Genomic DNA, 60,948 nt, shown 5'->3' on the forward strand with positions numbered 1-60,948 from the left:
TGTTCAGAATAAGTCTGATATGGCTTAACCATGTCTGTGTATCTGGTTATTTTCATCGTTCGCAAACCTTATGTCGGGAACGTATTGGGTTGTGTGTATTTACCAGGTTGTTGTTGAGGATATAATGACTTCAATTGCAGATTAAATGTGTTTCGGATCTTTTGCTACCATGTCATACAAGGCTTATCAAACCTAATTAACAGGATCTTTGTTTATCCCTTGTAGATGTGTTCAATCTATGTATACAATTGCGAGGAAACTTACAAGGACTGTGAGTAATTGTTTGGATGTTCCGAGTTTCGGATCTAAAGATCCAAGCCAATCGGCTCTTACAATTGGTTATATGTTACGCGATTGACGTCACCACGAAGTCAATTTTGACCTGTTGGAACTGGAAATTGCACAAAATAAAATCCGAGAAATGGCAATATGGTTATTATGAAAGGGTTGTAACGACTTCCAGTAAGATCCGACGTTATCATTCATGGGCCGCTTAATCCGATAAGATCCGAACACTTAAACTCATAATTCAATGTCCACGGTGAACAACAGCAAGTGTGAAACTAATATCACACTTTCTGTGTCTGGACGCAAGACTAACTTATCTAGAAAAATATTTTGTCCTCAGAAATTCTATTTTTTCAGCTACAGCTACAAAACCAGATAAATCTTTACTTAAAACTTTGAGCCTGAATTTCTTTTTTAAAGAGGAACACCTTGCAACGATGTAATTTGTGTGGCAGGCAATTTCTGTATAGTTTACAGGGTTAGCATAATTAATTTTTTGTCAAGAGTTTTCGGGGACAATATATGTTTTTTTATCGAATACAATACCCCCTAATCAAGCTTTGGAAAGAGTTCGGAGGAAATATAATGTTCGAGAGATTGTATGCCTTTGGAAATGCAGTATTGGCAAGCAAGAGCATACACATGTAGAATGGTGTACATTTATCATACAGGTGCTGGTCTGCAATAAATACGTGTTGTATCCAGTGATATACAGATACAGTGACATGAGAAGTTTGTAACATGCCTAGGTATCATTGTCCTGTTTGTAATTGTAACTGTAAAGAACATTTTATGTGTAATCCTGACATCAGTTTATTTCATTAAATATATTTCAAACAATTCCTTCGCATTGTGATTGGGGGAAGGGAAAATGAACATGTATTTCCTTGAAGTAAACAATTAAATGGCAATGCTGGCGTTTATCTTTCACAAATTGAAATGCCTGTCGGCAGAATATCTGATCTGAGGTATTGCTTGCGATCTATGTAGCGAGGAATTAGCACTTTTGGACGCTGTGAATAATTGACGTTCAGGCTACTCTCAGAGAAATATGGTTCATGGTTTAATAAAAACGCACTCAACGTTGTGGGTTTCAATTTTAACAATATCTACATGTCTCCATCGATCTACTTCTTTATGAAATAATATTGCAACAATGTAGCTATTACTTTGAAAATATTAATTATGAAAAAATATATTTATAACTTTACCACTGTAGATATTTCAATGTAAACAGTATCATGTATACTAGTATAATTGTGTGAACTTAAAACCCCCTGTTATTTGCAACAATAACAAATGTTTCCGGAAATCAATGTTGTGTAAGCAAATTCGAGCCGATTCTAGTGACCCCACAAGTGATATTGATGGAACTACTACACGATAAGTCATACATACTTATAGACTGTCGCAAAGACTCTGAGAGTAGCTGGTCACCGCATGTCTCGGTGAGAGATTAAGTGCTATCTAAAGTACTGTGCCCATATTCATAGTTTACCATACAAATGTTTTTACCCCTGTGTTTAATATAATGATGCAGGGCATTGTTTCAACAAATGTGGACTGGTTGTAACAATACAATGATCAATAAAGCATTTTGTCAAGCCGTTTACATAAGACATGAAAGAAATGTCATCGATTTATTGCTACCAGCAATATTCCAGCTGTACCACGGCAGCCTGTCAAGAAAAACCAGTGGTTATTATGTGCAATTAATAAGTCAGTTTTAACTGACAGTGAAATGTTGCCAGTTTTTAAGTGACTCTCAAATGAGTTCCTTTGCCAATTGTATTTGGAGTGAGTGAGTATGGTTTTACGCCGCTTTGAACAATGTTCCAGAAATATCACGGCGGGGAACACCAGAAATGGGCTTCACACATTGTACCCATGTCGGGAATCGAACCCGGGGCTTCGGCGTGACGAACGAATGCTTTAACCACTAGGCTACCCGACCTCCCCCAATTGTATTTGGAACTAATAAACGCCCGGGTATAGTATGTGAAGGCGATTTGCTTGGTATTCTTGTCCCACAGTCCAGCTATATGAATCGCGGTTGATCCGAAATTAGTTCAAACAGTTACCGATCGCTCAGCGTTTACAGAATACGTCCGATATGGCTTAACAATGTGTATCTGGTTATTTCATAGTTCCTGTCTATTGGGTAACGTATTTTACCAGGTGATTCTGTGTCTGTGCACACCCGGATCATATTTATTTAGGATCTCTTGCTAACATGTCATCCAAGCCTTATCAAACCTCATCAACGTGATCTCTGCTTACCGCTTGTCGATAATGTTCCATCTGTGTATATTATTGCGAAACTTAAAGGACAAGGAGTATTTGTTCGGGTGTTCATAGTTTCGGATCTAATAATCCAAGCCAATCACCTCTTACAATCATTTATTTTACGCGATCGCCATCACCACGAAGTTTATTTCGACCTGGTCGTGTACTGGAAATTGAACAAAATAAAATCCGAGAAATGGGGGGAATGGTTATTATGAATGGAGTTGTAATGACTTCCAATAAGATCCGACGTTAGCATTCAAGGGCCGCTGAATCCGATAAGATCCGAACTCTTCAACCCATGTAAGTGTACACGGTGAACATTAACTGCACGTAAAACACTTTTAAAAAATCAGTCACTTTCTTCTCTAGCCCCTTGACTCTCAGTCCAACTTGTCAATAGCTTGATCTACTGTTTCGAGATTAACATGGAGTAAAATATTAGTTCTCTGAAGCGTATGATAAATCCTCCATGCTGATGCACGTTTATGGTTTCATATCGCCACTCGTAACACGGCAAAAACTAGATAAACTAACACCTTTACCAAAATACACACTGCTTTATTATATTTATTTTGCTTTTCATAAAGCATTTACTGTCTCAGCTCTGTAACAACGATACATTCAATGTCTCGACGAAGAGGATAAAATATTGATGAATTAAGACCCACCGCTGTTAAAACAAACGAAACCACGAGTCTATATATATCTTCGCGAGGTTTCCAAACTGCCACATGAACAACAGACAGAATACCATCTTTGTCACCATTAGGGCTTCATACTGAGGAAGTGGGTTTTGTTCAATAACAGGCCTCAAAGCAGATATCCTTTGTTTCTCATAATTTTATCATTTATGTATCTTTGTCTGTTCGAAAAGTTTCGATCTGTTTCTTTTGATCCTACTTTCAGTGTCGTTGTTAAATTATTCAATTTGGCGACATGACAAACTGTATATAACGAAACACAAAATAATCGCTGGAAAATGATCAGATACAACTAACCCTAAAAAACATGTACAGATATATGTATATGTGATCTCGTGTATCAGTTGGGGCCACCGGTGGCCCAGTCGTCTAAAGTTCGCTGTGCAGAGTTGCGTCCCTTGGGCATGCCAGAAACCGATGATTGTGGCCTCGAATCCCGGTTCGCCCCGATTATGTTTCTTGGTTTGTCAGCACCAGACCCAAAAAAAACAGAGTACCTGCACATCAAATACTTGTCCCTTATGTTTTTTCCCATTTACCATGGAGCAATGGATACATTTACAAACGAGTTTTGGGGAAATAGAATGACATCACGTTTGTGTTAAATTATTGATTCCGAATCAAATTCTAAAATTTACGGAGCATGGTCTGATACACGGTTGCTACGGTGCTTCCTCCCACGATTAGAACACCGCCTGGTTCAGGAAATATACTGAACAACTGATACAACATAGCCGGTAAGTATATATACCAAGTTCTAAAACATTTAGTACATATACCACCATGTACACTCATGGGAATTCCGAGTAAGAACATAGGTCCGTTTAAGTTATCTATTCAATCAACATCAGTGCCATACTCGTGCTCGTGGGTTTCAACGAAGTTGTAATCGTCTGACACCTGCATCACTTCGGGCTTTCCTCCCACATTGAGCTGACACACCGTGATATAACTGGAATAATATTTAAAGGGGCGTTAAACCTAACTCACTCACTCACTCATGTATCAGTTGCACAAATGCGTTGCTCTATATTTATGGTTGTCCTCTAGTGCATGTGAACCGACTGTGTCAAAAGAGCAGCTACGACGCATAGCTGTTAAACACTAAACGTGTTTGGACCCTAAACGCGTCACAATCATTGGACAAGGGACGTGTTTAGGTTTTTGTTTAGGATCTCAACGTAGCGAGGCACTTATATAAAAACAGACTATGCATGTAATAGCATGCCTACCCTGTGGGTGAAACTGGGGTGTCCTCCTGACCACAGTGCCGCAACTTATTATTCTGGATATCTGAATAAAACATCTTTATATCAACGAGAAATACAGCTATACTATTTACATACACTGTAAAATATCACTCCCGTATATTATTTACAATATATTATACAAAACTAATCACCAAAACATTTGAAAACAATGCCTATTCTCTCTTTTCTCATCCATACAAGAATAAAGAGAAAGAAAAGTGGTATATTAGTAATTACAAAAGCTTACACGGTATAAGCCTAGTTTACCACAATTACTTAAATAGATAATACCTAAGAATATAATAATATTAAATACTTGTAGTTAACTATAACATTACAAGTTTAATATACTGCAACATCTGAATGCAATAACATGTATCACAAATAGATACAAACATACCTAATTTTGATGGTTTCATGTCAACTTGTCCGTGCAGAGAATGTGTGCAGTAAGACAAAGGGTTAACTTCGAGGATTAGCTTGGCCAATCAGTTGAGCTGGTCATGGCTTGGGTTTGTTAAAGGCTTACAACGCGAAGGACACACGAACGACATTTAAACTATCCAAACCACTAATTATACAAAAAAAGGTAAACGTAGAATAACATACACTTAAAAACAGAGACTGAAGAATAATAACATGTATATGTACAAGAAACGGTGACAGAATTACAGTGTACTTTCTTTTGTCTTGCAGTTGCGACGGCGCTGTTGACAGTGTCAGTTTATGATGACGTCATTGCTGCCCGGGAATAAACCGCGAGTCAAGCCTCAGTGGGTAGTACACGAAGTGATTGACACCATGAGCATCGATCCACGCAGTTGGGATACGATGACCACCCGATGCACTTAGGCGCCTCTTAGGACAAGCATATGTTGCTGGGTACCTATATTCTTACACGGGTTCCCCACGGGTTTACAAGTTGGTATATATATTCAATACTTCCTGAATCGGACTGCTTATCGTGGGCAAAAGCACCGTAGCAACCAAGTTGTATCAGACCATGCCCTGTAGGAAATTAGAATTTGATTCGGAATGAAAATACTAGAACAAAAGGGGATGCCATTCTATTTCCAAAAACGCTCAGTTGCAAGTTAATGGCTCCATTCTATTTTACGCAAACGTCAAATAACACAACGAACAGTATTTGATGTTGTTCTCTCATGGCACACGATTTGGGAATGAAGTGTGTCAATTTATCTTCATCTAATCACGCAGACACATAATTACCTTTTTTTTAAATTGCAATAACAATAGTTTTCTATGGCTAGCAAATGATATGGGTATTTAATGTTGTTTGGATGGATAACTTAAACGGACCTATGGTCTTAATCGGAATCCCCATGAATCTACACGGTGGTATATGTACTTAATGTTTTAGAACTTCGTATATATACTTACCGGTAATGTTGTATCAGTTGTTTAGTATACTTCCTGAACCAGGCTGTGTGTTTTTCTGTTCTATCCCTATCACAAACGATTTGTGGATGAAGTGTGACAATTAAGGACCATGTAATCATGCAGTGAGTGAGTGAGGTGGGTTGAACAGCGCTTTTAACAGTATTCCAGTTATATCATGGCGTGTCAGCTTAATGTGGGAGGAAAGTCGGAAGTGATGCAGGTGTCAGACGTTTACCAATTTGGTGAAACCCACGAACAAGGGTATGGTGCTGACAAACCTAGAAACATAATCGGGACAAACCGCCAGGATTCGAACCCGCAATCATAAGATTCTGGCACAACACACATGCAATAATTTTGACGTTCAGGTAAACAAAGAACATATACACTGTGCACCCCACCCACTTCAGCCGTTGGTACGAAGATAGCTTGCTGTCGGGTTACGTTTGTCTGTTTTGATTGCTGCAAACAGTTCAACACAACTGTTTCGGATCCATATATTGACGATACGAAGGCAACCTGTTCAGTAGTTTGAGGGAAACATTCGCACAAGTCCTGGCTCACATCAGGCTAGTCCCTACATGCAATACACACGTTCTCTTCACGTTACCAGAATGTCAGGTAATTGACGTCCACTGAGAGCTTTCAAAGATTAATCTGTAAAATACCCCGCACTACATATATCTACTTCGGATGTTCTCGAGGATCCGGCATTACCAACTGGTCTTCCATGACACGACTGAGATCCGAACTCTAGCGTAATGTGTCCGCACTATCTGGAAGTCTGTCATCCCGACGTTGATTGCGTTTGTCGTTTAGACTTCTATCACAGGAAATATTTTACAGCTCAATGAAGTATAAAATCAATTTAAGATAAACGGTTTATTTTTGTTTATGGAAAACAGTTTTCAAAAGAAATGTATTTATTTGTTCGTGAATTACTTTTGTGTGAAAGCTTCAAGAGATACCGTATCTCTCACAGTTTTAACTTGTCCAGTATAAGTTAAAATTATTGTAGACAGTCCTTTATTGAACGATGAGTAGGATCAGGTCATTTTATTGTCAATCTCGGAAATATAAGTTAAATTTAAAATCCTTGTCATGGCTAGAGATTTTTATTATTACTTCTACTGACTCAAGCGAATATATTTCATGTCAAAACACTTTCGGAGAAGATAATTTATATATATCCCACATACAAATAACTATAAAACATCAATGCCAAAAAGAATAACCAGTCTCGATTCTCTACCGAAACAGGTTCCACAAGGCAAAATAGTTGTGAAAATCACTGAAAAATCATGGGTAAAGGGTAAGCATGTGCTTACATACCTGTAGCATCGTCCGGTAACACTTTCTATTAACAACTCTCGGAAACAGATTCCAGAAGGCAATATACTGGTGATCAATATGTAATGCATCATTTGTATCCTGGTAACTTGACTGGGCTTTCATTATGTCCGGAACAGGCTGGTCATTCTATTCTGTGTGACCAAGCATGACTGTCCGTCCAGTGATTTGTTGGAACTGACCAGAGGTGGTCATTGCGCTGGCTGACCGTCTGGAACTTCCATTGTTGCCTTCATGCAAACAAGGGGCGTTGGGGTAGCCCATGTTCTTTCTTCAAGCCGATGGGTTCGATTCCTCACATGGGTGCAATGTGTGAAGCCAACTTCTAGTGTACACTGCCGTGGTATTGCTGGAATTGATAAACGACCGGTACAACATACTCATCACAGACTGTGACAAATGCTCTGAGTGACGCACTCGAGACTTAGAGTTATTAAATGTATATTTACCATACCTATAGATTTTAGAAGCACGCCATGTTTTCCCCCCTGGGTTGGCTATATAACTTCAAGACATTGCATCTACAAATGTTGCTGTAACAGTATGTGATCAATAAAGCATTTTGTGAAGCGGTTTAAAGATGAGCATGAAGGGGAAATGACTTCCGCGCGGCAGTCAGCAATATTAATATTTCAGCTACACCACCACAGCCTTTAAATAATCAAGTTTCGGCCCAACAAACCAATGGTTAATTATGTGGGAAATTAATCACTCAGTTTTAACTGACAGTAAAATGTTTTCAGTGAGTTTTTAAGTGACAGTCAAATCCTTAGTCAGGCGTATATGTAATTAACAAAAAACGACCGGGTACAATATGTGTAGGCGCTTTGCTTGGTATCCTTGTCCAACTATCCAGCCACAGGAATGCTGTGGGTCCGAAATAAGTCCTAATTGTTATCCACATATACTGCTTTACAGAATAAGTCTGATATGGCTTAACCATGTCTGTGTATCTGGTTATTTTCATCGTTCGCAAACCTTATGTCGGGAACGTATTGGGTTGTGTGTATTTACCAGGTCGTTGTTGAGGATATAATGACTTCAATTGCAGATTAAATATGTGTTTCGGATCTTTTGCTACCATGTCATACAAGGCTTATCAAACCTAATTAACAGGATCTTTGTTTATCCCTTGTCGATATGTTCAATCTATGTATATTATTGCGAGGAAACTTACAAGGACTGTGAGTAATTGTTTGGATGTTCCGAGTTTCGGATCTAAAGATCCAAGCCAATCGGCTCTTACAATTGGTTAAATGTTACGCGATTGACGTCACCACGAGGTTAATTTTGACCTGTTGGAACTGGAAATTGCACCCAAAAAAATCCGAGAATTGACAATATGGTTATTATGAATGGGTTGTAACGACTTCCAGTAAGATCCGACGTTATCATTCATGGGCCGCTTAATCCGATAAGATCCGAACACTTAAACTCATAATTCAATGTCCACGGTGAACAACAGCAAGTGTGAAACTAATATCACACTTTCTGTGTCTGGACGCAAGACTAACTTATCTAGAAAAATATTTTGTCCTCAGAAATTCTATTTTTTCAGCTACAGCTACAAAACCAGATAAATCTTTACTTAAAACGTTGAGCCTGAAATTCTGTTTTAAAGAACACCTTGCAACGATGTAATTTGTGGGGCAGGCAATTTCTGTATAGTTAACATAATAAAAATTTTGTCAAGAGTTTTCGGGGACAATATGTAATACCCCCTAATGAAGCTTTGGAAAGAGTTCGGAGGACAAAATAATGTTCGAGAGATTGTATGCCTCTGGAAATGCAGTATTGGCAAGCAAGAGCATACACATGTAGAATGGTGTACATTTATCGTACTGATACAGTGACATGAGAAGTTTGTAACATGCCTAGGTATCATTGTCCTGTTTGTAATTGTAACTGTAAAGAACAATTTATGTGTAATCCTGACATCATTTTAATTTCATTAAATATATTTCAAACAATTCCTTGGCATTCTGATTGGGGGAAGGGAAAATGAACATGTATTTCCTTGAAGTAAACAATTAAATGGCAATGCTGGCGTTTATCTTTCACAAATTGAAATACCTGTCGGCAGAATATCTGATCTGAGGTATTGCTTGCGGTCTATGTAGCGAGGAATTAGCACTTTTGGACGCTGTGAATAATTGACGTTCAGGCTCCTCTCAGAGAAATATGGTTCATGGTTTAATAAAAACGCACTCAACGTTGTGGGTTTCAATTTTAACAATATCTACATGCCTCCATCGATCTACTTCTTTATGAAATAATATTGCAACAATGTAGCTATTACTTTGAAAAGATTAATTATGAATAAAATATATTTATAACTTTACCACTGTAGATATTTCAATGTCAACAGTACCATGTATACCACTATAATTGTGTGAACTTAAAACCCCTTGTTCTTTGAAACAATAACAAATGTTTCCGGAAATCAATGTTGTGTAAGCATATTCGAGTTGTTTTCATAAAATATTTGTTTTCTACTTTTGTATTACATAAATATTTAAACGGAAATGTGTCATATTCTCCATTCTGAGGGAGCACGGGTTGCCCAGTCGTCAAAGGCGCTGCGATTCGCTGTGCAGAGTTGCGTCCCTTGGTCACGCCAGAAACCTATGATTGTGGGTTCGAATCCCGGTTCGCCCCGATTATGTTTCTAGGTTTGTCAGCACCACACCCGTGCTCGTGTATGGTGCTCGTGGGTGTCACCGAAGTGGTAAACGTCTGAGACCTGCATAACTTCGGGCTTTCCTCCCACATTAAGCTGACTCGCCGTGATATAACTCAAAATAATGTTAAAAGCGGCGTTAAACCCAACTCACTCACTCACTCACTAATAAAAAACATTTACAACACAGAGGTTATTGAAAACCGCTGCACAATGCAACCACTGATACTAAAGCGAACATTAACTGTCGGGCAGAAGAAAGTATACACCCATGTCTGATGGTGTACAAAAGGAAACAAACAAGAAACGATCATTCGATAGTGATGTATGATGCGGGTGATTATAGGCAATAACATAAGCGACATGACATGCATCAATGATTCCATCATATCAATGAGTATCTCACAACAGCTGACGTGCACATGACGCCTTGAAGAAACAGGAGTGGGTTGAATACGGGTCTTTCCCACATTTCGAGCCTGAACACGTTTAGCTGTTAAATACATCTGAACATCTAAACATGTTTGGGCTGCGACAAATTTATGGTACAAGGAACGTGTTAAGGTTTGTGTTTAGGATCTAAACATAATTTTTACTGTGCACTGTCTTTTGCCCGTAAGTTCATGTAGACGGCGCTGTTGACAGTGTGTCAGTTTATGATGACGTCATCCCTGCCCGGGAATAAACCGTGAGTCATGCCTCAGTGGGTACCCTAAGTGATTGACATTATGAGCATCGATCCAAGCAGTTGGGATACGATGACATGCCATGCACCGAGACACCAGGTCTGACCACCCGATTCACATAGTCGTTTCTTAGGACAAGCATATGTTGCTGGGTACCTATATTCTTACCCGGATTCCCCAGTGGTTTACAAGTTGGTGTATATATTCAATACTTCCTGAATTGGGCGCCATAGCAGCTATGTATCAGATCATGCATGCTCCACGGGAAATTAGAATGTGATGCGGAATCAATAGCTTAACACAACATTTACGTCGCTCATTTCACCAATACTCGGTTTTAAGTTACTTTAGGGCTCTGTGTTTGATTTGCAGGTACTTTTTTTTAAATTCTGCCCTCATAGCACACGATTTTGTGGATGAAGTGTGACAATTAATTTTCATCTGATCTGTCACGTCCACACATGACGAAGTTTTGTGAAGTTACAACCGTTTCGGATCCATGTATTGACAAAAGGCAGGCAACCTGTTCAGTGGTTTGGGGGAAACATTCGCCCAACTTCTTCCTCCTACCGTACATACAATATATACATTTAGTTCACGTTACCAGAATGGCAGGTACTTGACGACCACTGACTGCTTTCAAAGATTAATCTGTAGAATACCACCACTACATATATCTACGTTGGGATGTTCTCGAGGATCCGACATTACCAACTGGTCGTCCGCGTCACGGCTGGGATCCGAACTTTTGGGTAGTGTCGACACAAATTACTATATAATAATCAACAGCAAGACTGTCCTTATGACGGTCGTTTTGGGCTTCTATCACAGGAAATACTGTTTACATCATCAAACTTTTGCAGTAAATGAGCTGTAAAATCAATTTCAGATAAGTGGAGTATTTGTGTTAATTGAGGAACAGTTTTCGATAGAAATATGTTTATTTGTTCGTGAATTACTTTGGAAGAGAATCTGAATTTTTACAGTTTTTCAGAATACTCTAAAAGATACCAAATGTATCTCTCACAAATATAATTTTCCTATAATAATTTTGATTTAATATAGATAGTCTTATATTGAATGGTAAGTAGGATCAGAGTGCAGGTGGACAAAGTGATCTTAGCACTGAGGTGATCGTAACTCCCATACTTTAACACATTTTACGACAGTCGTAGTGCTAAGGTTGTTTTGTACAACGGCACCCATGTCAGTAAATAAGAGTAAAATTTAAAATCCATGTCATGGCTAGAGATTTTTATTACTTCTACGATGATTGACTCGAGCTTGATATATTTCATATCAAAACACTTTCGGGGAGATCCTTCAAATATCCCACATACATATAAATATAAACATCAACGCCAAAAAGAATAATCAGTCTCGATTCTCTACCGATTCCTGCAGGCAAAAAATTGATGAAAGTCACTGAAAATCCGCGTTAACACCAGGTGTTCGCGAAAAAGGTAAGCATGTGCTGCTCTACCGATAGTACCGTCCGGTAACACCTTCTATAAACCAGTCTCGTAAACAGATTCCAGAAGGCAAAAATGCTGGTGAAAATTATATGAACGGATCACTGAAAATCAGTGATGACACTAGGTGTTCGCGAAAAGGGAAAGCACGGTCTGCTCTATCGGTAACACCCAACGGTAACACTTTCTATTAACAAAACACATACATGATTTTTCCCTGTAGTATCCCACATACTGGTATTATTTTCGTTATTGGCAGTAATATTCCCTTTAGAACGGTCTGGAGAATTACCTGTGGTTTGTCATAAGTACTGCTTTAATACTTAATGTTACCTATCGTGCTGTCTGTCGACTTGTACAATGTGTAACGCATGATCTATATTCTGGCAACTGGCATTCATGTCATGGTGAAAATCACTGAAAAATCACTGAAAATCTCGCGTAAAGGGTAAGCATGTGCTGCTCTACCTGTAGCACCGCCCGGTAACACTTTCTATTAACAACTCTCGGAAACAGATTCCAGAAGGCAATATACTGGTGATATATATGTAATGCATGAACTGTATCCTGGCAATTTGACCTGGCCTCCATCATGTCCGGAACAGGCTGGTCATTCCATTCTGTGTGACCAAGCATGACTGTCCGTCCAGTGATTTGTTGGAACTGGCCAGAGGTTGTCATTGCGCTGACTGATTGTCTAGACCTTGCATTGTTCCCTTCTCGCAAACAAGGAGTGGTGGAGTAGACCTTGCAATGGATAGGTTCTCTCTTCACGCCGAATGGGTTCGATTCCCCACATTGGTACAATGTGTGAAGCCCACTTCTGGTGTCCTCTGCTGTGGTATTGCTAAACGATCCGTACACCATACTATCACAGTGGCAAACGCTCTGAGTGACGCACGTCTCTGTGAGATGCCATGCTAGGTTTTGGAGGCACAACCAGGTCCCTGTTGATCCGAAACTAGACGAAACTGTTACTGACAGCTAGCTGATCGTTTATAGGATATATCCGATATGGCTTAACAATGGAAGTATCTGGTTAGGTATTTTAATAGTTAGTAAATCCTAGTCGCTGACGTATAAGGTTGGTTATTACCAGGTCAGTTTGTGTCTGTGCACACTCGATTAGAAACTTCTCTTTTATTGCGGATCAAATATTTATGTCGGATCTCTTGCTACAATGTCGTCGTAAACCTCGTCGACAAATCTCTTATTGACACCCTGCCGCTATTTTCTATCTGTGTAGAGTATTGGAACAAAATTTAAAAGGACCGTGAGTAATTGTTCGGATGTTCCTAGTTTCGGATCTAATTACCCAAGGCAATCGGCTCTTACACCATTTTATGTTACGCGATTGCCGTCATCACGAAGTTCAGTTCGCCATGGAAGTTTCCTGGGAAATGAGACAAAATACAATCCGAACTGGTAATATGGTTATTATGAATGGAGTTGTAACGACTTCCAATAAGATCCGACATTAAGATTCAAGGGCCGCGAAATCCGATAAGATCCGAACTCTTAAAACCCACAATGCACACAGTGCACATTAACAGGACATGTGCAACTAAAATGGGACACAGTTTGTGGGGCCGCTGAACTGTCAGTTTAATAATATATCAATACTTTGCTCCACTGTTTCAAGACTAAATGTCACTGACACTAAAAGCGAAATTCACTGAAGCGTCTGATTAATCCCCATGCACAAGCTTCGGAAATAGCTTGGAGAAAAAATTAGTTTGGAGATGCGTTTTATGAAACGAGAGAGCGAAATTATGAAGTAAAAAAGCCCTATGCCTCTGGAAATGACTCTTCATATCAAATTATATTTAATGTAGTATTGGCAAGCAAGAGAATATGAAGGGGTACGGTTATCAGACAGGTACTGGTTTGAAAAATAAATGCATGTGACTTCCGGTGCAGTCTGATACAACGACATGAGAAGTGTATAACAGGTATCATTGTCCTGGCTTTTTCATTGGAATAGTAAAAAGAACGATATGTGAGTAATCCTGACATCAGCTTTTTGCATAAGATATCTATCAAACAAATCCGGCCCAATTTGATTCCGGGAATGGAAAATCAATAATGATTTCCATGATGTAAACAATTAAATAATGTTCATGCCGTCGCTTACTTTTATTCAATCTGTGAAGCATACCTGAAACAAGCTTTGGGTCTGTGTGTATGCATCATGAACCGCGTCCATTTTCTGACAAAGGAAACATGCACAGTGTATGGTTTCATAACGCCACGCGTCACACCTGGGCGACCAACCAGGTCAGTTGGCAGTTGCAAAAATTAAATCAATCAACACCTTGACTACAATACCCAATGCATTTTTTATAAACTTTGTTTTCCAGAAGGAATAAGATATCTAGCGTTTTTAGAGATATAACGAAACATTTAAAGTCTGACAAAGAGGATAAAATGTTGATGAATTATGACCTACAGCTGTAAAACAAACACTATTCTATAAATCTTCACCAGGTTTTGAAACTGGCAGGTGAACAACTCCACCATTAATGTCGGTCGGGGCTTCCTACGGAGGAAATTGCTTCTTTTACATAAAAGGAGCCATAGAAGAGATCCTTTGTTTCTCATAACATAATTCTTTTCATTTTAGAGAAACCTTATTTTCATCTTTTTCTTTTCATATTACTGTTAATGCCTTTGTAAAATTAGTAAATCTGGAGATTTGACTAGCTGTACAACCTGAAACATAAAATACACACACTTGATTCAAACAAAACAGGAAAATACTTCAGTATATACCCGAAGACCCTTTGAGCGGCGAAAGATCTTGTGTGCATAAAGGGAGTTTTGACAAGCCCGCATATCTGGACTCTGTTTTTGTATGTATACACCTGAAAATTGGATATCACAAAGAAAATAAAAAACGTTATCGAAATGTCACCAGGGCCCCGTTCCACAAAGTGATCTTAGCGCTAAGTCGATCGTAACTCCCATTCTTTAACACTGACGTACGACAATCGTAGCGCTAAGATCGCTTTGTGGAACGGGGCCCAGGCTCTCAAAGGTTACCAGGTTATCAAGAAGTTACCAGGCCCTCCGAAACACTGCAAACCTAAGGTCTAAAACACAACTATGATACTCGAGTCACCATTGAATACATCCCCATTTAATAACCATTTCTTATGTGTTTCATTTTAGCAACAATAAAACATGGGTGTACAGTACTGTACACTTTCTTATGACACGAAGTTTATGTGTTTATTTATGTGTCGGTTGACGAAAAATGTTGCTTGGTGGACACGGATGATTTACATTCCATGTGTTTATGGTTGCACTGTAGTGTCTGTGAACAGATTGGGTGCTACAGGTCCAATACAGGGGAGTTATTGATAAACATCCCACTACGCAAACAGAACATTTAAAACGGACATATCTGGACGGCGCTGTTGACAGTGTATCATGATGAGGTCATCCCTGCCGGGGAATATAGTCTGAATCATGCCTCATTGGGTACACGTGTATGGTTAGTATTTGCAACTTAGCATGGTCAACTTAAATACATTCTGATATATATACTCACCGAATAGAAGAAACGGCGAGACTAGCATGTACAAATTTGATTGTTGTTTAACCCCGCACTCAGCAATATTTAGTGATGTGACGGCGGACTGTTAACAGTCGAATCTGACCCGTGAAGATCCGGAGTAGAACTGGTCTTCAGCAACGCATACTTGCCGTAAAAAGCGACTATGTTTGTCGTAAGAGGCGACTAACGGGATCGGGTGGTCAGGCTCGCTGACTTTGTTGATGTTTGTATCCCAATTGCGTAGATCGATGCTCAGGATGTCAATCACTAGATTGTCTGGTCCAGACTCGATTATTTACTGACCGAAGTCATATAGCTAGAATATTGCTGGATCCAGCGTTAAACAGCAAACAAACAAGCAAAAAATGATAATAATAATCGAGTCTGGGCCAGACAACCCTGTGATTGACATCATGAGCATGGTCCACGCAATTGGGGAACGATGACATGCAAATCAGCCAACTCACCAAGCCTCAACACCCAATGCTTTTAGTTGCCTTAAACGACAAGCCCAACTTTCGTGGGTAATAAATGACAATGTAGAAACAGAACGTTTCTCATATCAATACACCGAAATTCGATTAAACTGTCCTTTATATTAAATTTTCAAATCCCATTTTGTTAATTAGTAGCAAACTACAAACGCGTTGTACCGCAACGGATGCACACTCTTGGTCTATCATTTACATTCAAAATAATCCATCGAGGAAACTATTGATATCTTCAGCTTTGAAGACTGTATCCATTATTGAATATGCACAATGGAGTTTCTCCTCGGTGGAATCAAAGTGAATGTATTGTTTATCGATCACTCGACCTTGACCTTCCCTCCTGGCAACACGGGAATTGAACTAAAACGCGGCGGCTGGGCTTGATTTAAAGAGACAGGTCGAAAAACAAGCTTAGAGCTGGAAATATGTGACTCTTAAATCTACCCAGTCACACCTACGCAAGTCCTACAATGTCTAGCATATTTGAACAGTCGCTGAGAAAGGTCTCACACGCTTTGTATAAGCCATACCAGCAAATTTATTCCTTACAAAGCTGAATGCAATCTTCACACCTCCGCATTCCTCTGTTCTGTATGACAGGCCAACTTTCTATACTAAACGGGCGGTTATATATCTCATGAATATTCATCAGATGTGATCAATAATCGTAAGAGCGCTCCAAGGCGACTTTCCCGCTCTTGGTGGGTGTATTTTGGGTGCAGGCGCTGTTAGCTGCACACGGGAAGCGGTGACGCTGTAACAAACCTCATTCGTCATTGTCCCTGCCCAATTTGACCCAACCGGTACAAGCTGAGCAGACGAGACCGGGAACGTGAGATCGTCTGCTTCTACCTGGCGCGAGCGTACAGTATAGCAGACGACCAGTCAGACTGAACACTCGGCTCGGGGTTACATTCTGTAGGATTTTCGAGTGGACTGACTTGTGAATCATTTTCTTTTATTGGAGTACCGGTACAGGCTTTGTATCAGACAGCATGGGGGAAAAGGAAGGTAAGTTAGCTTTGTGCCATGTATACCTTGTATTACACTACAGCATGTCAGTGTATACATATGGTTTTATTATATACCTCTTGATGTATACATAATATATTGAAATTGTTATCGGGGCAAGCTGTCCTCGTTTGCACAACTTCGTGTGGGATACGGATAGTTTATCTCACAAAGATTATCTGATTATTTTTTTTCACTGACCAACGTTCATAACGCTGTGTTGGGATATAGCAGTGGAACTTATAGTATGCAATCGTATTACGGTATTTAAAAAAAATCGTCTCGCGGTGTTAAACGAGCAAAGTACATATATGCTTGATAGAGCTGACTTCTGATACAGATATCCAGAAGTAAGCGATCGTCGTGACATGAAATCAATCAATAGTGCAAACATCAGCTGATGACTTGTCAAACGGTGCTATGTGTACCTGATCAGCCATCTGTGGTCAGCCATGTCCAGTGTGGAGCCAAAGTGGCACGTGCATGGTTGGAAGAACGGCCAGCCAACCAAGCACATTGACATTACCGCGAGTTGTAAAACACGCGTGAGTGTGCTCCTGGAAAAAGCGGTCCCTCGGGGTTAACACTAGCTTCTATGATATCAAACTATTAAATTTTGATGTTATGTACCGCGGCGTGAAGTCTGGTCCAACAGTATAGACATTGACAGACCAATTAGGAACCGTTCTTTGTTCTACGGGTTTCAGAAGATGACTAAGCGTTGCTTGTCTGGTTTGGCTCGGTGCCCATCAAGATTTATCCAATTTGAATTAATATTTCAGAAAACCTAATATGTGTTCGAGCCGGATATTGTCTACCTCGATTGACCTGTATTTGACATGCATGCAGTGTTGTATTAAGTAGAATATTTACTGTGGTCCGTGGACGAATATTTGGAAGTGGACATTGCTAAAAGGAGGTGATGAAGTCATAAAGTTCGCCTATGGCGCCCTTGCGAGGCATGACACAATTATCCGAAGTCTGGGTTTGATCAGATTTTAAAAATACTACGTTTAGTATAAAAGTAGGTCATGTGGAGCTGCATATCCCTCATGCGTAAATCCTCTGTTTCGGAAAAACTGGGCTATTATATTGTCCCCGAAATAAAGTTGTGTATACGGGATTCGTTTAATAATTCTGTAAAGAACCCTCGATTTTCTTCACCCTAGAGCTGAAAATGATATGAGAATGGCATGCTAGAGCTGAGAAGAAATTCGAAGGGATGCTAAAGCTTAGAAGAGGGCTGGAGTGGGATGCTAGAACTTAAACGGGGATGAGAATGGGATGCTAGAGCTGAAAAGGGGATGGGAATGGGATGCTAGAGCTGATAAGGGGTGCTAGAGCTGTGAAGAGGTTGAAAATGGGATCATAGAACTGAAAAGGGGATGCTGGGGGTGCTAGAGCCGAGAAGAGGTTGAAAATGGGATCCTAGAACTGAAAAGTGGTGGAGAATGGGATCCTAGAACTGAAAAGTGGTGGAGAATGGGACGCTATAGCTGAAAAGGGGTGAGAATGATATTATAGTGATTCTTGTATTAAATATGCTATAAAATATGCTGCAATATTTATCACAATGCAGTCAGTGATAATCAGTGATATAATTATATGGATTACCTTTAAAAGTTAATGATCGGATAATATGTCACATATTTGCCCTTTCGATGTTTATCCTTATGTTTCATTAAAACTAAAACGTATACATTTTATGAATACCCCCGACAAATAATTAATACATATATTCGAGGTGTATAGATTGAGTCTTCCTCATTTATCATGAAGTGACATCGCTGTTAAACAGTCTGATAAATAATTATACAGAGGTTCTTGTATACAATATACAGTAAAACATGCTACAATATTTATCACAATGCATTCAATGAAGGATATAATTATATGGATGACTTCAAACTTAATGATCGGATAAAATGTCATATATTTGCCCTTTCGATATTTATCTCCATACTGTACTTCATTGAAACTAGAACATATACATTTTATGAATATCCCCGACAAATAATTGAATCATATTCGAGGTGTATAGATTGAGTCTCCCTCGTTCATCATGACGTGACATCGCTGTTAAACAGTCTGGTAAATGATTATACAGAAATAACGGCCTACTGTCAAATTGTCAAGTAAAACTAAGGCATCTCCCTACAATCTTCACTCAAAGTTGACCTATCAATGTTTTATTTCTCTTGATCACAGTCTCATCACCACACGTTTGAGTGACATATCGTCATGATCTATTTATCGCCGTGAGCTACACGTTTGTTGCTCTATGTCATTTGGAACATTCCATTCAGTCCCACCTTGGCGAGTTTTTCTATTTTCCCACTGGCGACATCGAATTATTGGCTGCTAACTACATGTTTTAGTGAATGGTTAATGCGGTCTGCAATTACGAGAATAAAGTTTAGAGCTTTTCCGCTTGAATTTCATATAAAAGTAAATAAATCTGTGCCACAAAATAATAAGCGCTGAATTTCTTTTGAAACTTCTGGATAACGTAGAAGACAGTCTTGAAAAATGTCATGCATTGGCCACGAAGGAGTGCGCGCGGACGTGAGAGAAGACAACTGTGAAATCTACCAGAGACTTAAAATAATTCCTTTAAGAATGCGCATGGACGTGAGAGGAAACTATTTGCAGGTTTTAAGATGTATATCTGCCTTTGCTAAGATTGTTTGTTCTTAGATACTTAGATCTGCATGTTTTAAACAAAACACATTCGTGCGTATTAGGCATATACGTTTCACCAGGCCGCTGTTGATCAGACTTAAAACACATTACCCCAATGATATTTACTCGTGAAAGGAAACCTCGTTACTTCATTCATTCATGGTATACACTTAATAGGCGGTGATTATGTTATTTTATTCGTGTCGACTTTTGATCCTTTGTAGGAACCATTTATCGTCGTGTCAGAACAAATATCTAACATTAAATTGCCGGAAGGGGATTCTTCTATAAGTCAAACGGCCATCAAACTACCGTTCCCTATCGCCAAACGAGTTCAGTGTTATCAGTCCAATACAATTTCAGTAGTAAGAATATACATATGGAAAAAGAGGTTAACAACATAATTCACGGTACATACATTTCCAGGGGCGGTCGGGTAGCCAAATGGTTAAAGCCTTCGCTCGTCACGCCGAAGACCCGGGTTGGATTCCCGACATGGGTACAACGTGTGAAGCCCATTTCTGGTGTCCCCCTCCGTGATATTGTTGGAATATTGCTAAAAGCGGCGTAAAACTATACTCACTCACTCATTCACATACAATTCCAATACGTTTCCAATCGCTTCAGGACAGGGAAACAAACAGGTTAATTAAGCCACGTACGAGGACACTTTACCTGATGCAAACGCAAACGCAAACGCAAACGCAAACCAATTATTAATAGTCTGCACTTTTAGACCAACTCAAAGGCGATTATTGGTTTCTGTAATCGCTAAAGTAGATTTTACGACCTTTTAGTCCGCCGTTATTGACCCTCCCGATCTGTAATTACCTGTCACAACATATAGCTCATGGGTTTTGGACCATCTCTCAATCATTATCTTTTTTACTGGGTTATTTTGAACACCCGTAAGGGTCATCTCTGCTGTTTGCTCTCATTAATCAATTATAGCCTTTAATCAGGATTGTGGGTTTGGAACATTACATGAAATCAATGTACTCCAGCTGGTAGATTGGGAAACGGTTCTCCCCCGTGTGTACATTGTATACCAGGAAAGGCTATATTAGACAGGTTTATATGCCTGTGTATTTGGACAAAAAGAAGAAAAATATCGGATTCCAGAGAAAATGGAAAATGTCCTATACTTGTGAAATTCTATGTGTTTAATACCATTGCATTTGGGGAAATGTGTATAAGAAAATATTGTGACCAAATTTCTTCAGTTTTTGAAAGGACTTCATTGAACTGATGTTTTAGGTTGCCATGGCGACTAATACTCGTTTATTATGGTCCATTGCATCTACTTACTGTATATGTTGGTGATAATAAGATATGGAAATTATTTCGATAATTAAGATCCAGGCTATAGGTAATCAGTTTTGAGGATCTGGAATAAAAGGAATATGGGAATCGAACCAAGCCTTCGGCGTGCCGAACGAACGCTTTACCCACTAGGCTATCCCACCGGCACTCACAGCCTTGAACCCGGAGCTGTCTGCATATATTACCCTTTACACGACGTCTTACCACGAGAGGCGGTAGTCGGGCCCAATGGCTTCCTTGCATGTCCAGGATCATAGGCATGGATCTGTGAAGGTGTAAGGAGTTCCATTGTTCTCCCTGCGGCATTTTACTAAGAGAAAACCATGCCCAAATTCCATCCTGAGTGATATTTTCTAACATTTCCCCAATGATGCATTTCAATAAAGTAGAATTATTCAATCTCCAAATTGGGTAGCAATTCCCTTGCTCGAAATAGAAAATTTCAATTTCACACTAAATATTTGATAGGTATCCACGTAGCTGGATAATATACATGTACTAGAATATAGGCCGAGAAATCGGACACTTAGTCATCTAGTTATGAATCATGGGACGTTATTCAATAGGTATGTATGAGCTGTTAATGCACAAAGGCAGGTAATAGAGGGATAATGCCACATTCATACACTAATTCTATGGCTTTTCTGCGATTTGGTTTACGATGTTGATGAACCGATAACGTATAGGAAGTACGGGATCTGGTTACATTGATCCTTCCGTGCTTGGCTTGGCCAGGACGTGTGATGTCGAACAGTGCTCAGATGCACAATGACGCTGTTCACTGGCTGTATAGTTAGTGCTGCAATATATATAATGTACATGTCCTTTGTGGTGAATGAGGTTTCTTGGCACGAACGGTTTTGCATATTTTACACATATCAATTGGCCTCTACGAATTACTATATGGCATCACTAATACTAAAGATGGCAGTGCGTTATGTGTGCGCTTTTCACGCCAACTATCCGGGTTCGATTCCCTACATGGTGCAATGTGTACACTCACTCACTCACGCACTGAACCACTCAAACATCCACTCGCTCACTCACTCACTCGCTCAACCAACCAACCACTTACTCACTCACTCAAACATCCACTCGCTCACTCAAGCATCAACTCGCTCACTCATTCACTCACTCACTCACTCAAACATCCACTCACTCACTCAAACATCCACTCACTCACTCAACCAACCATCCACATAGTCACACATTCGCTGACGCTACTGGTATATGGCGTTCCAAGATCGACGATCAAAGCACATCAAAAACATTGCACCTCCCTGAATTATTTCCACTTTAGATGAACATTACATACATGTTTACTCACCACTCCTAGACTAATGCCCGACGCATGTCTTATCTCTGGACCACATTCCCATCGGAAGTTACTTGCTGCAAATATATATTTTTTCATTATGTAGAAATATCGAATTTAGGATTCAACGGTTAAATAGAGAAAGGCCGATTCCACATGTTCATGGCTGTTCGATGTCACTAATCGTTAGTGTGTCACTAGAACTAGACTGTGACTGTGTGATATAGACGCCCGAGTGCTAAAGTGTTCTATAGAATAAACATGACATCGGCATGTGTTACTCCGCCCAACAAGCTGTTACCGCCCTTGTTATAACGGGGAAGTACCTATTACTTCAAATAGACCGGCAAGCCTCAGTTTACAATATCGGAGTTAAATTTCGATAATGACACAAATGCTCCAATAGAAAATCGATCATTATTATCGATTTGCACTTGACAGTGGTAAATATAAAAATACTCACGATGGAATGTATATGACAATAGGTTCCATGTGTCACTACGACCAGCGTTTGTGTCGTGCACAGTAGCCAGACGATGTAACGGTAAATAGTATTTCATGTACTGAAGTTGATACTTATCCCAGAACTGCGTGTTTTATCATTAATATCAAGAACTACAGTGTATTTTATCGTCTTTTACTAACATGACTCTGGACCTAGCCTACCCCTACGTTTTGATATATAATGTACTTTTTAATATTTAATACAATTAATGTGTTTCTACATTTACCTCGAAGCAGTGGGGTAGCCGAGTGGTTAAAGCGTTCGCTTGTTACGTCGAAGGGCTGGGTCGATTATCCATATGGGTACAATGTGTGAATCCCATTTGTGGTGATCCCCCGACGTCATATTGCTGAAAGCAGCGTGAGACCCAAATCACTCACTCACTCTACATTTTAAACAGACCACTATTAACATTCAGTTTCATCAACCCATCAACAAAAGAAGTGATGGTGAACCTATGCAAATGTCTGACAGAACCCTTGCAGGAATTCATATTTATATACATGCACACGTGTTGCGCAAACCTGGGTCACAGTTGGAGGCGTCAAATGTGTCAGGCACCTCAGAAGCTGTTGTTTAATGCCCGTACGTAACTGTTGAAATCAGCTCGATCAGAGTTTTATTTCTCTTTCATGTCTGAATTGAAATATATTTTCGCAATTCTACACTAACTAATCTATGAAACCACTGATAGGCATTTAGAAATCAGCTGTTATAGAGGCACGAAGTGAATTCTGTATTCTATGTACACAAGACCCGTGAAGATCCTGGTTAGAATAGGCCTTAAGCAACCCACGCTTGTCTTTAGATGCGACTAACGGGATGGGGTGGTCAGTCTCGCTGACTTGGCTGGTGCATGTCATCGTATCCCAATTGCGTAGATCGATGATCATGATGTCAATAGCTGGATTGTCTGACCTAGACTCGATTATTTACAGGCCGCCGTCATATAGCTGGAATATTGCTGAGTGCGGCGTTAAACAACAAAGAGACAAAGTATCATACGCAACGTTAGGAAGTTATTTCTTCAGGCGAATGATAAAGGGTGACGTTGTGTATGAAGAATACACAGGTTGGAATTAATGGATCGTGTGTTTCCGTAATGTTTCAATACTGACACGTTTTGTGATGACCTAAGCATTTTTTTTATCATTCCAACTCGCGGGGATTTCAATTAACAATAGGTTCCCATCAACCCAAAGAGCAGACACAATGGATCGGGTGGTCTTGGCTGTTGCGCGTCATCGTACCAAGACGAAGCTCATGATGTCAATAACTTGATTGTCTAGTCCAGACTCGATTATTTACTGACCTCCCTAATTTAACTGTTATATTTCTGAATGCAGCGTTAAACGACAAACACATTTCTACATGCTAGCCTCTGCGTTTAATTAACACGCTGAATACTAGACTAAGTATATTTATATCAGAATCTATTTAAGCAGACCAGCTATATTTCAAATACTACACATGCACGTGTACCCAATGAGGCATGATTCGGAGTATATTCCTGGGCAGGGATGACGTCATCACAAACTGGTACACTGTCAACGGCGCCGTCTAGATATGGCTGGAATATTGCCCAGTGTGGCATTAGACAACAGTCAAATAAACTTAGGATATGGCTTCTGTCCCGTTAAGGACTGTGATTCCATCTGATGTACTACTTATTATATGTATTAGTACTACAGTGACATTATATTCGTGTACACTTTGATGAGATGACTCATTTCCCACCAGCAAGTATAATGGCCATCATGTATTATGGAAAAATGCCCACAGCAGGTGCGCATCTCATATATTGCACTGAATACCGGAACAATATACACAGTCCAGGTATAGCAAATCGTGAATTCCAAATATCTCATTAAATCTGTCAAAGATAACCTTTTATTCATAGGTTCACTTTTATAGTTGTCATAAACATCGAGATTATTGTAGTTATTATACACCGGAATATATTTATTAAAATCCATACAAAGAGTTTTTGTTTGTCTGGTGTTAACGCCGCTCTCAGGACTATTCCTTCTATATGACGGCGGCCTGTTAATAATCGACTCTCGACCAGAAAATTCAGTGGTGTTAGGTATCATATTTGCTGACCCCCCATTATTTTGTATGTATCATATCCCCCCTCCCCCCCCCCCCCCCCCCCCAAAAAAAAAAAAAGAAAAGTCGCCAGGTCCCTACAATATATGACCATTCTTTAAGTATTGTTCAAATATATAACTTATTTCTTTGAAAAAAAAGTCTTTTTTTTTCATACACCACCCCAGCCCCAGCCCCAGCCCCAGCCCCCAGCCCCCAGCCCCCAGCCGCCCTCACATTTGGATTGCACCTATAGCTTTCAACGAAGCAATCTTCAAAACGTGACATTGTTCAAGCCGTAGTGTTGCTCATGTCATTCTCACCTGGATGTTCATCCGTGCTATCAACACCACGTGGACATCATCGAAGGCGCGCGGAGCATGTCCTATATTCACACAAAGCAGGAAGATACATATTTTGTTGCCAGCTTGGAGCGTACGACTTGCTGCTGTGAACATTACTTTCTGCGTGGGTGCGTTTTCTGTATACCTGTAAACAACAATCCCACGTCTGTGTCCTTACAGGAAAAGTTGACGGATATTCAGAGCAAGAAGTGAAATAAAAACACAAATGCACACATACATTTATTGTTAATTGTTGTAAACGATATTATGTAAGAGGATGCGTCTTCATCTGACTGAAACAGGATGTAGTTTTGACAGGCTATTGACGACATCCATCATATTGTTGTTCATACCCTTCATGCATGATTAATTGTTTTGAATAGCTCACGTATTTTACCCAACCCCCACCCCCACACCCTCCCTCTTTTTTTCTAAATTCCTCGATCCGGGCTTGTATCAGTAACGCTAAGGAATGTTGATTTAGCAGAAACGATAGTGTTTTAAGTTCTCTATACGTGAGGCCGTCATGATATTGTCATTGCTGCTCGGTAGGCGGTCGGGATGACCTACATAGCCAGTTGTAAAAGCGCTGACTCGTCAAGACCCGGGTTCGAATCCCAACATGGCACAATGTGTGAAGCCCATTTCTGGTGTCCCGCCGTCATATGGTTGGCATATTGCTAAAATCGGCGTTAAACGATACTCACCGACGCCTATACTTGGAAAGGTTTATTCAGGTTCTTTCAGGTTAACAACTGACGTGCCTTTGCATGTGTTTGTGACGAGTGCCACCGCTGGGACGATGATCACTGGTGTCATTACAATTTGATACTGTGATTCATAAACACATGCCCACGATATAGTCGGAATCGTACAATCGACTCTGCTTCTGGCAAAGGTTTCTAATGAATACGGAAAGGGTTTCGTCACCTCTTAATATAATCCGTCTGCTTTGCCAGCGTCAGTGGCCAGTAATGTGTGTCGGGCGGAGGTTAATCGATGGGCCTACACGATTGACCTGTCCACCTACTGCTGTGACAATGCATAGATTTGCAAGGCTGATCACGGGCGGGTAATCAATGGACGCCGTGTTTACTGCAGCAGGTGCATTCTTAATGACGACAGCATCTTTGTCAGCATGAACAACGAGATCTTAGCGACGTAACTTTTGCAACGGTTTTAGGGAGTGAGTTTGGTTTAACGCCGCTTTTGAACATTATTCCAGTTCAATCATGATGTTCCAGCTTAATGTTGGAGCAAAACCCGAAGTAATGCAGGTCTTAGACATTTATCACTTTGGTGAAACCGACGAGCACGGGTATGATGTTGACAAACTAAAAGCATAATGGTGGCGAACCCACGCTCGTAGGTTTCTGGCGTTCAACTCTGAGACGATTCGGCCACCCCCGCCCTCTTAACGGTTTTGAACGCCAGTTACTAGAGCTACAACGCATGAAAGCTAATTATCATACGAATCACTGCAAGTACAATGATTCCAGACATGGCCTACCTTACGATGGTAAATGGCACACATCAATCACACATCTAAGGATTTTCTACTTTCAGTTTTAAGTCCATGATAACGCTGTGTAATGATCTGGTAACACCACAATTCCATAGTGATTCAGGGGCGATGGGACAGCCATGTGGTTAAAGCGTCCGCTCGTCACGCCGAAGACCCACATGGGTACAATGTATGAAGCCTCTTTCTGGTGGTACCTCCACCGTGATATTGCTGGAATATTACTAAAAGCGGCATAAAACCAGACTCACTCACTCACTGATAGTGATTCATAGACACATGTGTATGATATAATCAGATTCGCACAAGTGACTCTGCTTTGAGCAGAGATTTCGTAAGATTATGGAAATGGTTTTGTTGCTTTTATTCTCATCGGAAATCTTGACGGGGTGTCATCACTTCTCCATCAGTTATTTCAGCATTACTTGGAATGTTTGTCTCATTAATGCTGTGTGTGAAAAGTACAAAGAAAATTATCTCGGAAACACAATGTAAACACGCATCCTTGAAAATAGAATAGAATGATTCATTGTGGTCGGATTGACCATACAACGGCGTCTGCATCTGTGTGTTTCATGTGAATCCAGTTATGTTGCGTTGGTCGGAGTCTTCCTGTGCTAACACTGGGGAATGTACGGCAGAAATACTGCAGATGGATTGAAGAGGAACTATCTTCGACGACCTGTTGACCATCTCACGTCTAGACTTCATCAATTCCATTGTTAAGGAGCGGTGGGATAGCCTAGTGGTTAAAGCGTTCGCTCGTCACGCGCCGAAGACCCGGGTTCGATTCCCCACATGGGTACAACGTGTGAAGCCATTTCTGGTGTCCCCCCGCCGTGATATTGCTGGAATATTGCTAAAAGCGGCGTAAAACAATACTCGATCACTCACTCACTATTTCCATGTGTGAGATAAAGGCTGGGTTGTAATACATATTAATAAATGGATCGAACATACAAAAAAAATAAAAGGGCATTACGAACGACTTGAATCGAACGTGACAGGTCTGCCTTTAGGCCTGAGCTTGATCAGCCTTTCAACTCCAACGTCTCATGAGCTGATGGTTTTCACCAAAGTGGAAACGTCTAAGACCTGCACCACTTCCGGTTTCCCATCCACATTAAGCTGACGCGCAGCGACAGAAACTGAAATACTAGGTGCGTTCGATTTTAAAAATTCGAGTGACGTGATTCAACAGAGGTTACCACATTACAGGCAATCTGGTTTGACTAGACCAGTGTTAATCAGGAGAACTCAGTGCAGTACCCGAAATAAAATGCAACCTATGGATACAATACAAAATGGCTACCAGGAGAAGGGGGAACACATTAGCGGTGTGTATTACTACAACGAACAACTATGAGGAGTTAACAAGCCTTTCATTGCCTGACAAGGATACTAATGTATTTAATGCATTACAAAACAACACCAAAATGTTCAAAATAACGCTCCTTACATCAAACTAGATACAAAATCATCATTAAACAATTCTAAAGTATTTATATTTACAATCGAAAGTTAAATTTCCCTGATGCATATAAGAATAAACATACACTACCAATATCTAGTTAATTATATTCATTGAAACGTTTTTATTCATGTTTGAATCAATAAATGAAACGTCTCTTGGAGGCTTGTAACCAGAGTACCGCACCCCCGGGGCTCAAATAGGCATGGACTACTTAGGTCAACCCAAAAATGACGTAGATCAGCTAACACGAGCTAGTATACAACCAGGGATAGCTTGGGTTAACACGGGTTCACCTGGGTCGTCAAGGCTTTTTCAAATCGAACGCGAGCACTGTTCAGGGCGCTCTGACATTGATTTGTAGAAGGAAACGAAGAAATGCTGATATGGACTGAGAGAGAGAACTTGGTCCATTGTTGCCGGTCAGGCAAGGAACAATAACAGCTTCAGCTGCGGCACAACCGCTGAGTTGAATTATGTAGTTCCCATCACTCTATATCATCTGTTAATTTCAACTATTCTGCAGCAGACAAAATGATCAATATTGTGATAATGTTTGTGATAATGCACACTGATAACAATTAGACCTTGTTATGGCGTTTGTTTTGAAGATAGATCATGTTGAGTAGTGATACTTCTCATCATCGTTGAATCATCAGAGCATGCTATGTTTTTGAATGATGCAGCGGCTGCATGTAAGCACTGGCTCTATTGACATTATTTGAAAATACAGCTTCTCTCGTCTGAGCTGTAGTTCGGACGTCAGTACAGGCAAGCATGGCTTAATGAACTGGGCGCAGTGTTGGAGGGAACAAGGATCTAGTGCAATTACGCTGGGAGGTGGTAATTCAGAGATTACCTTATTGAATAGCATTCTAGGGCGATTTAAGACTTCTTTTTCTGATACTCCTCGCATTTGTCCAATCAGCATTGACATCCGAGTTGGATCACAGTGTCGTGGTTGTTGGAGTTCTTACGAACGGGTGGCCCAGAGGTCTACAGAGCGTAGTTGTGTCCAATGGCTGCTAAATGGTTGCTGGTTCGAATCCCTATGTTTCATTACACAACGCGTGGTTAGTGCTCCAGTTAAAGCAACTCTCATCGTAACTTTAACATGGGGGTGCGACCATGGCGATTCCGGGTTAGAATCGATCCCCAGTAACCTAATCTAGTCGTATGAGACGACTAAATGGATCGGGTTGTTTGGCCTTGTGACTTGGTTGATTGTAAGGCATCGTATCCAGAGTGGCGTGGGACGTTGCTCATAATATCAATCACTTGTATGTGTGGTCCAGATTTACAGACCGTCGTTAAATAGTTCGAATATATCAGCTACAGCACTGAACAATAATCACTCACTCACCGGCTCAACATGAGTAACTCTGCTGGTTGAACTAACGCCGCTTTGGAGAACCGGCTCCGGATTAGATTCGGTCATGACTCTTGTTTTGTCAGCCCCATACCGTCCATAGGTCACATTCAAACATCGACGATCCGTGTTTTTGCATCTACACAATGACCGCCTATACTATTAAAAAGGCGTTAAACCTCCATTGCACAATAATGGCTGTAGAGCCACTCGAGGGTGAATACGACATTTCAAGTGTTTAACATTGTATTTGTATCGTATTCTACTGCCGTGCATTCGCATGCTCATATATTTTATGTACCCCATCTAACCCCTTGTTTACAACCCCACTACCCATCTCGTGTCCATGATCCTAGATTGAATGAACCTGTATAATACCATTCGGCCCGCCTCGGTTCACCAGAAAACACATTTATGAGTAGGTATGTTTATAAGGAACCCCGCTGCCCGATACACTAGACTATAATCACGGGGAAAGGTGAGCCAAGCTTGTATATGCGACTCGACGACTACCATGCTTAAAATACAGAAATTCATTGTGTGCTCCTTGAAGCAGGTTTCGTGGACAAAGGATGTTGCTCATGTTTGTGGTTTCGCATTACATGTACATGTATGACTCAAACCTTTTTTTAATTTGTATTTTCGAAACGATAAAAATATGATACATAGGGTTATTTCTACTTTATTCTTCACACGAGTCCATTCAGCACCCATGTGTCAACATGCAGACGACCTTGACCGTGACCTGCGTATGAATAATATGAGCTAAAAGTCAAGGTTTACATGCTGAAGATGTTAGGCAGAGTCGCTAATGAGAACCTGGCATGTCGATGATAGAGCATAAGTAGGAGAAACGAGAAACGTCCACACAATGAGTGCATTCATCTTCTGATGGCAGATATGCGGGACCTGAATACTGCTTGGTGTTATAGTTTACAGGAAACATCAGAGTGAGTGGGTGAGTTGGGTTTAACGCCGAACACCATTTCAGGTAAATCACGGCATGTCAGTTTGATGTGGAGGGGAAGCAGGAAGTGATGCAGGTCTTAGACTGTCTTAAGAGTGAGTGAGTGAGTGAGTATGGTTTTACGCCGCTTTTAGCAATCTTCCAGCAATATCACGGCGGGGGACACCAGAACTCGATGTTAATCAGAAATCGTTAGCACCTATGTAGCAAGGGCTGTATTAAATGGCTGTAAAAATGAGACCTCTAAAATACCGTGATATAACATTCGTCATACTGAGGTTGGACACATTGCCCGTGTGTCCATGTATCAAATGTTCCGGAAAACTAAATTCCGTTGAATACTTCTTTGCCCGCATATATCAACATGTGAAGTTAAACTATACGAAGGTGACAGTTTTGATATCTGCATGGTCAAAGTTTGAATGTTGCAGGTTGTAACTTTTCTGAAATCATGTTTAATATGTCTTAACAACCTTTACATACAACTGAGGGACAGTTCGTTTCGTAAATACTCGTATTGGTAGTGCCTCATATATATTAAATAACCTGTCAAGGGAGCGGTGGAGTTACAAAGAAGAAATGCAGGTCAAGTATTACCAAGGGGGACATAAATTCACGAATGTTCTGCAAGGACCACGTACTGTATAGAAAAGACGCGATGACGTCCTTCGTGAGGTACCACCAGCGTTATCAGACATTGTCTTATTCAGCTTAATAAGCTGCGGTTTCAACATGGTTTTACATGTTATAGCGACACTAAAGTGCATGATATGGCGATGTTTGCGTTTTATGAAAAACACTACTGACATGACATCTATAATATCATATTTCATTTTATATCAACCAACCGACGCAACTCTCTCCTACTTAAGTTCCAATTTCCTAATGTAATCCACATGGACCCCGCCCGGTCTGTACACAACTATACATCATAATCCTTCACTGTGTGGCCCCTAATCAGCTCATTTAAACCAAGTACACCTCGAGGAGGCCAAATATTGATATTGCCCTTGTAAATCTTCTATAGAAAACTTAAGACATAGTGAGGCACCTGTTCTAGAAAGAGAATGCAAATATACCAATTATCAAGATGTTTAGGCAAGCTTTGACAATACCCGTTATATAGTTTATATGGATTTTAGGGGCCGAGTTGCGTCCCTTGAGCGTGCCAGCATCCAATGATCGTGTATACGAACTACAGTGAGCGAGTGAGTGAGTGAGTATGGTTTTACGCCGCTTTTAGCAATATTCCAGCAATATCACGGTGGGGGACACCAGAAATGGGCTTCACACGTTGTACCCATGTCGGGAATCAAACCCGGGTCTTCTGCGTGACGAGCGAACGCTTCAACCACTAGGCTACCCGACCGCCCTACGAACTACAGATTCTCCCTGATGATGGTCACTGGTTTGCCAGCATCATGTCCGTGCCCGTTGGTCTCAAGGTGGTAAACGTCTAGGACCTGCATCACTTATGGTTTCCATCCGAGCCCGCCTCCGTGGTCTAGTGGTAGAACGTCCGCCCGGAGAGCGGAAATCCGAGGTTCGATCCCCCATATCAAAAGACGTTAAAGTTTGTGCTTGTTGTTACCCTGTCTGGCGCTCGGTATTAAGGGGATAAAAAAGGGTCTGGTCGGCTCGGAGTCAGTATACTGTGTCTGAGTGGGGTATTCATGTTAAACTGCGGCATGGTGTCTCCAGTCCGGACTAGTACAAGCAACCACACACACATACGTGCATGCACGTCGCTATATAAATGCAATAATCTTGGACGCGATGTTAAAACCCATTTACTTCCCCTTACCTTCCATTCCACCAATAACTGGCAACCCGAAGAGTAACTTAAACCTTTTCAACGCGGCGTTAAACACAACATAAGGTTTTGAGATTGGGCAGAATCTTTAGTGTTTATCAATGAACAATCTTCTGCCAGCATTCAGACTTGTATAAACAAACTCCAGACGAAATCTTCAGGTTTACATGTTTAAGTTCTACTTTGTTCCCATGGCTCCCAACTTATGTGAGTGGATGAGTTGGGTTAAAACCGCTTTGAGATATAAAAATTTATATATTCACGAAAAGCCCGAAGTGATGCAGGTCTCACACGTTTTTCACTTTGGTGAAACTCACGAGCACGAAACATAATTGGGGCGAACCAGGATTCAAACCCACGATTACAGTTTCCTGGTCAGTCCAAGGGACGCAACCCTGCACGAACTGCGGCGGCGTAGACGACTGGGCCACCAATGCCCCCTGTCTTCCTGATGTAACTGTTGAGATGGTTTACCTTGTTCGTTATTGCCCCAGTCGGATAAACTCTTATCTCGCTGTCATGTGTACACAAGTACAACTGATTAGATCACTCTAGCTCCATGTTGATCGATATGTTTCAAACAACACCATACAAATATCAAGAAATTTAAAGACAAAACGATGAACCAAGAATTAAATATACTTGCTTATATTCACAAGAACTGTTGTAAAATGCAGAATTCATTTATTGTTATAAAATATGTCAGGAATTATTTCAAATTTATACCATTGTCCCGTAACACTCTCATAAAGCCCTGACACAGATTATGAGAGCAAAGTGGTTCATGTTTACAGACGCCTCCTTCCCGCTTGAGAAGCACAGGCACTTAATGCCCGGTGTTCTGTACACCTGTATATACCCAGCGTTAGGAATTAGCCCTAGTCCGTCCTATAGTCCTTGCCAAACTGCCCAACAGTCTAGGTGTCATAAGGACTAGCAAAAATTTGCCATTTTAAGGGTCTTGCTATATGTTATCACATAAGGACTAGTGAACTAAAACTGTTAGTTTCTATCGCTCATTATACCTGCGTCGTCCTTCATATCAGTGGACGCTATTGATTAACTATCTTTGTTTACCTACTACATGCACATCAAACACCATGCGCATGCTCCTGTGTCGTGTTCATTGTGTTTCTGTGTGTCTGTAGTAATGTATGTGTTATTTAACCTGCTGTTGCTTCAGACATCCTGTTCCAGATAAGAATCGCGACTCGTTTTAAACACACGTTATTCCTGTTTGACAGGGTATTAAACAACTGTAACTTAATCCCTTAGATAAGGGGTGGCGTTTTATGGACGAAACAATATAATTTAAAAATAGAGTCCAATAAAGCATGCGATGATGAGTGAGTGAGTCAGTTTTAACGCCGTTTGTAACAGAATTTCTGTTAAATCACATTCTGTCAGTTTAATGTGTTAGGAAGGCCCGAAGTGAACGTTAAACACTTTTATGAAACCGATGAACATTGGTATGGGTGCTGACAAACAGTGAAACGAACGAAAGACGCCCTTGTGTTACCAAACTGTTCTCAATTCCTTGTTGCACTAATTTCTTCATTGCTTGTTTCTAAGTGTACTATCATATTGGCACAGGTCATTTACCTAACGCAAATAACGAACTCCAAATTGTAGTTTGTTTGAACATAACGTGACTCTTCGCACGAGCAATAAATTTCATTGTCATTTCAAGAAAGTTGCGTCTCCGATTAAGTAGCTGCCTGCATTCTTACGCAGTCCTTTATCTTACCTAACACATGAATGTCGGATTCTGATAAGTCGAGGTCCGTTCTATTATTTCAATGTACCTCCTAACATGTAAGGTTGGTCTGTTTGTTGTTTATCATGATCATCGATTCACACAATTGGGATACGATCACATGAATCAACCAAGTCTGCGAGCCTGACCACCCAATCCCGTTAGTCGCCTCTTACGACAAGCATAGTCGCCTTTTACAACAAGCATGGGTTGCTGAAGACCTATTCTAACCCGGATCTACACGATTTACATGTGAGGTACATTTCTTATGTTCCCCTCTCGAATTGCCGAGCTGTTGGCATCACATTTGCAACAGTGCAACCTAAATTTTGTATCTCGAATTTATTATGTAAGACGCAATTTTCCGGATATTTACGATATTTTCCGAATGAAATAGATTTCAGGGGAATAATGCTAAGTTTGTTTTCTGTCGTCTGCTATTTTTCGATGGCTGTGAAAATTGAACGCAGTGCCTAACTGTGGTATTCTTCGGACCAACGTATACATGTACATGCATGTATCCTGTAAAATTAGGTATAGGTATTTAATAAGATCGGGGAACATAAACTAACATAGCGGGCACATCAACCCATGTCAACCGAGAGACCGATGGACAACTGATATTGTAGCGATTGAGGTAGGCACATAGCAAATGTCACAAGGACTCTATACAGTGCAAAAAGGTTCAGTGCGAAAATACCAATCATAAACAGCGGATACATATCATATTTAAGATTTAATATATCGCCAGACTATTTCCCTTTGGGATGCATATCAAAATGCCATGTTATTTCCATCTCATTTATTCAACCCATACACAATGTTCAGTGGTAATAACAGACCCATCCCTGCTGTGCACTCGCCATAAAAACTGTTTATTGAACTGTAGAACGGTTTAGTCAAGCTGTCTACGAACGCTTCCTGTACTTATGGTAAGGTCATACAGGGTTCAGCTATAGGTCGAGTTATGTTAATGCTATCTGAGATCACTGCTCTCCAAAATAACATCGCCTCGGTGGCCTAGTAGATAGAGCGTCTGCCAGGAAAGCGGAAGGTCTGTGGTTCGATCCCCGGACCGCGTCATGCAAAAAGATTGTACTTGTTGTTACCCTGCCTGGTGTTTGGCATTAAGGGCAGTTAATAAGGACTGGTTGGCTCTGGGTCGTATAGTGTGGAATCCATGTTAAACAGCGTCATAGTATCACAGTGGGCTGCCACTATAAAAGAGGCATATGTCTGGACTAGTGGCCCAGTCGTCTAAGGCGCCGCGATTCGCTGTGCAGAGTTGCGTCCCTTGGGCACGCCAGAAACCTATGATTGTGGGTTCGAATCCCGGTTCGCCCCGATTATGTTTCTAGGTTTGTCAGCACCATATCCCTGCTCGTGGGTTTCACCAAAGTGGTAAACGTCTGAGACCTCCATCACTTCGGACTTTCCTCCCACATTAAGCTGACACGCCGCGATATAACTGGAATACTGTTAAAAGCGGCGTTAAACCCAACTCACTCACTCAATCCTGTGAAGGAGCTATGCATTGAACACAGCACTAAGCCGTCGAAATTTTGCGATGCCAAATTGCCTACGTGCTGTGTCACTTTAGACTTTCCTCCCACATTAAGCTGACACATAAAATTTTATAACTGAATAATTTAAATATATAAAATCAACGCCAGATGATAGTCAGTCTCGAGTGTCTGCCGTAACAGATTCTAATGGAAATAAAAGGCAAAATAGCAGTGAAAATTATATGAATGGATCACTGAAAATCAGTGATGACACCAGGTGTTCGCGAAACAATGTTTTAAACACGGTTCAAAGCGGCGCAAAGGCAAACCAACTCACTTTCTGTGTGAAAAACGTCTCGTGTTGCTTGTAAATAAATTGTTATCACGTGGATACAAGTTCATGAAAAGATCGACTGTGTTACATGGGAGACAGTGCAGGCTATAACCCATGTTGTTGTCATGGTTCCAAAAAGTGAACTAAAACCACAAATTGCTATTTGATAGTGTTTATGTGTTTCATTGCGAATCAAACTGTCAAAGGTGGAAGTGAGGAACAGTCGTCCAAAGCGCCACAATTTTCTGATGTAGATGGTGTCTTCCGAAACATAAGAGATGTTTGTATGTGGCGTATGGGGGACCTGCAAATGGTTTGGACCGTGCATTCTGGTTGTCTTGGTGGAGATTACCAATACATGTACAACTGGGGCCCTCCGTCTCTTTTACTCTCTAAGGATCACATTATTCTCAAAATTGGACCGTTCGAAGCCTTGGAACGGATAATGATCCAGTGTCGGTGATTTTTGAGTTACCAGGGTGACAGGAAACCTTTGTAAAATTACCCAGATCGCGAGGTACCTTAATAAACGTACCCAGATCGCGAGGTACCCTTATAAACGTACCCAGATCGCGAGGTACCTTAATAAACGTACCCACATCGCGAGGTACCTTAATAAACGTACCCAGATCTCGAGGCACCTTAATAAAGGTACCCAGATCTCGAGGCACCTTAATAAAGGTACCCAGATCTCGAGGGACCTTAATAAACGTAACCAGATCGCGAGGTACCTTAATAAACGTACCCAGATCTCGAGGCACCTTAATAAAGGTACCCAGATCTCGAGGCAAATTAATAAAGGTACCCAGATCTCGAGGCACCTTAATAAAGGTACCCAGATCTCGAGGCAAATTAATAAAGGTACCCAGATCTCGAGGCACCTTAATAAAGGTACCCAGATCTCGAGGCACCTTAACATAGGTACCCAGATCTCGAGGTACCTTAATAAAGGTACCCAGATCTCGAGGGACCTTGATACACTACAGTTATCCAGATGCAGTATGATCACATTTAAGTATAACATAACGTCATGAGTCATCGGCGATGATGCTGCGGTTGGCAGCGGCTGCTACTGGTGTGGATGACTATAGAATATGACTTGTAGCAGGTGCGTGCAGTCTGGGACATGTTTCAGCACGATGTATTGGATTGCCAGGGTCACCGACTGCCCCACCTTTCTCCGTGTCCACTCATGCAACGTGCTCACTCATATTTATACTTATTATGATTTAAATCGTACTGATCTAACCAATATTTGAAAAAAATAATTATTGAAATGAACTAAACCTATCTAACATATTTACCAGAACTAAATCCGTACACCAAATAAATACTGAAGTATGGATTTTTCCTTATGGTTCAATATGTGTATGCTATAGCACAGTTTATGTGCATGTAGTTTTATCGACCGTTTACTTATTTACATTCCTGACATTTCTCACGGGTAGGGATAGTTTCATGCTCCTTTTCAAAGAAATGCCGGATGCTCTGTTGTAAAATATTCACGTTTCGCTCAAAATGTGTCTACGTTACACTTTTTTTAATGGTTCCCTTAAGATCTCGGGTTAGAATTGGTCTCCAGCAACCCATGCTTGCCGTAAGAGGCGACTTACGGGATCGGGTGGTCAGGCTCGCTGACCTGGTTGATGCATGTCATCGTATCCATGCGTAGATCGATGCTCATGATGGCAATCACTGGATCGTCTGGTCTAGATTCGGCTATGTACAGACCGCCGTCATACAGCTGGAACATTGCCTTAAACAACAAACAAAGCAAAAAACACCTTTATAAACATGTTATAGCTAAAGATAATGATTCACGGCGTCCACATTCACTGTCAATATGCGATTTATTGGTCATATGGTTCATGACGCGCTACTTGTTTGGCTGTACTGATAGCAGTTGACCTTCATGATCAGGGGTACGTTAATTTTATGCTGAGTCAGCAAACTGTACACACGTTTCGATACCTTCCAACATGAAAACACGATGTCTTTGTTCTGCTGAATCTCCTCATACGGGTCATGATTTTTTATTTTGTCATTCGTTTATTTATTATTGTTATTTTAGTAATTTATATATTTATGAATTAATTTTGTATTCAGATCAGTCAGATCGGTCCATAGATTCACAGGATCAAGTACAGCTCCTTCAGATCTCTAATACTTCATTACTCTGATAAAACCGCTTAAGTTCCTCTAATGACACAATGTTGTGTTGATAATGTGACACACCCAAACATAAAGAAATATATTTCAGTTACAATAAATAAACTACTTTCCTACATTTACTGAACCTACTACAATACTTCTCTTTCTTTGCTCATGCGCCATTATGCATTTTCTTGTGTTTTGTGTGTTAGTTCGTCAGTTCGCTCGCTCGTGCGTTCGTTGGTGCATTATTTTTGGGGACCGTGCTAATAACTATATTTAACTCTTTTAATCTTAAATACCCCCTTGCTTTAAAGCGACTTCTTGTTAGGGGCAACCGAAAGATTCGATATGCTATTATAGTTTCAGTGTTGAAGTGCGGTTACACTTGATCGAGCGACGCTACTGTTACATGTAGAACTATTTCTGTGGGAGATAAATGGCAACACTGATTACCTCCCTGTCATTGTCCGCATTCCGCTATCGTTAGTCAACACCAGGCCCGGATGAAGTTATGAATGACACTAAAAACACTCATCGGAAATAGTCCTCCTGCATAAATAGTTCACCAGTTTGAAATCCTTAATACGTAAAGCATGACAGGAATCACGGTGCATACATAAGATAGGGGTATATTTTAACTAGATTTTATCTAGAAAAGTACAAAAATGATAACAAATACATGACAGGAATCACGATGTATACATAAGATAGGGGTATATTTTAACTATATTTCATCTAGAAAAGTACAAATGAAAACAAATACAACATGACAGGAATCAAGGTGTATACATAAGATAGGGGTATATTTTAACTAGATTTTATCGAGAAAAGAACAAAAATGAAAACAAATACAACATGACAGGAATCACGATGTATACATAAGATAGGGGTATATTTTAACTATATTTCATCTAGAAAAGTACAAATGAAAACAAATACAACATGACAGGAATCACGGTGCATACATAAGATAGGGGTATATTTTAACTAGATTTTATCGAGAAAAGTACAAAAATATAAAACAAATACATCATGACAGGAATCACGGTGTATACATAAGATAGGGGTATATTTTAACTAGATTTTATCTAGAAAAGTACAAAAATGAAAACAAATACTACATGACAGGAATCATGGTGTATACATAAGATAGGGGTATATTTTAACTAGATTTTATCTAGAAAAGTACAAAAATGAAAACAAATACATGACAGGAATCACGGTGTATACATAAGATAGGGGTATATTTTAACTAGATTTTATCTAGAAAAGTACAAAAATGAAAACAAATACATGACAGGAATCACGGTGTATACATAAGATAGGGGTATATTTTAACTAGATTTTATCTAGAAAAGTACAAAAATGAAAACAAATACATGACAGGAATCACGGTGTATACATAAGATATGGGTATATTTTAACTAGATTTTATCTAGAAAAGTACAAAAATGAAAACAAATACATCATGACAGGAATCACGGTGTATACATAAGATAGGGGTATATTTTAACTAGATTTTATCTAGAAAAGTACAAAAATGAAAACAAATACATGACAGGAATCACGGTGTATATATAAGATAGGGGTATATTTTAACTAGATTTTATCTAGAAAAGTACAAAAATGAAAACAAATACATGACAGGAATCACGGTGTATACATAAGATAGGGGTATATTTTAACTAGATTTTATCTAGAAAAGTACAAAAATGAAAACAAATACATGACAGGAATCACGGTGTATACATAAGATAGGGGTATATTTTAACTAGATTTTATCTAGAAAAGTACAAAAATATAAAACAAATACATCATGACAGGAATCACGGTGTATACATAAGATAGGGGTATATTTTAACTAGATTTTATCTAGAAAAGTACAAAAATATAAAACAAATACACCATGACAGGAATCACGGTGTATACATAAGATAGGGGTATATTTTAACTAGATTTTATCTAGAAAAGTACAAAAATATAAAACAAATACATCATGACAGGAATCACGGTGTATACATAAGATAGGGGTGGATTTTAACTAGATTTTATCTAGAAAAGTACAAAAATATAAAACAAATACATCATGACAGGAATCACGGTGTATACATAAGATAGGGGTATATTTTAACTAGATTTTATCTAGAAAAGTTCAAAAATGAAAACAAATACATCATGACAGGAATCATGGTGTATACATAAGATAGGGGTATATTTTAACTAGATTTTATCTAGAAAGGTACAAAAATGAAAACAAAATACATCATGACAGGAATCACGGTGTATACATAAGATAGGGGTATATTTTAACTAGATTTCATCTAGAAAAGTTCAAAAATGAAAACAAATAAATTTTTAACTGTGATTGAGTGTGACGTTTTATATTATATATAATGATATTTGTCGCTTTTATTTTCTACACACAAAACTGCGCAGATCTATGAACAGCAGTTAACTATATGACTAACTGAGGCCCTGTCGAAATACAGAATATGAATAGTGCATTTCTAGTGTCGTATCCAAGAGACTACCTGCGTTGGAGAAAGGGAACTTTGCCCAAAACATTCAATCATGCCAATGCATGTTGACCTATCACTAATTTAAATAATCTTCTTAAGAAGAAAATAATCGATAAAGAATAAAGCCTTAACGTACATGCCTTGTCACACCCGTTGTTCGTGGTGTGATATCCGTTGATCAGTGTCACACAATGGACAAATCTACTCACATCACTGTTCATTATTTCCTATTACACCTAATATATTAATACAAATCAATTTCTCTTGAACCATACATTTCGTTTAACTTCTTTGAAGTATCCTTACTTCATACATTTCGTTTTTGACGGACAATACACCTGAATAAAACGCTGTTTGAAGACATTAGACATATGGCGCCTACTGTCTAGACCCCTAAATGATTGTATAACTGTGTTATGTCCAGGGCCCCGTTCCACAAAGCCATCTTAGCGCTGAGGTGATCGTAACTCCCATACTTTAACACTGGCTTACGATGGTTGTAGTGCTAAGATCGCTTTGGAACGGTGCCCAGGATATTTCTAGAGTAGGATGTACAGCGAGTATGTGAATAAGTTTTGTCGTCGCTCTCAGCAATACCGCATTCGTCAACACTCGTCCCTTTCCGTAACCTGCAAGAAGACTCGTCCCCCTATCGATGAATGTCATGTGCGAAAATACGTTAAACCAATCAGAAGGCGCGTATGATTTCAAGTTATTCGTCAAATAATCCCTCAGAAATATTTTTTGATTTTACATTTGTCTTACATCTAAAAATATACCAAAGACACAGTCAAATGTGTTCAATCATACTGTATAATTCCGCATGTCCCGATGTGCTTTAAATTGCATCTTAAATATATATAATATATGCGAAAATGTAAGTGAACCATTACGCAACGAGTTGACAGTTGTTTTAGGTATGCCCGTTTGCGCTAAGACGGAACCCGGTCGCAAAAATGGTCATGAGCGGGGCACGAGTCGCTATTCGGCTTGTCCCGGAATAACACGAGTTGGTCACGAATGAGCAATACCATAGGAAACGCCAGGAATTGACGTCATATACACATCTCTTATAGCGAATCCAACATGTTCTCGGCGTGACGAGTGAACGCTTTCAGTGCAAACACTGATATGATCTAAAGGTACATCATTGTTTGGACCACAAACAGTTGACTGTTACGCCCCCAAAGTGCAAGCCCTAAAATTCCACACACATACTGAGGAAAAGCGTTCCTTTCTCGGATGTGGCACAGGTCAAGAGACATATCAATATTTGCATTATGACTGAGCTTATAATATACCCATAAGTCATCCGACATCATGAAAGCCACCTAAGAGGTTTGCCTGGTTGTGTCTGTTTTTATTAAAGCGTTGTATTGACTAAATTTAAACCATGGAGTACCGAGAATGTGCGTGGTGCCTGTATTAATTCTAGTCTTTATCTTGTGACGTTAAATAGGGGATTTAAATATAAGTTTACATTATGTCAAAGGAACGTAGTCCGCGTGGGTGGAAATGGGCTTGGCAAGTGTCGGGCGTAATGTGGAGCCCTGGAGTGCAAGATAACATTTGACCTTCCTCTGAACATTCAGTCCCTTGGCAAATGTCAGACTGAATGTACCACTACATGGTGCTGGTTGCCAGCAGATGAAAGTGCACTTACATGTCAACGTGTCATGCAAAGTGATAAAATCACAGGTCTCGACTTGTTCAAAAGCCAATTCAGCCTAACCATGGAACGCGTTACCCTATCAGAGTCGTGGAGTCGTCACAGCATAGACGTTGATTAGATTACACTATTTCTTTGCACCAGCTGATTATACCACCAGCTGTGGTTCATCATACTGACTCTTGATGCGAGACATGTCAGAATTCATTTCTATATTTAATTCACTCGCTCTTGCATCCTACACTTTGTTGAAAGGGTATGGTGTGGACACGCGCTCATTTAGAAAGCTCTTTGTATTAAAATTTAGTGTCTTCACTGTCAAAAATGACATTTCAGATTTACATTTACGTATGATAGTATGAGTGACCACATCCAGTATCAGTATATCAGTATCATATCAGTATCGGTAAGGACCTAGATAACGTGAGTGAGTGAGTGTGGTTTTACGCCGCTTTTAGCAATATTCCAGCAATATCACGGCGGGGGACACCAGAAATGGGCTTCACACATTGTACCCATGTCGGAAATCGAACCCGGGTCTTCGGCGTGACGAGCGAACGCTTTAACCACTAGGCTACCCAACCGCCCCTAAGATAACGTGATGGTGTAGCACTAGTAGGTTGGGTGTACAGTCCTCCCCGCTTATAATTCCACCCTGGTTATAATCCCAGAACGGATTTCCGCAAAGATAATACCATGGTTATAATGCCAATGCCAATATTCTTCACAACAACGTTCCAATTCCCTGGTAATAATGCCAATGCCAATATTCTTCACAACAACGTTCCAATTCCCTGGTTATAATGCCAATGCCAATTCTTCACAACAACGTTCCAATTCCCTGGTAATAATGCCAATGCCAATATTCTTCACAACAACGTTCCAATTCCCTGGTTATAATGCCAATGCCAATTCTTCACAACAACGTTCCAATTCCCTGGTAATAATGACAATGCCAATATTCTTCACAACAACGTTCCAATTCCCTGGTTATAATGCCAATGCCAATTCTTCACAACAACGTTCCAATTCCCTGGTAATAATGCCAATGCCAATATTCTTCACAACAAACGTTCCAATTCCCTGGTTATATTGTCATTATTTACATAAAATTGGCAATGCGGTTAATCTTTTTAAGATAATTCCAGCTTCTAAATCAGCAAACTAATTTAATTAATTTTCGAAGCTTCTCCTCACACAAGGAATCATTCATTTTCTTAAAATACCAAACAAATTAGTTTGATTTCAATGATAATATCCATTTCTGTAATATATAATTGTACTCAGATTCAACAGGCTAAACATAGTACTGTGAGGATCCAGGGCAGAAGATTGCCGGGCAAAAGAACGCATACTCCCATGTTTGATGATTGATAAAACTGAAACAAACAAGAAATGGTTATTCCATGGTGATGTACTGATAGGGTACCATAGTAGTGTTTTGGCCCTTAAGTTTGTAGTGTTGCGGTGGCTTCGGTGATTCGGTGATTCGACTATTATTAATATTTGATGTTTTTTACGTTTCAGAAATCGTGATGACGGCGATGAAGAAGAATGGCCGCGCCATGATGAGACTGGAGAGGAAGAAGAAAGAAGATATTAACTTCAACAACATTCACCACATAGCCGGGGGTCCCTACAAGGGCATACTCGTCAGTAAGACCGCTGATGGTAGGTTACATTTCAGGCATCATCAGATCGATATAGGTCTGATATTGATTTCAGAAATACTATGTTCAGTTAACAAATATACATGCCACAAAATGCACATAGCATTATCCCAACGTTCTATGATAACAGCTGACACCAATACCAGCATGTATGTATGTGTATATGTGTGAGTAAAATATATGTCATATTTGGGCAAATTGTTAATAACATCAGGTCTTTTAGAAATTGTTGTTTTTCATGTGTATAATGAAGCACAGATTGTACAGATGTAATTATGTACAGATTGAAATAAAAATGCAGAAAAGAGGGTTTGGGATGATCCTGGCACAGTCAGGCTAGTAGTAGTAGTAGTAGTAGTAGTAGTAGTAGTAGTAGTAGTAGTAGTAGTAGTAGTAGTAGTAGTAGTGAGTAATATCATTCGAAATATTGAGTACGATTTGACCATGAAACATACATATTGTAATAACAGAAATTAAAACCAATCAACTGCGACTGTCCTATCACCTTTATATATAAATAATAAATTCTCATTCTCATCTAAGTCCTGTTAAAACGTCACCTGGTTGGTCTTAGCAGACCACACAGCTTGACCATCCACAGCAGACCAAGCCATGTTTCTTTATGGTGTAGTTAAAAGGCTACAAACGCGGCATACCATAATACATACTCACTCATATGTCCTTTGTAATCGAACATGACATTAATCAGTACACGCTGTGAGTAACCTTTGCAAACACCTCAATATAAATTTTACAATTCCACAGAACTGGAATCCGTCCAGCCTAGCGAGGGTAGGGTCGAGTTTATGGCGTACCTGTTCGTCAAGAATGAGGGTCACAGAGAACCAGTACAGGTAAGCTTAAGCCTGTTCTCAGGTGTGTCAGACAATGTCCTATCAAGAATGAGGGTCTTAGATAACCGTTACAGGTAGGTTGACCCCTGCTATCAGATGCGTCACATTAGCACAACCTTGAATCAGCGTATTTCAGGACGCACCAGAAGAGAAAGAGATTATTGCGCATGTGTGGATATATGCCACGTGGTGCTACACCATGTATAGGGCAAATGTTTGCTTTATCATCTTCACGACACATCATTAATAAAACAGGAAATGGTTACTTAGTGTAACGCTCTGCATGCATATGTCGCTCCCATTTTTTGGATGTTTTCTTTCGTGTGATATACGGTTAAGAATGCCCCTAATACCTCCACGTTTTGAATCCGTATTGGATATGGATTACTCAATACATTCTTCACTTTACAATGGACAGAAATAAGCAGAAAAAAACATTTGTAATTTTAAGGTATCTGACACAAGGGGTATCTGACAAATTGAATGAGACCGTTCAGAAGTGCGGTTGTTATTGAGTATTCGGTGCACGGCAATGTCCTTAGGAACCGACCGCGTTAACGTTGCGTTTATCATCCCCCGTCACGGGGGACAGAGGTTTGGGCCTCGTCCTTCCGTTTAACTTCAATGGGGACACGGCTTTTCGGAAACCACTATGGATACAAGAATGACATTATGCATACATTATAAAGGGATCAATATGTTGATCGATTTCGAATAATATATTTACAATTGTAAGAATGCAAGGATATTGATGACTCTGTCTTCTTGTTGAAAAATCATGTGTGATTTTTTTTTATTTTGAACGATTTTCTATGTTATGCCACGAACTCTTGGCTGGAATATAAATTAAAACATTCTCACTCATCCACACTTCAGGATCTGTGGACGCTGCAGTTCTGGTTCCGGGGGTCGGCTGATGGGGTGCAGAAGAAGAAGCTATTCACAGACTACTTCCAGGAACTTGTGGCACCAGGGAGTCTCTCCAAAAGTTGGTGCCATTGGTTGTTCTATCACTATAGCTCCTACAGGAGATGTATTTATGTCAATAATCGGAACCCACGGGTGTGAAGGTCGTAAAATAATGTATGTAAGGTACTAAATGTGTTTTTTACCGTAGTTATTTAAAGTATATATAATATTCCTGTAGAATACGGTCCACGTTATACAAGGGCCAATGAAACATATGATATTTTATGGATAACATCTTCTTTGCTCGACAAGGCGATTATGCTTGTCGTAAGAGGCGACTAACGGGATCGGATGGTCAGGCTCGCTGACTTGGTTGATGCATCTCATCGATCCCAATTGCGTGGATCGATGCTCATGATATTGATCACTGGATTGTCTGGTCCAGACTCGATTATTTACAGACCGCCGTCATATAGCTGGAATATTGCTGAGTGCGGCGTTAAACAACAAACCCACTCACTCACTCTTTGCTCGACAACGGTATAAAGATCTATACCGAAACGTCGCATCATTATAGAATAAAGAAGTGGTCATTCTTAAAATATCTCGTCTTTCCTGTTACTTACCAACTTCTCAAATGCCAATCAAAAAGTTCATAGTATGCTTCTTTATATCATGACGCCTCAGTATAAATATACAGTATATGAAGGGCGCATTTATACCATGTTACAGATGTATCACAGAATTGGTTTGACTGCTTCAGATTACATTGGGTTCGTGAAGCGGGCCCTGGTGCTGTTGAAAAATTATCGACTGATCAAACGCGTGGAGCTCGAGGTCAAGCAGAATGAAGAGACAGAACCAGATGAAGACATTCCCCCAGTTCGTAAGTAGCAGACGATTTATTTTAGTTTTGACACGGCCGCGTTCGACCAATCTCATTTACCGTTTCGATGACTCCCAGGACACTGAATTTGATTGGCCGTGTCTGAAGTAGCCCCGTCTGTAGGGGCAAGTACATTCCAATCGCCTGGCAATTTGCAGTAATAAAGTAGGTGTAATCTCCCGGGTACTGTTGTCTGCGACCACACATACGACACATAAATAACAGTGTGCGCACTGCCAGTCGCTGTCTTTCTGTAGAAGTCTGGCCATGGGACAATACTCCTCCAAAAATGTAACCTTGTATTGGTGATACATTTCATTTTTTATTCTCATGTAAATATTTCAAAGAGCAAAGAAATTATTATGTAGATATATTTTATTTCAGTAAACCAAATATTATTAAATTCTGAAATTATTTCAGATTACCAATATTAGTACCTTACGAAAACTATCCAAATTTTACTAAAATATCATGGAAACATTTAATTCCTCCGTAAACGCTGTCTAGCTATATAAATTATATGTTATTGGCCATTATATTATGATTGCCATTACATCTTTTGATTATTGTGTATATATTCTGTAAGTCATCATATACCGTGTAATAAGGCCTGATTGCAATAAAGGTTCTGTTATGTTCTGGTTATAGTTTTTACAATCGCACATATCATTAGGTGTTGAACATAAAAGGCGGACATCAATAATAATTTCAAAAGTCACATGATGGCACCAAATTCTAATCTTAAACCGTGGTTGTATTTTTTTGTACACTTTCCAGAGTGTCGCTCATTGTGCAAGGGCGGATCCAGCATTTTTAAAAGGGAGGGGTCCAAAACATCAAAATCCTCTCTCAGGGAACCCACCCTAGCCCCACCCCACCCCCACTCCTCCACTGGATCCGCCTAGGTTATAAATGTGTGTATTTTGATATGACTGTTTTGCTTACAGAGAGTTTCACCTCTGTGTTCACGCCGAGCACATATGCCTACCAGTTTGTACCGGAAGTCCAGGTTAACAACAAGCACTTCCTCACATTCAAGATCAAGGCCGCGGGAGACGCGTACCTCGCGTTGTCGGCTGTCTATGGCGACGTCGACAGAAAGACGCACGAAATCGTGTTGGGGGCGGAGGACAACACTAAATCCTTCATCCGTGACGGGTCCATGGGCGCCATCAGAGCACAGGCAACCACAATCAACCTTCTCAGTGAAGACGACTTCCGGTTCTTTTGGGTCAGTTGGAAGAACCACGTGATCGAGGTCGGCAGGGGAGCTTACTATGGGAAAAATACGTTCTTGAAATACAAACTTCCGCAGACCAAACAGTTCAACATAAACTGTATGGCACTGTCAACCGGGCGAGCTTCGAAGGGACAGTGGGAGTTCGCAGAAATATTAGGTACGGAAATTATTTTCTTCTCTAATCCTGTTATTTACTTAATGCACATGTGTGGTATATTACACATTAAAGACAAAAGTCCCCTGTGGTGACTCCGAACTAAACCAAACACCTTAATCCCATACTTCAATTACTTGTCATAAACGTCGACCAATGAGGACTTTGTGGTCACCTGGCTGATATAGTGTCATCGTGCCCGGACGCCGCAAAAATCTTTCCTCATGCTATTAACCTCTGAATAACCTGGCCGACACTCGGCATCTTACACTAGTTATACACTGGTTATTTACAGGCAGTCGCGATTTAGGACTGGTGCTGGCTGTGACATAAAACAACATTCACTCGCTCATTGTAAGAGTATAGAAATTATATTTACTCAGTGAAACTGAATTAGGATGATTATTATGCAGAGGGTTTTATGAGAGATAAAGACTATTTATGCCTTAGTCGGATTTTATAGAGTAGAAGTACTAGTATATAGATGCATGGTTGACTATGAAGTATCATTAGTGCTTTATTTATAGACAAAATGAGTTACCCGGATAAACGGTCACTGCCTATATATGCAAAGATACCATAACTTGAGGACGTAAATTTTACGTACAGATTTTTCAATTACCTGGTCATACTTATCTTCAATCTTGTCTTACATACATGTCTTATATATTCTACATGTTTTACAAACTATATATTCTTGGACTGTACAATGTGTTGTAATTATAATCAAAATATTATTTATTTTATCTATATTATCTATGTCGAGGTTTACTTTATTTTCAAAATAGTTTATACTGTATTGAATATTATACAGGTAAGATATATGGGTAATTCTATGGGCATGGCTTATTTAGTTTATGTTCTATTTCTCTTCAACCTGTATTGTTCAATCACAGACGAGTTGCCGGTATGGAGAACCTACACAGGTAGATAACACTCATATCTCCCTCGAGGTGTACCCGCTTCATGTCTTTCTCTGTGCCTCACAGGTGATCAAGGTCGACACTGAAAATCATTACACAAACCACATTAATGTACATGCTAAGATTCACATATTACTCATGTGATTCAGGATAAACGAGTTTATACGTAGTGTGAATATCATAGTTGACGTAATATTTTATGACGTCACAGATTAATGACGTCACACAGCTCGAAAAATACTTCGAAATTCTACGATATTCACATGAGTATGTCTATGTTATTCAGTACAACCGTCAGTAGCGTTGTATTTTCAGTGTCGAACTTCTCTGTTTTGTGTGTTTTTGTGGATAAACGTGTTTATTTTCCAGACTTGCCTCTGATATCCATTCCTAGATATGCTAAACGATTTTAATTGCTGGACTTAGACGATCTTTGTTTTTACTTGCTGATAATATATTAATATTCATTAAATGTTTAACAAAGGCTTATTTATTCCGATTTACATTGATACTAATTAAATTTATATACAATTAACTTCCTTTTTATAAGTATTTGTTTTCTTTTTCGTGACATCCTTTTGCTATTTTGTCATTACTTAAAACTTTGTGTGCGTGCCTTTGTTGAACTTCTCAACAGTAAAACCCAGATAGTGAGTCTCTGGGGAACGAGATTCCACATACACTAATAAATTCCATTCTATCTACTTTACTGAACATGTTATGAACATAATGTCTATTCAATCTGATTAGAAGTGTTGTTTATATTAACTTCAGTGTTATGCACAGAACATGGTGTTATAGTTTTCGCTGACATTTTTCGTTGTCTTGTCTTGTGTCGTTCTAGCTTTTCCTACTTTTCTAAATCAAACCTCTGTGTGGATCGTGTTATAGTAGTAGGTCGTGGCATGTGTTGTTCGTACATAGCTTGTGCCATTCAAACATTAGAAGTGTTTGCGTCGTTGGTAACTTGTGCTATCATTATTTATCATTTAACTAAAGCTTTTATCCATGACATAAGCTTACGACATAGAGACATGTATGTCATACCCCAATGACATAAGTATGCAAATTAGATATGCAAAAAAGATAACCGGAAGTGGGACTTTTTTCGCCGGTGCACGTGAGTAGATGTTTACAAACAACATGGATACCTTTGATGTTGGAGACATTATTTCAATTATTCTGCAAAAGTCTGTTCAATTTTTTTGTTTAAAATAATTCGAGGAACTTTTTTTCTCAGCGAAGGAATATGCCATAAAGGAGTTAAGAGGTTGCTTATTTTGGTTTACACGGCTATGGAAAACATGTATCACTACGCACGATCTATACGTAAGATTTCGACAAGTTGCTGATGTTAATGTTTAATGCAATTATTCCTTAATTGGGAAGCAAAAATGTGAAAATGATAAATAGAATTCATCACTCGTGTTTTTTAATATGGGAAAAATCAACCTCGTCCCGTTAATCGGTATTTTCCTCGCCAAAGGCTCGGCAAATACCGATTAACTGAGACTCGGTTGATATTTCCCATATTAAAAAACACGAGTGATGAATCCTCTATATTCACAGTGGTGTTCGTGTGTGATATTTATATGTGGTATTACATTTTATTATGGTAAGGCAAACACTCTTGAATTACATTGTTACATGTTTATCGTCGTCGAGTGCCTTGATTATATGTTCAAATATGTAACATCATATGACAAGTAATGATTAAGTTGTCAAGATTGTTTCACTGTCGATTTATCAAATATTTATGTCCTCGAAACTGCTGAGTTCATATGGATTAATTGCAGGTTTACATCAATACACCCACACGTGTTCACCGCAACACTGGAGATGATTGGACTGCTGGTATTTAGCAAGGGACATAAACAGTTCTACTATATTTTCACAGGAAACTACGACAAGGAACGCGCCGACAAGAGGGCAAAGATCCGGATGTGCCTGCTGTGGTTGGCAAAGAAACAGCGCATGCTCAGTTGTCTGGAAGATGCCTACCCAAACCCAGTCCCTGTGGCCGAGCTACTACAGTACGTTGCCTGGGAAATAAATGCGACAAACCCTTTCCATATTCATAGGAAATATCTGCCACTAACAAAGTCGATTGTACGATTCCTACTTAATCATGATCGTGTATTCATCAATCACTATCAAATAGTGATGACACCAGGTGTTCGCGAAAAGGTGAGCGTAGCCTGCATCACCGGTGGCACCATCACAAACACATGCAAAGGCAAGTCAGGTGTTCACCTAAAGGAACACGAAACATATGGTACGAGTCAAATAGGAAATTTCATCGGACATCGTTTTTGTCACTGTAGCGTCAAATATCGTTCACATGTCTTCCATAAAACTTGTTGAAAGCTTTGCTGAGACCTTGAATGGTCTGTCTGACTTTTATTCCGAAAGGAATATACTACTCAATTGTTATTCGATGGTGATATATTTTATCAATACGAGTATCATATGCTTAATCACAGGCATCACATATCAAGTATTTCTTTTACAACAGGCAACGGTTTTCAGCCTTTTTTCCAATGTGTCTTTTGCCCGGCAATCTATTATGGGAATTACTTTTGTATATCATGGAAAGATAAATGGGGGAATGGTATATATTCGTGGGATGAGACAGTATGGCAGCCCCGTCCTCTCACTATACAAACATGTCCATGTTGAGGTTGTTGTTCTCAGGCAGTGTAAGATCAAGTCCACGTCTTCATGTTGAGGTTGTTGTTCTCGGGCAGTGTAAGATCAAGTCCACGTCTTCATGTTGAGGTTGTTGTTCTCAGGCAGTGTAAGATCAAGTCCACGTCTTCATGTTTAGGTTGTTGTTCTCAGGCAGTGTAAGATCAAGTCCACGTCTTCATGTTGAGGTTGTTGTTCTCAGGCAGTGTAAGATCAAGTCCACGTCTTCATGTTGAGGTTGTTGTTCTCGGGCAGTGTAAGATCAAGTCCACGTCTTCATGTTGAGGTTGTTGTTCTCAGGCAGTATAAGATCAAGTCCACGTCTTCATGTTGATGTTGTTGTTCTCAGGGAAGTGTAAGATCAAGTCCACGTCTTCATGTTGAGGTTGTTGTTCTCGGGCAGTGTAAGATCAAGTCCACGTCTTCATGTTGAGGTTGTTGTTCTCAGGCAGTGTAAGATCAAGTCCACGTCTTCGTGTTGAGGTTGTTGTTCTCAGGCAGTGTAAGATCAAGTCCACGTCTTCATGTTGAGGTTGTTGTTCTCGGGAAGTGTAAGATCAAGTCCACGTCTTCATGTTGAGGTTGTTGTTCTCAGGAAGTGTAAGATCAAGTCCACGTCTTCATGTTGAGGTTGTTGTTCTCAGGCAGTGTAAGATCAAGTCCACGTCTTCATGTTGAGGTTGTTGTTCTCGGGAAGTGTAAAATCAAGTCCACGTCTTCATGTTTAGGTTGTTGTTCTCAGGCAGTGTAAGATCAAGTCCATGTCTTCATGTTGAGGTTGTTGTTCTCAGGCAGTGTAAGATAAAGTCCACGTCTTCATGTTGAGGTTATTGTTCTCAGGCAGTGTAAGATAAAGTCCATGTCTTTATGTTGAGGTTGTTGTTCTCAGGCAGTGTAAGATCAAGTCCACGTCTTCATGTTGAGGTTGTTGTTCTCAGGCAGTGTAAGATCAAGTCCACGTCTTCATGTTGAGGTTGTTGTTCACAGGCAGTGTAAGATCAAGTCCACGTCTTCATGTTGAGGTTGTTGTTCTCGGGCAGTGTAAGATCAAGTCCACGTCTTCATGTTGAGGTTGTTGTTCTCAGGCAGTGTAAGATCAAGTCCACGTCTTCATGTTGAGGTTGTTGTTCTCGGGAAGTGTAAGATCAAGTCCACGTCTTCATGTTGAGGTTGTTGTTCTCGGGAAGTGTAAGATCAAGTCCACGTCTTCATGTTGAGGTTGTTGTTCTCAGGAAGTGTAAAATCAAGTCCACGGACTGCATCGCCGCCGTTGTGATGTTGAATGAGATGCAGAGGAAGGGGTTGATACAGGAGGTGGAGAAGGACATCTGGATGCGGGTACAGTCCGGGGAACAGAACGCCAAACATGGTACGTACTACAACAATGCTAACCCAATGCTAACCCAATGGGGTAACCCAGCAGTCACTGCACTTGCCTCCCCCCTATTCCCAACAAGGTCATAGGGGTACACAATTACACAAAAATGTCCATTTGTATTAACATAATCAATGTACACAGCTAAAACAGAATCATACAGTTACACATCTTATCTTCCTGTTAATCACGACGTTCTGTGAAAGACAGACACTGTCGAATGTTAAACACTGATATCACTCGCGAAGGTTAAGAACACGCGTTTGGGAGAGGTATATATACTTCTCCACTTTTGATAGGGATAGTTCTTCGTCTTTCCATGATACACAGCACTGATTCTCATAATATGACAAGTGTATATTTAAATAAAATGACATATCCGATTAACCCCGTCAAAAGTTGAGTAGTATAGATCTCATAAGAAGGTAACATGAACCTTGTTAAACTGTTCATAAATATCTCTCAAAAGAAGTAAACTGTTTTTTCGTATGACTTTAGTTAAAAGTCATGAAAAAAATCGGGTGTTCTTTATCTTCTTTTGAGTAGTATACATAGAACGTGGATCTTAAGTCACGTTAACCCCAGTACTGCATCAGTTTTAAGTATAGCCTGCCTTCGTCGGGTATATCAGTTATTTAGGGCGCCTTTCCACAGATCGATCTTACCGCCAACTACTGCAATTCCCATACCTTGGTATAAACTACCACTAAAACTGGTCTCTGAAGCAATTCCAAAGCATCGAAACAGTTTGATGGGGAAGTTTGAAGATTAGCACTTTGTTGAGTGAGTGAGTGAGTATGGTTTTGTGAACAGAGTGAGTAAGTGAGTGAGTGAGTAGGGTTTTGCTCCCTTTAATAATATTCCAACAATAATACATTGTATTTTACCAATGTGGGGGATCGATCCTGAGTTATATGAATAGTGTCACTGTGGCTTAACAACAGACATTGACATTAACTGTGTTTCCCTACAGAAAGTTGATATATCGTGCGATAATATAAATATCCCTTTCAAGTCGAGAAGTATCTTATACATGTATATGAACAACAGATGATCACGTGAATTCTGTTTCCGGCCAGAAATCAAGTTGGTGAAGGAGATGCCGACACTGACGGGGAAGGAGCAGCCGACAATCGGCGTCATCACGGGTCTGTTCTGTGAGAAGCTAGCCGTGGACGCCATGATGGAGGAAAAAACCACATACGTCAAGTTCAAGACTGAAGGTGGGTACAACAACATGGCCGCGATTACATCCACTCCGACAGCGTCAGTCTAGAGTATTTATAATTATTAGTGTACTAACCTGTATTATGGGAACTTCCATTTGAGGTCATTACTGAAGGTTACCGGTTATGATCCAGGGTAGAATAGGTCTTCAGCAGCCCATGCTTGTCGTAAGAGGCGACTATGCTAGTCGTAAGAGGCGACTATGCTAGTCGTAAGATGCGACTAACGGGATCGGGTGGTCAGGCTCGCTGACTTGGTTGATGCATGTCATTGACGTTCATAGTGTCAAGCACTGGATTATCTGAACCAGACTCGATTATTTACAGTCCGCCGTCATACAGACGGAATATTCTGAGTGCGGCGTTAAACAACAAACAAACTTACTAACAAACATTACTGAAGGTAAAATTACATACTTATACTTAAGATTATTAGACATCTGGTTCATACATAATTAAAAAGGACTGCCAATGTCATTACAGAGGCACCGGTGATACAAATCGCGAAATACACACTCGGATAAATATGAACTGCATTACTTCTAACCACCTAGATAGAATTCCATATTAGATATTAACTGCTTAATTGTGCTCTTCTAACCAAAATAATGCAACAATAAAATTGTCGTATCTACCTACAAGCACTAATTACAATGTTTGACAAATGCACATGTACCTATATCTGTATGTATATGCATCTAGGGTCTGGGACCACCATTGGTGAGTTAGTCGTGTTTTAAAAAACTTGGTTTATTTTTGTAAATTGATTCAATTTCGCCAGTAATCGTTTTTCGTTCACGCTGATTTTTTTGATTTTTTTTATTTTTTAGGCAGACATCATTTACCAACTGGAAAGTTTTGGTTGCGAATGTCGCTGTAGTTTTCTTGTAGTTTTACCTTAGAATCGTCGTGTTTTGAGTTCTTATTTTATGTACGCCCGTTCATAGATCGGTCAATCATTGTTCCTGTTCCTGAAATTCTAATAATGTTTTGCATGTTTTTATCTAAATATTGTCTTTTCTTATCTGAATCAACTTTCCTTCTAGTCCACGTTTCTGCCGTGTTTATACGCCAGGGGCATCTGTTCTGCACCTGTTCCAATTTCAATATTGAGATTATATGCAGCCTGTCAGTGAATGTGGACGCAGCGAAGCGTCCCGGACGTCGGCGAGAATGGGGGCATGTTGTGCACTGACCTGCTAAACACACATTTCGATTATCTCGAAATTCACTTCTCCCTGCTGACAAGCTTCTCCTAACAAGAACAAATCTGGGTTTTGTAAAGTAATGCGATCGTTGAGAGCATATTTTTTAAAACGCACGTATACCTTTGATAGCGTTCACGGGGGACATGTCTCCTGACTAAATACAGAGAAGATGCTGAGTACTGAATTATACGTCATTTCAAATGTTGGAAGCTTCTGAGGTGGAAGATTGTCAGATCAGAAAAAGGTCGTTGACACATAAAGGGTTTTATTATAGAACGTGCATGTGACAAAAGCACAAGCCCACAACAACAGAAGACTTATACACAATATCTGTGTATAGTCTCTGAGGACACACAGAAAAGCTTATCTGCATGTTTATAAAATAACCTACGTTTTCCACATAAAGCATACCAAGAATGCATTAAAGCCATCTACCGTATTTCCTCTATTAGACGCCCGGACGTCACTTAATTTCGCGCAAGCCTGTGACCAGGCGTCTGTTATGAGGCCCGGCGTCTGTTCTTTTAAATGCTAGCACAGTGGCAACTCACTACCTAAACGAATCCAAAATTCCGAAGTCATACAAAGGGTACATTTGCAGGAAACGGGCATTATAAATTATCCGGCGTCTAGGCTCGACTTCTATTTTTGGAGAATGTGTATGACCCGGCGTCAATTACAGGTGGCGTGTATTTGATAGTTGGCGTCTAATAGAGGAAATATGGTAGTTATAGACCTGAAATGTAACAGATTAACGTCTCTGTGCTTTATTCGTGTTCTCCAATGTCACCACAGAAAGGAAAGGTTCATTTAACGTCAACAATGAGGCTTTTTGTACATCTTGATTTGAAAATTCTGTCAAGGGGTGACATGCAGGCTTATATACGCTCACTACCTATCATGCACTTGTTAACTCCCCATGCCATACATGCTTGACTACCCGTGAAGATCCGAGTTTGTAAAGGTCTTCAGCAAGCCTTGATAGCCGCAAAGGCGACTGTGCTTGTTGTAAGAGGCGACTAGCGGGATCGGGTGGTCAGGCTCGCTGACTTGGTTGAGGCATGTCATCGTATACCAATTGTGTGGATCGATACTCATGATGTCAATCAGTGGATTGTCTGGTCCAGACTCGCCGTCATATAGCTGGAATATTGTTGAGTGCTCGTTAAACAACCAAAAACAGAACAAAAAATAAAATACATGCTTGAATGTACATATGTGTAGTGGACAATCATAGCACCTGCAGGTCAATGTGGGAAACCAAGTGGTTATGAAGCTTTCGCTCACCACGCTAAAGGCCCTGGTTGCATTCCTATTCCAGGGTATATAAGAACCCTATATCTGGTACACCCGCCGTGATGCGTCTTCAATATCCCAATAATGCGGCGCGAAACATGATTCACTCACCTGCCCATCTTGATGCGTTTTGACCGCGTTTGTTGTTTAACGCCGCACTCAGCAATATTCCAGCTATATGACGGCGTCTGGACCAGACAATCCAGTGATTGATGCCATGAGCATCGATCCACGCAATTGGGATCGATGACATGCTTCAGTCAAGTCAGCGAAGCTATACGCATATCTGTATATTGACCGGATTTAATATATCGGAGCTGGACAGTGAAATGACGGTGACAGACACGTCCAGACAGTCCAAATTAGGCATGCAAATGTTAATAATTATGAAACGTCAATGCAAGAGAAAACCAGTCTTGATTATCCACGGAAACATTAAATTTGGCGCAAAGAGCAAACGGATTTATGAGCAGTTAACACAGGTTGTATATTAATGATGGTTCTAACTTGCATTACAACCACCGTTCTGATCCGCTGTCGTGTGTGTTGCAGGTGAGTCCCAGGTGTACACGTGTGGGCGTATCGGCAAGAACACTGTCGTGTCCACCAAGCTGTCTAGGTTACAGGGTGGACAAGGTGCTATGATCGCCGCAGAGAACACCGTCACGAGGCTGCTGGGTAAGTGTGACTTCTGTACAGTGATAAAGCCCAAACTATTTAAGGCAAATTTAAGGTTGCCTCCCTTGAATTCGTGACGTCATATACAGCGATCAGTTACAATGAATGGAACACGTGCGGTTTACTCTTTGTGCAAAACATATTTGCGAATAGTACTCTCAAAAGATGAAAATTTGAAACGATTATCATTCTTTTGGGATGACGCTATTCATCTTTTGTACCACACGAGTTGTATTATCGTTATGGACATGTCATATATAAGACCTAAGAGTCGGAGCTATAGATATTATACATGAAATTTGTCTAGTCTTTTAAGTAAATACTAGTCCACACTATTTTGGGGGGCAGAGCGGGTTCGAGTCCAATATTCGCCCTGATTATGATCGTTGGTATTTGAAGCGCAGGGGTAGTCTAGTGGTTACAGCGTTCGGTAGTCACGCCAGGGTTCCATTCCCGACATGGGTAAAGTGTGTGAAGCCCACTTCTGGTGTCCCCGCCGTGATATTGATGGAATATTGCTAAAAGCGGCGTAAAACCATACTCACTCAATCTTTGATATGTCAGCACCACACCAATGCTCCTGTGTTTCACCAAAAGGGTAAATGTCCATGACTTGCATCATTTGGTGCCTTTGTCACACATCATTTTAACTGAAATACTGCTCATAGCATCGGTGACCCGTGAAGATCCGGGGTAGAATAGGTCTTCAGCAACCCATGCTTGCCGTAAAAGGCGACTATGCTTGTCGTAAAAGGCGACTAACGGGATCGGGTGGTCAGGCTCGCTGACTTGGTTGAATCACGTCGTCAATCCCAATTGCATGGATTGATGTTCATGATATTAATCACTGGATTGTCTGGTGCAGACTCGATTATTTACAGACCGCCGTCATATACCTGGAATATTGCTAAGTGCGGCGTTAAACAACAAACCAGCTTACCAACCAACCAACATGATTATCGAATGTGTTTCAGGAACATTCAGCAGAATTGACCACGTGTTCATTGTGGGCTGTGGCGGTGCCGTTCCCCACTATACCGACTACACCAAACACGTCCGTCTCGGCGATGTCGTCGTGTCGATGCCAGTCGACAGCAGTGGAGCTATGTACGTATACTGTCAGAAGGTGGAGAGACTGCAGGGGTCACGTGGGTACAGCTATATGACACGTGCATGGGACGCGCGGGACCAAACTCTTCAAACAGCTGTCAAAGACTTACGTAGAACTTCTGAAATAAGATCCCACGAGCCCAAACCGTGGGAGCTGTACGTGGAAGAGGGGAAAGATAAACTCAAAGGAGAGGAATCCAAATTCCATAGGCCAAACATAACGACCGATAAGCTGTACGCAACCAACCGGGACGGCACTGTTCTTCGGTACGACCATCCACGCCCACGGAGCATGTACGGAAGTGGGTATCGGGAAGGGCAGATGAACGTCCGGTATGGCGTCATCGGGTCAGGCAGGATTGTGGCAAGGGCTGAAGACCTGAGGCAGGATTTCTCCCAGATGAACAATGTTAAGGCATTTGATGCAGAGTATGACTCCGTGTTGGAGTCCCTAGAAGGTAATCGTTGTGACAGCTTTCTCATCATCAGAGGTATGTGCGACTACGTCGACGGTCAAAAGAAGGAATGGCAGCCATACGCGTCATTGACGGCGGCGGCATACATGAAAGCGGTGATTATGAACTTGTAAACACGCTAGTAGTTAACTAGTAAACTGTACATGCGAAGTCGTTCCATTTCCAAATCATTCCACTCTGTCCAAAATGGGTCATAATGAAAATAATTATACAGTTGCAGGTTGACGTATTGTTAATATTTTACAGTTGCCAGAAAGATACACTTGGGTTCCATGTCACGATGTATTTTCGCATATTTGATTTAAACAGTATTTTATTTCCATTAATGTTCAAATTTTACATTAAATAGCATTACAAAATGGAAAAAGGATTAGCAAACAGGCCAAAAAGGCCTATATTAATGCTTCTCCTAATATTGTACATTATACATGTAGATTGTAATGAAGTCTATAGAGCAGACTTTTCGCATATTTACATATTCGTATAGTTTATTTTACAGAGTTGATGCTAAAATGATGTTATTGACATGAGTACAATCAAATTACATCAGCATATTTTCGTACATTTTATGGTAAATGTCTTTCGACAATGTTCTTTCTTTTCCGCATATGGTGTCAGGATGTCTTCTATACATGTTGTGAGGATTAAGCTTATAACATCCTTACAAAGATGTTAGAAAGTTCATGGTTTCATATAAGAATGCTACAAAGGTTAGGGCTATTCAATCGTTTTACTGTGTGTGAAAATATGTTTTCATTATTTATATGTAATGCCTTTAGAGGTTATCGACGACGGATTATAAGGACCTCCTGGTCGTCATGTCTATTGTGTTTATGTTAGCTTTAAATAGGTAGGCTATATATAACGTTTCATCATCATACTTTTGTTAGTTTTGCTAGAATTTCTTCTTGCTACTTATGAAAAAATACATTATATTTACAAATTTCTTCCCCGTGCATATCTTTCAGCTTGTGCAATAATGACCATTATAAATCAATCTGTTATACGTATTATTAAAATGTATATTGTATATATTTTCCAATACGAAATGATGTAAATATATATATTCTATTCTGGTAATATTGTCATGGTGAATCTCTTTCCATGTATTAAATGCTCTGTTTTGATAGGAGTACATAAGGTAGTAACATATTCTCCTCCTCGTGATTTTAAAACTTTTCTAAATCGACCTAAACTAAGACAATGCTTGACTACCACTTGCTTACACCACAGTCTTCATTGTGAAGTTGGCATTGTCTAACATCGACTTTATACTTTAAGTGATTATTATCTTCCTTTGATTGTGCATGCATGTTACTTATTATACTTACTACATGTGCATTCCCCCCACAATGTAAGGTCAAGGGTCGCTATCTGGGCTCAAATGGCCTTTCACTTGAATTTCTTGGTGCTTTTAACAAACTCGACGAGTCAGTTGAGTTGTTCTATAATAAAATATATTCACACTTTAAGATGATGTGTCAGTTATCTGTGATGCCAGCAGAGAGATCAGTTATGGAGCTGTTTCATGCACCTGCCGGGAGTTGATGAGCAACAGTCCAATCAAAGAAAACCGGGTCATTTGTGAGCCAATCCAAAGCTGAGCACAGGACAATATTCGCAATAAGCATCTCACACGGCAGAGTTGGTTTGGAATGTTTTTCCTTTTCATGATGGGAAGTCAACAATGATTTTATGTTGAACGGATACTGGCCCATGCCAGAGCCTGCAAGCTGGAAAT

At 40.1% G+C, this 60,948-nt stretch overlaps 1 protein-coding gene across 4 annotated transcripts; it reads left to right on the plus strand.

The window, feature by feature from the left end:
• The first annotated feature begins 16,836 nt into the window (after positions 1–16,836).
• On the plus strand, positions 16,837–60,679 carry LOC124144153. Of its 4 annotated transcripts, none has more exons than XM_046513405.2 (13): positions 16,839–17,178; positions 44,042–44,185; positions 44,950–45,038; positions 45,915–46,026; positions 46,711–46,833; positions 47,781–48,230; positions 49,124–49,153; positions 51,048–51,183; positions 53,071–53,207; positions 54,293–54,436; positions 55,142–55,159; positions 57,496–57,621; positions 58,596–60,679. In XM_046513405.2, exons 1-13 carry the CDS (start codon positions 17,163–17,165, stop codon positions 59,318–59,320), a joined length of 2,250 nt encoding a protein of 749 aa, XP_046369361.1. In that variant the 5' UTR covers positions 16,839–17,162; the 3' UTR covers positions 59,321–60,679. The 4 variants fall into 4 exon arrangements, with proteins under 4 accessions (XP_046369363.1, XP_046369361.1, XP_046369360.1 ...); XM_046513404.2 differs by lacking the exon at positions 55,142–55,159 and adding an exon at positions 55,270–55,290; XM_046513407.2 differs by lacking the exons at positions 49,124–49,153; positions 55,142–55,159 and adding an exon at positions 55,270–55,290 and having other exon boundaries at positions 16,837–17,178.
• Positions 60,680–60,948: the final 269 nt, after the last annotated feature.

This window comes from Haliotis rufescens, unplaced genomic scaffold, assembly GCF_023055435.1.
Source record: "Haliotis rufescens isolate VD_foot unplaced genomic scaffold, xgHalRufe1.0.p SCAF_7, whole genome shotgun sequence".
Taxonomy (NCBI): Eukaryota; Metazoa; Mollusca; class Gastropoda; order Lepetellida; family Haliotidae; genus Haliotis; species Haliotis rufescens.

Excerpts from the sequence above, each read along its gene's own strand:
- LOC124144153 (XM_046513404.2), top strand. Across the intron at positions 46,834-47,780 it reads TGAAGACATTCCCCCAGTTC|AGAGTTTCACCTCTGTGTTC; the intron begins GTAAGTAGCAGA and ends TTTTGCTTACAG. Across the intron at positions 53,208-54,292 it reads GGAACAGAACGCCAAACATG|AAATCAAGTTGGTGAAGGAG; the intron begins GTACGTACTACA and ends GTTTCCGGCCAG.